This window comes from Ruditapes philippinarum, unplaced genomic scaffold (assembly GCF_026571515.1).
Source record: "Ruditapes philippinarum isolate M1 unplaced genomic scaffold, ASM2657151v2 ctg2079_1_1_1_1, whole genome shotgun sequence".
Lineage (NCBI taxonomy): Eukaryota > Metazoa > Mollusca > Bivalvia > Venerida > Veneridae > Ruditapes > Ruditapes philippinarum.
Genome location: NW_026859262.1, coordinates 24,575 through 96,663, shown reverse-complemented (window position 1 = coordinate 96,663; position 72,089 = coordinate 24,575). Strand labels below are relative to the sequence as shown.

General features: G+C 29.9%; 1 protein-coding gene across 1 annotated transcript; it reads left to right on the top strand.

Moving 5' to 3' along the window:
- Nucleotides 1-35,415: 35,415 nt before the first annotated feature.
- On the top strand, nt 35,416-48,848 carry LOC132755876 (substance-P receptor-like). Its single transcript, XM_060746810.1, has 5 exons — nt 35,416-36,410; nt 42,639-43,084; nt 43,718-43,819; nt 44,237-44,345; nt 46,359-48,848. The coding sequence occupies exons 1-5, from the start codon at nt 36,041-36,043 to the stop codon at nt 46,463-46,465; spliced, it is 1,134 nt and encodes a 377-aa protein (XP_060602793.1). The 5' UTR covers nt 35,416-36,040; the 3' UTR covers nt 46,466-48,848.
- The last annotated feature ends 23,241 nt before the right edge of the window (nt 48,849-72,089 follow it).

Here is a 72,089-nt window from a genome sequence, read left to right as displayed (position 1 = left end):
CACGCCAAGCGCAAATCATAATAACAAGCTGTTTCACTTACAAGTTATATTCTTGCGGTAGGCTTATAATACAGACACTGTACTTGATATATCATATCTTATCTTGCATCTAACAAACTGTGAAAGCTTTTATATCATATTTACTATATGAGCGTGTCATAAAATCTTGAAAGTCTTTCTCTTCCATTGTAAATAAAGTGTTATAGCCGACGAGAATGTTTTTGAAACGCAGGATTTGAAATGGTATTTTTGATGTATCATTCTTAATGTTTTGTGAACGGAATAAACCATGAAATTATATTCACGCACCATTTTCGCTATTGTATACATAAACACGTATATATCTATGCAATGTTTCTACTCGCATCATTTTCCCCAATTCTAACCTATTAGATCTACACGAAACTTAGTTGACTTCAAGCAACAAAATTAAAACATAGTTACAAACAATGCTGACTTGGCGTATTTGCCAGACGACTATAATTGCACATGTACCAAATAACATGAACACGCTCACTAGTAAAATAGTATCATAATTATTATAATAACAACAAATAAGACAAGAATCGAAATACCTAAAATTGATGGGAGAGAAATTTAATTGAAAAAATATATTTCTACCTTACAGCTATAGGTAAACCCGACCTTGGTACAGTTTCTTGTGGCAAAACGCAATTTAAAGCTTTTTGCTTTCTTCGTAGTAAAACTGGAATCCCAAAGACACCATCAAAGGTATCAACGGCCTGTTGACGTATGTAAACTTAAAGTTATTTGCTCCACAAGGGGCACATTTGCAATAAGAATTGCAAGTATTGATAAAACAATAGAAATGTAAAGTTTTGATAGTCTTATAAAATACTGCTTGAAGATAAGCTTGAAAAAAGTTATAAATGATTAAGTATAAATACTTATATGATGAAAAATAATATTTGTACTAGAAAATTTTATTATCCGCTATATAAATTTAAAAATTTCATATCGCACATTATATATTTGAATATATTTTTGCACTTATCTAATTTACTCTCGAATAAACACTATTACCATTGTATATTAAATAAACAGACGACCTTAAAAAATGCAATTACATTATATAAAATATGATATAAACTTTCTATCAATAAAATAAAGAAAGTATAAAAGTGCAATAAGTATTGTGATTTTAACTCTTAACCTGCTGGCGGCGACAGAGGCAACCTGTGCGACCAGTGCAAATCAAATAAATGTACTTATATGATAATTATACTATCACAAATTTCATATTATTTTCTTATTTCTAATAAAATAAGTAGCAGGTCATTTGTGATACTCCCTATCCACGCTGGGAGCAAGGCGAAGACACGAAATACGACCAAACTAGTTTAAGACAGTTATGACATTTAAAAGAAGATCCCAAACAATTGTATATACATTTAGTTTAATTATCCGCGAATTACAGTACAAATTCTTGATTTACCAAAATAACGATAATACATGTATACACACATTGAGGTAATGATTTCTCGATTAAATGCATGCAAATATACATTAATCAAACATGTTATCCTCTCTTCCTTATGATTGTAGTTTTTTCCCCACTGAAATAAGCTTCAAATGTATCTCTTTCTTCCATCCATTAAAATGATGACACCGACCTGTTTTTCTTCTATTCTTTTGATTGTCTATTTTAAACGATTCACTGAAACAAAGTCAATAATTCGTGTATTGTTCTATACCTTTGTAAAGAAACATTGCCTAGGGTTTCATTATCCTAATGCAACATTTAACCTTTTTGTATCATTTGTATCATTACTTGGCGTCTGTTTTGCCTGGGGAGCTTTAACTTGTAGGTGACTGTGATATTCTTGTGATATGCATTTTTTAAGTTCAATAATTGGATTTCAAAGACAAAATTGTTAATGCATAGCACACAGATTTATTAAGAAGATGTCAAAAAAAACAACAACAACAACAACTCTAGATTCTTTTTCAATAATTCTTGATAATTGCATTCATTCACAAAATGTGCAGTGAAAATGTACTGATATGAGCTGAAAATTCCTACTTAACAAAATAATGTCTAGGACTACATTTATTTATTTTTATATCGGTATTTTATCTTATTACACTAAATAGCATTTATAAGAAATTATAACTTTTATCAGTTTTCTAATTATAGTTTATAAGATTATAAATTAAAAATTTTATCTAAATATTTCTAGCACATTAGTTTTAAATGAATAAAATATATTTGCTATAATTATGTTTGAATAAGTCAATACTCCTCTATCTATAAAATAAATTATGCTTTAACAGTATGAACGACTTATTTCAAGAATAACCTGCCTATTACACGTAAGCGATCCGAGTGTTTGTTACCAACATCTGTAATTTTGTTAATGATTTTGCTGAGAGTTGCTTACACGCCTAGATGCAGACTTTTAATTGATATATAGCAAAGCGTTTATAGTTTCTAATAATGGAAAAGCAATTGCTGTTTATCGAGTAAAGTATTATTGGTTTATTAACGTAAGTGATATTCGCCAAAAAAAATTAATCGCCCGGAATACAGTTTGTCTCTGCATCAATGATGCATTCTTGAATTATAGAAAAATGAAAAGTACGTACATAGCTATTGCTGTAAATTCAGATACTTATGATAAATGACCTTGAAGTCATTGATGCTGTGTACATCAATGTACAATTCATGTTCTCGCAGTAAATTATGGTATTTTATTTAGCAGCACAACAGCCTTACAAATTACCGTTTCTCATTAATTTAAACCTGTATATCAACAAATATGTTTGCATAGGTCATATAAGAAATAAAGAAACACCAGTGCGAACATGAGTGATTATATACATGTATTTCTAGGGTATATTCGCAAGTCCATATTTTAATCATTTAAGGACTGATATTGAGTTAATATCAAAATGAATAATATTATGATCAAATGCATGTAACGGTCAGTGTATATTGAGAGATGAATTTAAGATTATGACTGTCACAAATAAGACGGTCACAAATTGTTTCTGTATTACTTCTTTGTACTCTTTCTGTCGGCTTTCGACTATTTCATTTAGTGACGAAGATATATATGATGCAATACGTTATGATCGTAACGTATGACTGTATGTTTTTAGTAAACGTTTTTTTTTAATTCTGCGCAATCTTAAATGATTAATTAATGTATGAAAACGACAAAAGTTTGCAAACTGTACGTTTTTTAGACTGTTTTCTGTAGAAGTGTTATGTTAAACATTAGGTTAAAACTTCAATAGAATATGAAATAGACATATTTATTAAATAAAATATATGAGCTAATGATCCTAAATACATAAGTTCAAAACGTATCAACATAGTAAGTAATTCAAATTTTAAATGCCTTATCATTGTAAAATATACATACCAAAGATAAAGGAAACATCTGGTAGAAATAAACATATTAAATTTATAAGAAAAATTAAAAATATAAGTCATACTAATAAATGCAAAATTTAAATCTCTATTAAGATCTATATGAGGTTAAAAAAGAAGACAGTATAAATTTACGCTGAGCAAAGTTACTCAATAAATGACATTAATACAAAACAATTTCTAAGTGAATAATGAATATGGCCATAACATTTTAGACAATATAAATAAATATAGATAAATAATTAAAAAAGAAATAAAGAATTTGTTATTAGATACAGAGAGCGGTAAAATTTACTGATGCTGTAGTTGATAACAACGCATGTTTTTACTCTTTATTCTCCCATAGTTATTAAATTAATACATCTGTTGGTACGTTTTTATTAAAATATCCGCGCAATTGTAAGTTTTACATGTAAAAGGTAAAGGGGAGCGGTGGCCTAGTGGGTAAAGTGTCTGCCTCTCAACCCAGAGATCATAGGTTCGAGCCCTACCCGGGTCACGACCATGTTTCTTCACATGACACCAGTACTGGTTGGTTCCAGGAAACGGACTCGAAAGTGATTGATATAAGTTGCAAGAACTTGTTTCTTAATCGAGCTTATATAAATATGTTTATATCTTTGTACGTTATTCTGATGAAGACAACAGTCGAAACTAGTAAAGATTTTTAAAAAAATATGTGTTGTTTTGGTGTTTTTTAACTGATTTATATCAAAGGAGGAAATCTAGGAAGAAATACAATGTTATATGTTGAAATTATGAGAAACAGTTAAACAAATAAATGCAACATTTTAATCTCCCATTTAGATCAATACGAGGATAAAACGACGTAAAAATTAAAGTTGAACAAATTAACAAATATATGTTATAAATACAGTACAATTTCATTAGTAGATTGTGAATATGACCATGGCTTTTTAGACAAATAAATAAATAAATAAATAAAGATTTGTTATAAAATTCAGAGAGCGGCAACTTTACTTCTTTAAAATATTAAAATATATAATAATTATTATAATGTATGTAATATGTTCTCCCATAGCTATTAAATGAATAAATATCTTGACTTATAAATGATGTATTGTAGAGTTGAAAGTCCTTTTAGGTGTTGTGTTACCCGAGTTAACTTCTTCCTTAAATTTTATAATTAGGTTTCCAATCAATTTAGAGATAAATTACTGATTGTAATCAACGCGAGTGCATATGTCCAACCCAATCCGAAATTAACAATAGAATGTGACCAAATTGGCCGAAAGTGCTAGATATTTTTTGTCTAGATTAAGCAAATGAAAATACATCATATTTCGTATTGCGTTCTTTATATATCAAAAGATAGGACAATTGGATCAAAAACCAACACAAATTTAAGTATCAAAACATGTTTCGCTTTATTCAGCTTCCTCAGTTGATATCAAAAGATGAAATTAGGTTAACGTACTAGGATGAAATTAGGTTAACGTTCTAAGATGAAATGGAACGTTCCTGTGTGACCTAGTCGTAAACAAGCTATTTACCTCCATAAAATTAAATAAAACAAGTTAACTTACTTTAAAAACAATATTTTCGAACTACATTAATATTCCGTTAAAAATACCGCGCCAAGCGCAAATCATAATAACAAGCTGTTTCATTTACAAGTAATATTTTTGCGGTAGGCTTATAATACAGACACTGTATTTGATAGATCATATCTTATCTTGCATCTAACAAACTGTGAAAGCTTTTAATATCATATTTACTATATGAGCGTGTCATGAAATCTTGAAAGTCTTTCCCTTCCACTGTATATTAAGTGTTATAGCCGACGAGGATGTTTTTGAAACGCAGGATTTGAAATGGTATTTTTGATGTATCATTCTTAATGTTTTGTGAACGGAATAAACCATGAAATCTTATTCACGCACCATTTTCGCTATTGTATACATAAACACGTTTATATCTATGCAATGTTTCAACTCGCATCATTTTCCCCAATGCATTCACAAACACTTATCATATTAAAACCTTCGCATACCTTTATTTTTATATTATATAATATTTCAAAGATCAAGATACTTTAACTGTGCAGCTAACATCATAAAGCCTGAAACCACGCATACATGTATCACTTTTAAACAGTTTAAGTGGCAAAAATATTTTTCTATCTCATACTCGTATATTTTCTTTTGAGGACGACGCATTTTAACTAATCCAATAAATTTAACGCTATTCTAATCTATTAGATCTATACGAAACTTAGGACCTAACTTGACTTCAAGCAACAAAATTAAAACATAGTTACAAACAATGTTGACTTGGCGTATTTGCCAGACGACTATAATTGCACATGTACCAAATAACATGAACACACTCACTAGTAAAATAGTATCATAATTATTATAATAACAACAAATAAGACAAGAATCGAAATACGTAAAAATGATGGGAGAGAAATTTAATTGAAAAAATATATTTCTCCCTTACATCTATAGGTAAACCCGACCTTGGCACAGTTTCTTGTGGCAAAACGCAATTTAAAGCTTTTTGCTTTCTTCGTTGTAAAACTGGAATCCCAAAAACACCATCAAAGGTATCAACGGCCTATTGACATATGTAAACTGAAAGTCATTTGGTCCACAGGGGGGCACATTTGCCAGCAGAATTGCAAGTATTGATAAAACTATAGAAAATGTAAAGTTTTGATAGTCTTATAAAATACTGCTTGAAGATAAGCTTATAAAATACTGCTTGAAAAAAAGTTATAAATGATTTTGTATAAATACTTATATGATGAAATATAATATTTGTACTAGAAAATTTTATTATCCACTATATAAATTTAAAAATTTCATATCGCACATTATATATTTGAATGCACTTATCTAATTTACTCTCGAATAGACGCTATTACCATTGTATATTAAATAAACAGACGACCTTAAAAAATGCAATTACATTATATAAGATATGATGTAAACTTTCTATCAATAAAATAAAGAAAGTATAAAAGTGCAATAATTATTGTGATTTTAACTCTTTAACTGCTGGCGGCTACAGAGGCAACCTGTGCGACCAGTGCAAATCATATAAATGATAATTATATGATAATTATAATATCACAAATTTCATATTATTTTCTTATTTCTAATAAAATAAGTAGCAGGTCATTTGTGATACTCCCTATCCACGCTGGGCTCAGCAAGGCGAAGACACGAAATACGACCAAACTGGTTTAAGACAGTTATGACATTTAAAAGAAGATCCCAAGCAATTGTATATACATTTAGTTTAATTATACGCGAATTACAGTACAAATTCTTGATTTACCAAAATAACGATAATACATGTATACACACATTGAGGTAATGATTTCTCGATTAAATGCATGCAAATATACATTAATCAAACATGTTATCCTCTCTTCCTTATGATTGTAGTTGTTTTCCCCACTGAAATAAGCTTCAAATGTATCTCTTTCTGCCATCCATTAAAATGATGACACCGACCTGTTTTTCTTCTATTCTTTTGATTGTCTATTTTAAACGATTTACTGAAACAAAGTCAATAATTCGTTTATTGTTCTAAGCCTTTGTAAAGAAACATTGCCTAGGGTTTCATTATCCTTATGCAACATTTAACCTTTTTGTATCATTTGTATCATTACTTGGCGTCTGTTTTGCCTGGGGAGCTTTAACTTGTAGGTGACTGTGATATTCTTGTGATATGCATTTTTTAAGTTCAATAATTGGATTTCAAAGACAAAATTGTTAATGCATAGCACACAGATTTATTAAGAAGATGTCAAAAAAAACAACAACAACAACTCTAGATTCTTTTTCAATAATTCTTGATAATGGCATTCATTCACAAAATGTGCAGTGAAAATGTACTGATATGAGCTGAAAATTCCTACTTAACAAAATAATGTCTAGGACTACATTTATTTATTTTTATATCGGTATTTTATCTTATTACACTAAATAGCATTTATAAGAAATTATAACTTTTATCAGTTTTCTAATTATAGTTTATAAGATTATAAATTAAAAATTTTATCTAAATATTTCTAGCACATTAGTTTTAAATGAATAAAATATATTTGCGATAATTATGTTTGAATAAGTCAATACTCCTCTATCTATAAAATAAATTATGCTTTAACAGTATGAACGACTTATTTCAAGAATAACCTGCCTATTACACGTAAGCGATCCGAGTGTTTGTTACCAACATCTGTAATTTTGTTAATGATTTTGCTGAGTGTTGCTTACACGCCTAGATGCAGACTTTTAATTGATATATAGCAAAGCGTTTATAGTTTCTAATAATGGAAAAGCAATTGCTGTTTATCGAGTAAAGTATTATTGGTTTATTAACGTAAGTGATATTCGCCAAAAAAAATTAATCGCCCGGAATACAGTTTGTCTCTGCATCAATGATGCATTCTTGAATTATAGAAAAATGAAAAGTACGTACATAGCTATTGCTGTAAATTCAGATACTTATGATAAATGACCTTGAAGTCATTGATGCTGTGTACATCAATGTACAATTCATGTTCTCGCAGTAAATTATGGTATTTTATTTAGCAGCACAACAGCCTTACAAATTACCGTTTCTCATTAATTTAAACCTGTATATCAACAAATATGTTTGCATAGGTCATATAAGAAATAAAGAAACACCAGTGCGAACATGAGTGATTATATACATGTATTTCTAGGGTATATTCGCAAGTCCATATTTTAATCATTTAAGGACTGATATTGAGTTAATATCAAAATGAATAATATTATGATCAAATGCATGTAACCGTCAGTGTATATTGAGAGAGAAATTTAAGATTATGACTGTCACAAATAAGACGGTCACAAATTGTTTCTGTATTACTTCTTTGAACTCTTTCTGTCGGCTTTCGACTACTGCATTTAGTGACGAAGATATATATGATGAAATACGTTATGATCGTAACGTATGACTGTTTGTTTTTAGTCTGATGTTTGCTTGAAACGTTTTCTTAAAATTCTGCGCAATCGTAAATGATTAAATAATGTATGAAAACGACAAAAGTTTGCAAATTGACGTTTTTTAGACTGTTTCCTGTAGAAGTGTTATGTTAAACATTAGGTTAAAACTTCAATAGAATATAAAATAGACATATTTATTAAATAAAATATATGAGCTAATGATCATAAATACATAATTCCAAAACCAATAATATCAACATAAGTAATTCAAATTTTAAATGCCTTATCATTGCAAAATATACTTACCAAAGATAAAGGAAACATCTGGTAGAAATAAAAATATTGAATTTATAAGAAAAATTTCAAATATAAGTCATACTAATAAATGCAAAATTTTAATCTCTATTAAGATCTATATGAGGTTAAAAAGAAGACAGTATCAATTTACGCTGAGCAAAGTTACTAAATAAATGACATTAATACAAAACAATTTCTAAGTGAATAATGAATATGGCCATAACATTTTAGACAATATAAATAAATATAGATAAATAATAAAAAAAGAAATAAAGAATTTGTTATAAGATACAAAGAGCGGTAAAATTTACTTCTTTAAAATGTGTATAATTGATGCTGTAGTTGAGAACAACACGTGTTTATACTCTTTGTTCTCCCATAGTAATTAAATGAATAAATCTGCTGCCTTTAAAATGATTTTTGTAGAGTTGAAAGTCCTTTTAGGTCTCTTTTTGCCCGAGTTTACTTCTTCCTTAAATTTTGTAATAAGGTTTCCAATCAACTTAAAGATAAATTACTGATTATAATCAACGCAAGTGCATATAACCATCCTATTCTGAAATTAACTTTGGAATGTGACTGAATTAATGAAAAGAACTAGCTTATTTTTCTAGATTACTGAAATGAAAATACATCATATTACGTAATGCGTCCTTTCTAATAAGGTTAACGTTCTAAGATAAAATGGAACGTTCCTGTCTGACTTTATCGTAAACTCCGTTAAGTTATATAATACAAGTTAACTTACTTTAAAAATATTTTCGCAACTTATCTACCTTTTTACTTCAAGGCAAAAAATATTATTCCTTTAAAAAATAACATGCAAAGTGCAAACTCTTTCACTTACAAGTAATATTCTTGCGGTAGGCTTATAATACAGACACTTTAATTGATAGATCATATCTTATCTTGCATCTAATAAACTGTGAAAGCTTTTTATATCATATTTACTTTATCAGATGACTGAGTCTGTCTTAAAAACTTGAAAGTCTTTCCCTTTCACTGTAAATTAAGTGCTACAGTCAACAAAGGCGTTTTTGAAACGGAGGATTTGAAAAGTATTAAGAATTTGATTAAATTTGATTTTAATATTTTACTTTGTTTATCTGTAAACTGAATAAATTATATCTCTAACATGTACTCGTACATTTTCATTTGAGAACGACTCATTTAAACTTATCTGATAAATTTCACGCTATTCTATTAGAACTATACAAAACTTAGGACCTGAAGCGACTATTAATTAAGTGGCTTTTGAAAATGTGTTATGTACTTTCATATGCATTCGTACTAATTAAAGTGAATATAATAAATTAATCAAAGAATGTGTACGGATGTGCTTACATGCTTTCAATGATCAGTTCTTTCTATATTCAGACGAAATGACGGGCCTTTGTTCCATCGAGAAGATATCTTGATCTATCTTTCGCGAGAAATAGTCAACTAACATAATTATTTAATATTATCTTCAGCAACACGTAATCTGTAGAAAAACAGTTATATAAATATATCCTTTATTATGTTTGCGAAGTTAGTTACTTTTATTGTAATAAAAAACTGGAGTAAAACTTTAAACCACTTTTGTGTCCGTTTTACTGAACTAATATATTATATGTGACTCACTTTAAACAATGGGTATACGTCATACTATTCACAGCAATTGTAAAATAAATCAAAATAAAAAATTGACTTTTATTGTGATAAAAGCTTGACGATAAACTTTAAACCACTTTTGTGTCCGTTATCCAGAACTAATATATATGCTACATATGACTCACTTTTAACAATGGCTATACGTCATAATATTCACAGCAATTATTGTAAAATCAATCAAAATAAGTAAGTGACTTTTATCGTGATAAAAGCTTGACGTTAAACTTTAAATCACTTTTGAGTCCATTTTCTGGAACAAATATGTCACATGTGACTCACTTTTAAAAATAGGTATTCGTCATACTATACACAGCAATTGTAAAATCAAAATATCTTTTTTACATAACCAAGAGCGATATAAGAGTAAAGTTATTTGACTTTGACATTCAAAATGTTCTCATCAGATTATGTAAAATTCCCAATTTACTTCAACACTTCTTTAGTTTGCCATGAAAGCTTGGAGCCAAATCTCACAATTGGTACTGATACACAGTACATGTTATATCGATAATAATAATATTTTTGTTTTGCTTGCTGCTATTGTGACCGCGACATTTGAACTGTTCAAATTAACATATAAACCATTTAACATTTTTTTTATTCGATGAAACAGCTGAAAATGACATATATCTTTTATTAAAAATGTTAAGTTTCTATCTTTGAAGATCAAAATTATTGTTATTATAGTAACGCATATGATCATTGCACTTAAAACTATTTGCCTAGTCTTGTCCTGTACTGTATGGAGTTCACATTTGAAAACAATTGAATACATTTCTGTAGGATATTTGCAATAGTTTGAAACCCCTAAATATGACAAACGAAATATTACAACCTCTGTATTATACAGATATTTCACCTTACAATATGGACCAATTCACTTTATTGTGACAAAATAAAACAATATTCATTTAGAAAATATTGTAAAGTGTAATATGAAAAAATAAAGACTTGAATTTTTTGTTGCCGATGCTTTGTCTCTCAAACACAAATTAAGCATTGTCATCAGGTCGCAAATTTGATGGTATCTTCAATAATTTTTTAATGCATGTGAAGTAAATAAAATTTTAATACTTGCAAGTTTAAGTCTGTGATTTAAAAGTGTACTATTAAGAAATGTACGTCAAGTAAAAGTTATAATAGCAATTAAAAAAAACAGCCGAAACCCTTCAAAATGTAGGAAATGTAATGTAAACATATGAATGACATAAAAAATTGTGATTATATTTGTTTCAAGTTATTTTGACGGTATCCATTTATGACACACCCTTAAAACTTTTATTACTGTGCAAAGAAAATGATGCTTCAGTCTTCAGTCTTTGGATGTAACTGAACGAATGAGAAAGAAAAAAAATTTAAAAAAAAACAAAAAATAAAACAAAAAAACAAAACAAAAGCATCACTAGATAATGAAACTAACGATTAATTTTGTCTATAAGTATGTTTAAATCTTATTATTAAGACATTGTAGGATGTTTGAATGTTCATAAGTGATGTTCAAATTGATAAATGAGTATATGAAATACCAGGCTTTCTTGATAAATTATGTGTATGCTAAAATCTACATACTTTTGCTTTTGTTTTAATATCGTACGCACGCTAATGAAATATACGCAAATTGACGTTTTATTACTTGTTATTTCAATAAATGTGTTGTTTTTTTTTACAAGAAATTATCATATTTTATTATTGTGAATGTGCGCATAAATGTTACATACGTCAATAACAAGACCTACTCGACTTTCTTTCGTTGGTCAGTTAACTTAATATAATTATCAACCTTGGTATACCAAAAATAAAGTAAGAAAAATGTGCTATGATTTAATTTTCATACAAAATGTGACATCATAAAACTATTTTTGCTTTGTTTCATTTTAGTGTTTGACGACAGCATTGTTTCTAATCACATATTTTATGCTCAAATATTCAATTTTAAATACACGCATATTAAATTTAAATTTTGAAAAATTACTGCAATAACATATGATCAGAAAGCAAATCTTTAATAAAGTATTTGAATTTTGTTTATGTGAAAAATACAAAAGAAATGATGATACAACGTTGTGTTTAAAGTAAATTTGCAACAAGGCAATCTCGACGTATTGGAATTTCTGTCAAAACAATGATATAAATATCAAATTCCTACGTGTATATCGTAGAATATCATGATAGTTTGATAAAATATACTGAAATACTGTGCGTTCTAATTGGATAGTCTAAACAAGGTTTTGCTATACAAGTGCAATCATAAAAATATTATCTTTAATTAAGTACCATTTGCTTTCTGTATTCCGTACACCGGTTGTTAAGATAACTTTTGTATTTACATTATTTTAGGTCAGCGCGCCCAACAACATATTTGCATATTTTAAAATAAACCAAACTATTTCAACATTGTAGGAGGAACAACAATGTGTATGTTTTTTGACCATGTGCCCCCGTCACTGTCGTCGCCAGAAATACAAAGGGGTTGCACAAACATTGGTATGGAAATATAAACTTTGAAATAATATCGCTCAAACTTTTGATATAAACAATTTGTATTGACATTGATTTAAAAAATGAGATTTAGAATTCTAATGAGTATTAACGTTTTAAATAAATCTTAGCACATTCAAACTTCGTATATATGTCACCGTCGTTTTATACGCTGGGCTAAATTTCCATTACTAGAAACACTTAAAAATACTAACAAGAGCGTTTTTAAAGTGGGCTAAATGAACCCCTGGTTCATCAAACAGATATCTTAATCTTTCTTTTTCCAGGTTTTGATTAACCTGAACGGTATCCTAAAACAATGGATGACATGTATTTTTGAAGAAAAAACAAAGACAACAAACAAAAAGAACAACATTTAAACATCTCATTGTATGTATATTACATTTACAGTTGCTTTAATAACTTATACAGGAAGTGTGACATTGTGAATTGGAATGCATATATTATTCCTTGTTTTTAGTTAGATTTTGTCATATTTGGCAAAATTGTAGTAAAAGCTCGAAGCTAAAATTTTAACCATGTTAAATCCGTTTTCGAATACTAACCAGTACTGTTTTATATGAGAAAACGGAGCTTGTCTTGAAGCCACGATCCCCTGGCTTGAGAGGCACACACCTCAACCGCATGACATTCAATTCTTGTAAGTTATGTTTGTTTTGTTTCGAGCTAATGCTTTACGAATGATTGCAAGGAATGAAAGTCTCGTTGTGAAAGATCAGACAAAATATAGATCAGTCTGACGAACTCATTTAATCATTCTGACTTTACAGACATATTGATGATAATGTAGATACTAAAGTAAGGATTAGTGCAGAATAGCTGATGCAGCGTTTCTTATTATCTTACCTCTTGAGTCCATTAGCTATTTCATCATTTCGATAAATCCGACACCATACGAATATCCATCTTGTTAAATCCTATTTTCTCATTCACTGATAGATCTGCATTATAACGTTTGACTTTACGGTTTTCTTTTTACTATTTAGGTAGGAAAAAGTTATATCGAAATAAATTCGTTCAAACCTTTGAAGAAAATAATGTCGACAAAACCTGGCCTCCATACCATATTCAGTCAAAAACACGGACACCAACTCATTTTAAATCGTTCAATAGAAACATTCAAAGTAGCAAATTGTAATTAATTTCCATCGCTTTAAAAAAACGTGTCACTTGCTAGAATCAAACTGCCTAATTATGGGTGAATACTAAATTCACATTTACAACATCGGGTAGGACGAATCATTTGTTTTCGTTCATTATGTTTGTTACAAATGTTGTTATATAATCATTCTCAGCATTCAAGATTTCAATCAAATAAGTAATAGAAAGAGCATCGAAACACGAGACCGTCTGATCTGTGTGTATGAGGGCAGCGTATCCCCCGAGAATAAATCAGATTCCCGGGTGTTTTGATGTTCTTTCTCTTTTGTATCATAATGTATCATAGGCAAAATAAAAACACGTTCCCTGTTGTCACTATATAAAACCCTAGAAAAAAGTATGAACGAACATCTGAATATAATATTTTTATTGCTATCCCTTTCGATGTCGTCACAAGAAGTAAACCCGAGAAGAAAATAGTCATTCAATGGGTATGCTTTGAAGTGCGGGTATCTTACACCTATTTTATTGAATCTATGCGTATAAATCTGACGTGTAATATTGTATACATTTATTTTTTTCAATTAATTGAATATATCTTTTTATGAGGAACAGAACCGTTACAAGTTTTACTAGCGAAATGTTTTGCAAACATTTGTTGTTGTTTTTTTCTGCTGTTTTTATTTATCAGCGGGATATATAATTATGATAACGCTCAAAAACATAACATGCAATTATTGCACTGAAAACGGTTAATATAGTCTTTACCTGTAATATGGGGTTAACATTTAATTACATTTTGAATGAAGTTACTTTAGAGCTTTGCAGTAGGTTGAGTCTACTTAGGGCGAACGAAAAAATACATCAACTGTTTCTAAGTGGATATTTAATTTCAATCATTTTACAACTAACTATGATATTTCATAGCAGACTTTAAGCAAATATTTTGGCATCTAGATGGTCTTATAAATTACGTTAGATAATTTCATCGATTTGAAATTAATATTCAATCTTATATATTAGACTAGTAATTATGCTTAAATTACTTAAGTCATCTGTTTTTCTAGACAAAATAATTCGTATATAATTTAGCAAACATAGAAAGAATACAAAGGAAAAAGAAAGAAATCGGTCAATCAATTAGTCAATAAATTATTCAATTACAGTTCATTTTTGAAACATCTTTGTAAAATTGTCAACATGTGTTTGCACAATGATTTAACTCATAAATAAATAAATAAATAAATAAATAAATAAATAAATAAATAAATAAATAAATAAATAAATAAATAAATAAATGAATGAATAAATAAATAAATAAATAAATAAATAAATAAAAAGTAATATATCATTTGTAACCTTATTTTATCTGGAGTTTGTATTGTTCACGTTGCAACTATTTGTTTTGTTTGGATGAAGGCATTTAGCAAAAACATATTAAATAAATAATAACTTCGTATTTGTGTGGCTTGTTTGTTAATCAAGAATAAATGAAGACTGAAATAACTGTTGTCCATGCAAGCATGGTCCAGATAAAATGGTTTGATAATATGATGGTATTTTAATAGAAAATATTTTAAATGTTTTTGATAAATATAACTTTACCATGTGACAGAATGTCTCCGCCATATAAGCGTTCCATTACAAATAAATATTACCAATTCCGTAACATTTTAATAACCATAGAATAACGACTTAAACTCTACAAAATGACAGAAATGTCATGTCGAGTTTTAATTATTGAACAGTTTGATTTAAACGTAAAAATATGTTTTTGTTGTTGTTTTTCTTTACAAAATAACTTAATTTTGCATACACTCCCAGCAATTTTATTACTATGCTTACCTTTTCTGACATCATTCTATGGTTGTAAACATATTCGAACAAGTAGTTTTACAAAATATGTACTAGCGTTGCTAACTTGGTAATGGACTTCTTGCGTCATTAACAAGATGAATTTGCCTTACCTCATTTTAAGATTTGAGGAGTGCTCTAACTGGTAAACAATCTATAATGTACGCACATTCTCAAGTCAAGCATTTTCTTTCATTTTTATAAAATCTAATCAGGCAGGCAAATACATTATCTTTGATCAAAGCAATAGCATGTGAACTTTAAGGTATAATATGCTCATCCTTGCGTAAATATTTTAATCACAGAAATTTATTAAAAACTATGAAATTCTTATCGAATATGTCTAATTTGAATAAAAAGAATGAATTAACTATAAATTGGAAGCTGTATTCCTTATTACAGGTCAGGTAATTTGGTACTTTCTTAAAAAAATGTCAGTTTTAAATGACACTATATATTCATATTATGACCACATGTTGTGTGCAGAATTTTCAACATAACATATCTTCTTTGTGTGAAGTCAAGACTGTGTAGCAATTATCAGTTTGTTCTTATATCAAATTTGAGCATAGAATATCTTTAATTATGAAACCAAATATATATTTGATAATTGGTATCAATAAGTAAATTACAATTAAGACAAAATGTCAATATTACATTATGATTGTCAACTTCAAGTTGGTTCAGTTTTCAACAAATTATGATAACTATCAGAAGTAGGTCATTTGCATCTGTTATGTACGGAAGCTATCCAGCAAACTTAAACTAAAGTACAAATTGTTGGTGATTCTACATAGAGGCTAGTGCATGCTTGAAACAATGCACAGAGGGGAACCTGAGCTGTTCTTTTACAAGAAAAAGCCGGACAGTCGCCATATGAGCGTGCAAATATGATGTTAAATCTACTAAAATAACTTTAAGATTCAAAAAATGTGTTAAGTTATATGATCGGTATACGTGATAGCATAGCTCTATAAAGGAATATCTAAGGCATTGATGATAGGAACGCTGTATCAACTTGGAGTGAGTGCGTTGCGTGATACAGACATCAGCAAACCTAAAATATGTGCTTCCAAAGAATTGAAACAATTATTCCTTTGACCTCGTTATTACGAACCATCTCATAATGAATTATGTCAATAACACACTTACAATACTATCTATTTTATTTACGATCAAAGGTGTAAGCTAATTGGTAATTGTTGTTCATTAACATCACATAATGTACCGATAATCAAATGAATAATAGTTGCTTAATTAATTTAATACAAACATAGCTTAACTTTCTTTTATCGACGGATGGAGTCTCTCTGCTTTGAAGATTAATATAAATATAAGTTGTATGGGAATTGCATTTCTAAGTGATTAAAACGTTGACTAAATACTATTGTAATACAATCGTAATTAGATAAGTAAACAATTAATTTTATCAGCATGTTCTTGTATATGATGATTTTGCATTACTTTCACTTTCTTGAGCATTGGACGAGTAGTCCAGGGGGCGCTAAATTGATCTATGAGCGAAACATAGTTTTCACGTGACAATAGATCCACGAAAAAAAGACATGGCAATAAACATTGAGTTAAACTCGGCTTTAATAACTCGAAAAATAAATAACTGGACTGCTTTGATGTGCTTTGCATATAGCAAAATTACCCTTGAGCAACATTTTTTCAAAAAGAATAAAGTTTTTATTTAAATCTGTAAATAAAGTGTTTATTTCTGTGTTGACTTCTAATGTGTACATATCATCAAGCCCTGGGGAGATTTCTTTATAATATGTCATAATTGGCGTAGCGAAGCAACCGAAATAAGATGTATATCATAAGACTTACTCAGTTATATTGACTTTGTGATATGCTGAAGTAGTACAAAACCACACTAAATTTACATAAAAATACACATTAACTGCGACGCCATGCGTTAGCAAAGAGCACTTTTTAATTTGTTTTACAATAACCATTTAGACGTGTTTTTTTGCACGAATTTAATAAATAAACAAGTCTTTGATTTTGATTTTTTATACTCGTTTCAATTGCTCTCTCTCTCTCTGTCGATCTCCATTTTTGCCAGATTTTTCTACCTAAAGCATTCTAATACATATAATAATTTCATGTGGATGTTTTTCAGGTAATATTACAGTCATCTCAATTAATAGTAACTGTTACATTTTCTGGTAAATAGACCAGAAAATATATTTACTGAACAAAGGATTATGCTAGTAATGTTAGACATTGGGGCTACCAGAGGTCGTTCACTTCATAAATCCAGTATTTTGATATTGTAGTTTTGTGATTTTGTATCATATTAATCATATATAAATGCTGTAATTATTGTCTCTCATTAATAATGTTTTGTTCTCCATGTTATGTTAATCATTCACAGATTATTGGCACAGAAGTGTGTTAATTCAAAGAGGTCAATGGGCGTATTGTACTAGCGAACAAGCAATAAACAAACGCTTTTGATGCCTATCAGGTATACCTTAGATTTTATTTTTAAAGCGATGCATATTTCGGTAAAAATGTTCTTTAAATCGTACGGCGGATAATTGACAGTTAGAAGTATTTTGCTCTTCTCCCTGAGAAAAAAGGAAAATGTCCCTTTGAGCCCAAGCAAAAGTCTGGTAATGTATCTGATTATCTGTCCCTAGTAAATGTCAGCAAAATTCCAGACATTTCCAACAACAACAAATGGTGTTGGGCCAACTATATGATTAATCTTATTGCTTAAATAAAAGCACTGACCTGAGCCTTAGCTTGAAGGCACTACTCATAACATATCTATCCTGAAATATTTCACAATTGCATGGTACCTTTTGATTATAGTATTTTAATTGTTAGTATAGAATGGATATAACCTTCTTTTTCAGAGGTTCTTATGCCGATTATAATGTCTCGTAACAACTGAGCCTAACCTTATACTTATTTGTTGCGAATTATTGTACTTTGATACTGATATCTTACAAGCTTTTACCAAAAAAGTCATTTCTGAATTTATACACATTAAAAAACTAGCACTTGACATGCATTTGTATCAATATGTGATTTGCTTGTCAATAAAATACTTATCTTATCACAACACATTTAACTAGCGAATGGTTTTGTGAACACTTATTATTTTTGCTGGCTTTTAAACAGTGGGTGTATAATATTGATAACTCTTATAAAATTATAAAACATTATATGTAAGTTGCACTTAATACTGTATGTTATTACGCGTAAAATGAAGTTAACATTAAATAATTCTTCACTAAAAATTTGTCTGAAGCTTTATCTTAAGACCACATACATGGGACAAAAAGTTACAACTCCATCAACCTGAGATTGAAGCATAACAGCAAAAAAGTTAAACTGAAATGGTGAAGTATACAGAAATTAAGTAGCAGTAAAATGTTTCAACCACAGATGTAAAGCATTTATTTTTATTACTCTTAAGTTGTTATTACTTACTAAAGTCTATTATTATTGTTTTTTCTTACATTTACGGTGTCCAAAAACGTTACTCATTGGCCAATCATCAGAACCATCTTTTTTCTTCTGTTGCTTTTTGGCAATACGTACAATTATAGTGATTAAGTATTTTGTATGAAAGTCAAAATACTATATTGTTTTCATTTTATAACTTTTATGACAGCTTATGTCACAATTAGCGCTACTTTCGTCAGATAACAAGCATCTTTCAATATTTAGAAGTTATTATACTTATGTTTGCCCTTTTAAAAGAAGTGAAAATTTATCCGTTTCTGAGGCATACAATGTGCCTTTGTGGTGAACAAAATGATATTTGTGAGTATTTAAAATTGCAGAAAATGATTTTTAGTCTTAAATAATGTACGTAAACAAAATAAAATGTTCCGTACAAAATATTATTTTAAGTAGGGTTTTATCTGTTTAGCAATGATTTTGCTTAATATGCGTTATTCGCTTTTAAGGCAATAAATTACTATATTTATTTCAAACAAGCATTTTGAAAAAGCATACTTTTTTAAAATTATAAAAATAATTTTTGTATCAGATATATAGCTTTATACACTTTAAAATGCTAAATACTAATAAATCATGCACAAGTGTCTGAAATTATACTTAGTACACACTTACACACTGAATGTTTTAAACAACTCTTTGTGTATAGTAAGATATTTCATACATGATAACTAGGTGCAAAAATGTCACGTACATTGTTAACGAGATCTTCGTGACTTTTCTCATTGAAAAAACTAGATCATGCAACTTATCGATAAAAAAGTAAATCTAGAAGTAAAAGAAAAGATTCTGATTAACACCAGACTGTTACTCAACGTTTCATGTGTAAATCATAAAAGTCAGATAAAAATAATGATTTATTTCATGTTCACAATGTAATTAAATTTCCAATCAAAGCTTTTTTTCAATTGACAGTCTTTTACTATTTAAAACATTTCAGCGCAATGTTGTGTGATCAAACACAGAAAACCATGAAATACTCAATCATAAGCGGGAATATGAAAACTGTAATTAAGACAAAGGAAATGATGATATTAGGTTATAAAAGGTGGCAATTATACCCTTAATTATAAAATATATTCTACAAACCTTCAAAGTAATGTGCTTCAAATTTCTATGTGTATATCGTATCATGGTTTAGAGCTAGGTGTTGTGATTTAGAAACTTTGCGTAGAAAATGTTGACAATTTTTGGAAATTCGAACTTTATATGGAAATCAAATTGACATGCGCGTTCAAATGGCACATTCCGGTGGAAATGTAAACAAAACCAAACACAAACTTTCTTTTGATGGTCTTTATTGTCATTGCATTTTAACAGTTTTTATCAGGATATACTATAATAATATTAAGAGTCTTGATGTATAAAATATGATAAACAAGATCAACAAGGAAAGGCGGCGTTCAATGAACGCAACCCCAGTAAATATTCACGTTTTCATACAGCTCGTGATTAACTGCGAATCAATGATTTGATAACAAGAAAGATTGGACGAGCAATAATCAGGTGAAGACAGACCATCATCTTTACAGTTACACTTTGTACAAATATAATTATCAGTTGCTTCTTTGACAAACGTTCAGCATTTAATAGGTGGTACATACTCTGTTTGGTTTGAATAAAAATGTCCTATGAAATGTTGATCGCACAATCAACGAACCGTTTAAGATGGTGACGTTAACAATTCAAAAGGAGGCACATACTCTGTATTCTTTTTTTTTAACATACATAACGAGATCAAGTTCAGTCTTTTATTTTCTTTCCCTTATTTTCTAAAAACATTTATCGGAATACCAGATCATATTTTTGTAGTTAATATTCTACATGATAAAAACACAAAAAACAATTTATCTAATGAAAGAAGAAAGAATAATATTCAATTTACCCTCATTTAACTTTAACAAAAGCAAAGCTACTTCTTTTACGTAGATGATCTAAGTTATCACTGTTGATGAATGTTTTCATGAATTTTTGAGTTTATTTAGTATTTTGTCATGACATTCCCGACAATTTTACTTTTGAAAAGTGCTAACAAATGTAAGTGTGAGTGTGAACATACTTATGTATTCATTTACAATTTTTAATCCTTTACCAAGCCTATATCCTGTGTTATCAAGTTCTTTTACAATTCAAAGATTCCGGTGACAGGATTGTGAAAGATTGGTAAAAATAAGTTCTTTTGTTTGATGGCATATCTATTCTTGATGTCATTGTATTACTCTACGCTATTTAAATAATAAAATGAGGAGTTTGGATGTGGGAAATAGAGTCTTGCAAATGTTGTAAACCATCTTGTTTACAATTATTGTCCACGACACAAGGCTAAAACGGTAGAAATGTACTATTGTTCAATCTTATTGTTTCCATACCTTTAAAGTCCTTGAGAGAGATAAAGCAAAAGAAAAGGATGATACAATAATTTAAACAAAGGAAGAATAAATACGGTCCTTAATTCAACTGTTATGATGAGAAATCAAACCTGAAATATATGTGAGGTGAAACAATGCTCGTTAACCTCGTCCTAACAGTTTCGTTGACATTCATAAAAATAATAAGCATAATATTGTTAATGTAGCTTAACAACATGATTTTCTTTCCAAAAAACATTTTTCATAATCTAATACTTGCTTTGAAAATCAACCATTGGCTTTATGTTAGTTAAATATAAGTCTGCTCTAATCTTATTTTTGTCCCAAAGTCAGTATATAATTGTCAATAAATATTGTTATATATATATCATTTACGATTGTTAATGTGCATATCATTCTTTTTCCTGCTTTCACTTTAAAATAGTAATGCTTTGACTATTCCAGTTTTATTATTAAATTTAAAATTATTAAAATTGTTAAATATGTAAGCACCCAGGTATATAGTGCTTTGTCAGACTGTACGAATGTCTAGGTCTAATTGTCTCTCTACTTGTTATAGGCATTTGCGCTTGCATTTTAAAGTGTTAACGGGGCGAGGAATCTCAGTGCACTCAACATTTTAGGACATTACGTGAGTACTGCTTTTTGCAATAATGGTTTGGGTTGATACACCTGTGGCATTTTAATAGCACAGTCAATATAAATATAAAAACTTCCTCTTGACTTGCATATAACTATATATTTAGCTCTTCAATAAACCAGATATTAAACACTTATCTTTTATATCTGGAAATACGTAGTAGGTTTTAGCAAACTGCAAACATTTATCATGTTTCGTGCAATTAAACAGCGGTAAACGTAATTATAAAACCACCCATAAAAATGTTGTAAATTAAGCTTAATGCTGTCTGAAAACATAAGTTTTTTTTACCTTAAAAACTATTATAGTTCTTGTTGAACAATCTATACTGTCTTTACCATTGCAAAGATTAACGTATCATTGCACCTAAGCAAATATGAGTTCATCTTCTGATGTTCCAAAATTCAGAATTTCGCAATTTTCATGTCTTAATGATGAATTTTGTTTAAACCGGTGCTAGGGGCCATGCACGGTAGCTTGCAGTTTCAACTGACGTCCATGTTCAGGCGCTGTCAAACCGTGTGAGCAACATTTAAAATCTTTAATGTAAAATGTTTAATATTGAAATTAATTAAATAACAATAATATAATGTAGTTTTATTACATATTAACATATATCATGTGATTGAAAAACATGCCCACCTTTTGCGTTGAAATAAACATGCGTTCATGACATTGCATACGAAAATTTCTTTAAGTTCATGCAACGGCATACACATGCACTGCAGATCATCGATATGTGTTTTATAACAGATAATTGAATACTAATCGGTTTTATTAATGATTTTAGTTCCTGACAATACATCAAACGGACATTTTCGATTTTACTTTTAAGGAGTGCTAAGAGATATAAGGAGTGTGAACATTATCGTGTATTTTTCATTTACAACTTTTCACCCTTTAACAATCCTATATCCTGTGTTATTATGCTCTTTTACAATTCAAAGATTCCGGTGACAAGTTGGTGAAAGATTGGTAAAAATAAATTATTTTGTCTGATGGCAGATCTATTCTTAATACAGGCTCTTTTGTTAAATTAAATCTAAGCTACTGAAATAAAAAAATGACACAAGAGTTTTGATGTGGTTTAAAATGCAGTGTTACAGGGTCTTGCAAATGTTTTAAACTATCTTGTTAACACTTATTGTCAGATGGCATATTTAAATTTAAACGGTGCAAGGCTAAAGCGGTAGAAATATACTATTGTGCAATCTGATTGTTTCTATACCTTTAAAGTCACACCTCGAGAGAGTTAAAGCAAAGGAAAAATGATAATAAAATAATTAAAACAAAGTAAAAATAGAAACGTTCCTTAATTCGACTGCTATTTTGAGAAATCAAGCTTGAAATATTTTTGAGGTAACCTCGTCCTAACAGTTTCGTCATGTAATTGCAAATAACTCGCTTACATCACTCCATCTTCCAAAGGTTTGAGCTAATTATGATTCATTCACACCACACGGGATACTAATAACCCAATAAATTACTACACGGTACATGTATTGTTGTATAATTCATGAAACTTGGCACAGCTTTTCCCTAATAACGGAATATTTGCGAATAGATTCTTTCTATCTGTTTATATATTTCTGATGAAAATAGTTGCATTTTAATTCTTCATGGTTAAAGTTATAAATATATTGACTGTATATACACTTATACATGTATATACATTTACCCTTGCATCAAATATAATAAAAGTGTTGGAAATGAGATGTTGTATTATAAAGACCTTTGTTATTTGCTTACAATGCGATCAAGACTGTTTATAACGACACAGCGGTGAAGCCATTCAAATAATTATAACACTGTTAATGTAGCTATCTTAACAACACGTTTTTCTTCCCAAAAAGTGTGTTTTTTCATAATCTTATACTTTGATAATCAATCACTGCCTTTATGCTAATTCAATATAACTCTCTTTAATTCCCCCTCCAAAGTCAGTGTATAATTGGAAATAAATATTATTATATATAACACTTACAATAGTAAATGTGCATACAAGCCTTTTCCCTGCTTTCACTATTCAAATAAAAATGTTTTGACTATTCAAACTTTATTATCAGAATTTGGAAATACGTAAGCTCCAAGCTATATAGTGCTTTGTCAGACTGTACGTATGTCTAGGTCTAATTGTCTCTCTACTTTTATAGGCATTTGCGCTTGCATTTTAAAGCGTTAAGAAAATACAACCTAAATGAATAATAAGACAAAAACATAAACAACACTTACAATTATCCATTTAAATCGGCCTTCCGCTCTATTTCGGAAATGCCGTTCGCTCGTTTTACCGTACACCACAATTTTGAAGTGGAGCGACAGCTTGCCGGGCGTGGTTAACGGGGCCAGGAAACTCAGTGCACTCAACATTTTAGGACATTACGTGAGTACTGCTTCTTTCAATAATGGTTTGGGTTTATACACCTGTGGCATTTTAATTACATAGTCAATATAGATATAAAAACTTCCTCTGGACTTGCATATAACTATATATTTAGCTCTTTAATAAACCAGATATTAAACACTTATCTTTTATATGTGGAAATACGTAGTAGGTTTTAGCGAACTGCAAACATTTATTATGTTTTGTGCAATTAAACAGCGGGTTACGTAATCATACAACCACCCATAAAAATGTTGCAAATTACACTAAACGTTGTCTGCAAGCATAAGATTTGTTTTCACCTTAGTAAACTATTACAGTTCTTGGAGAACAATCTATACTGCCATTGCAAATAATAATGTATCATTGCGCCTAAGCAAATATGAGTACATATGTTTCTAAATTCAAAATTTCGCCATTTTCATGCCTTAATGATAAATTCTGCTTAAACCGGTGCTAGGGGCCATGCTAGGTAGCTTGCAGTTTCAACTGACGTCCATGAACAGGCTCAGTCTAACCGTGTCAGCAACATTAAATTTTTTCTCTGTCTTTTAATGTTCGCAATATTAATAACTTTTTACGTGCTATACATAAGTTTACTTAATGAAACAAATGTAAAACTTGAAATTCAGGGCCTTACCTATAAAAACTCTTTGTGTTAATAACACCTTATCGTAGCTTATCGTAGGATAGTCAGTCTGCGTATAAATACATGAAATGTCATACAAATAAGATTAATGATGAATTAATATTGAAATATATTAAATTACAATGAAATAATGTGTTTTGTTAAATATTAACATATATCAGATAGTAGGTGATTGAAAAGTGTGCCCACCTTTTGCGTTGAAATAAACATGCGTTCATGAAACTGCTTAGGAAAATTCCTCGAAGTTAATGCAACGGCATACACATATACTGCGGATCATCGTTATGTGATTTTTTCACAAATAATCGAAAACTAATTGGTTTTATTAATGATTTTAGTTCCTGACAATACATCAAACGGAATCAATGTTACGTTAGTTTGATACTATCTATAAAACAGTGTCACTTTATAATGGCTCGGAACAAATGGTTATATTATACCAGGTTTAATTAAAGGAACCTGCCCTAGAGAAATAAAAACTAGTTAAGCGTGTCTGACAAAAATACAGAAGAACGCTCGTCATGCAAAATTATTTCACCTTTTCAACAGTAAGCGATATTGATAAAACTATTTCCCATGTGAATTTATTCATGCTTTGAATTTGACAAATATCGCTTTGTTAATAATATATTTTTTATTTATAGTAAGTACGGTTTTAATTATAAGTACATACGGTCTATACTATCAGGTACATTCGTCCTCAGTTTAAGTTAATCTGACCCTTTAAACAGTTATTAGAGCATTTTTTGATTTCGAAATTTTTCATATGACTTTTGTATTTGCCATGCAATGATATATCACATTCAATAATTAGCGAGAGTTTTAGTCTGATTGAACATCTGATTGGGATTTGACTTGAATAAATATGTCCTATGACAGAGTGATTGCAGAATCAATGAACCGTTCAAGATGATGACGTTCAAAATTCTAAAGGAGGCACATACTCTGTACTCTTTTTTTAACGAGATCAAGTTGCGTTCTGTCATCTATTTTTCCATTATTGTCTTTAAAATTGTATCGGAATACCAGATCATATGTTTGTGGTTAATATTATACATGATAAAAAAATATTTAATGAAAAAAAGAAAGAATATTCAATTTACCATCATTAAACTTTGACAAAAGCAAAGCTACTTCTCTTACATAGATGATCTAAATTATTACTGAATGTTTTCATGAATTTTTGGGTTTATTTTGTATTTTGTCATGGCATTACCAACAATTTTACTTTTAAGGAGTGCTAACAGATATAAGGAGTGTGAACATTATCGTGTATTCATTTACAACTTATCATCCTTTACCAAGCCTATACCTAGTGTTACTAAGTTATTTTACAATTCAAAGATTCCGGTGACAGGTTGATGAAAGATAAGTAAAAATAAGTTATTTTGTTTGATGGCAGATCTATTATTGATACAAGCTCTTGTTATTCTATTAATGAAATTATAAAATGACACAAAAGACACATTTTGAAGGAGTTTTGATTTGGTTTATAATATGGTGTTACAGTGTCTTTGAAATGTTTTAAACTATCTTGTATACAATTATAGTCAGGAGGCATATTAAAAGGCTCAAAGCTAAAACAGTAGAAATATACTGTTGTAAAATCTGATTGTTTCCATACCTTTAAAGTCACGCCATGAGGGAGTGAAAGCAGAAAAAAATATGATGATACAATAATTAAAACAAAGGAAGAATAGATACGTTCCTTAATTCGACTGTTGTGTTGAGAAATCAAACCTGAAATATTTGTGAGGTGAAACAATGCTCGTTAATCTCGTCCTACATGTAACAGTTTCGTCATGTAATTGCAAATAACTTGCTTACATTACTCCATGCACCAAAGTTTTGAGCTAATTGTGGTCCATTCACTCAACACGGGATACTAATAACCTAATTAATTACTACACGGCACATGTTTTATAGTTGTGTAATTCATGGAAACTTTGCACGGCTTTTTCTTAATAACGGAATAAATTATTTCTTTCTGTTTGGAGGATTATTATATATTTCTTAATTAAATAGTGTATCATAGTTGCATTTGGATTCTTCATTTTTAAAACATGAAGCATTTAATTATAAATATGTTGACTGCATATATTACATATATAAACATGTATTATTGCATCAATTGTTGGAAATGAGATGTTGTATTATAATGACCTCTGTTATTTGTTTGCAATTCGGTCAATAATGTTTTTAACCACAAAGCGTTGAAGACATTCGTGCAACTTATAATAATTATAACATTGATAATTTCTATCTTAACAAATAGTGTTTTTTTCTCATAATTTAATACTTGCTTTGTTAATTAAATAATTCTTTGCTCTAATTTTACTTTTTTTCCAAAAGTCAGTGAATAATTGTCAATAAATATTGTTATATATAACACTTACAATAGTAAATGTGCATACAGTCAAGCCCTTTTCCTGCTTTGACTATTCAAAAAGTAATGCTGTGACTATTTAAAGTCTATTTAAAAATTTTGAAATATGTAAGCACTCAGGCATATTGCTTTGTCAGACTGCACTTATGTGTAGGTCTAATTGTAAATATAAAACATTTCTCTTGACTTGAATATAAATATATATTTAGCTTTTCAATGAACCAGATATTAAACACTTATCTTTCATATGTGGAAATACGTGGTAGGCTTTAGCAAACTGCAAACATTTATTACGGTTTGTGCAATTAAACAGCGGGTTACGTAATTATAGAGCCACCCATTAAAATGTTGTAAATTACGCTTAATACTGTCTTCAAACATAAGCGTTTTTACCTTAGAAAACTATTATAGTTCTTGTTAAACACTCTTTACTACTTTTACCACTGCAAAGATTTATGTATCAACGCGCCTAAGCAAATATGAGTACATCTGCAGATGTTTCTATATTCAAAATTTCGCCATTGTCATGCCTTAATGATGAATTCTGCTTAAACCGGTGCTAGGGGCCATGCACGGTAGCTTGCAGTTTCAACTGACGTCCATGAACAGGCTCAGTCAAACAGTGTCAGCAACATTTAAAATCTTGTAATGTTTAATATTGAAATTTATCACACACCCGTACCGATTTTGCGACTCCGCAAATTTGGTATTGCACGGCCGTGCATATATTTTGACGTGACGTCATTAGCGTCATACAAACATAGTGTAAAGACGCGCTAAATGTTAGCGTTAAACTATAGGCGCGTCAATGAAAAATGACTCTTATTTCACTATAAACGGTCTTTATTTTGGGTATGTGATAAATAGAATATTAAATTCGTGTAAGTTCATTACTGAATTTATTGCACTCGTTGAATAAAATAATATTATGCTCGCCAGAGGCTCGCATAATATAATTTAATTCAACTCGTGCAATAAATTCAGTATTGAACTTACACTCATTCAATATCCTCTATATATTAAATTACAATAATATAATATGTTTTTATTACATATTAACATATATCAGATAGTATGTGATTGAAAAGCGTGCCCACCTTTTGCGTTAAAATAAACATGCATACGAAAATTTCTTAAAGTTCATGCAACGGCATACACATGCACTGCAGATCATCAATCATCGTGTTTTATCACATATAAATGAAAACTAATTGGTTTTATTAATGATTTAAGTTCCTAACAATACATCAAACGGAAATAATGTTTCGTTAGTTTAATACTATCTATAAAAAACAGTGTCAATTTATAATGGCTGGGAACAAATGGTTATATATTATACCGGTTTTAATTAAAGGTACGTGCCCTAAAGAAATAAAAACTAGTAAAGCATGTCTGACAAAAACACAGAAGAACGCCCGCCATGCAAAATCATTTCAGCTTTTCAACAGTAAGCGATATTGATGAAACTATTTCCCATGTGAATTTATTCACGCTTTGACATATATCACTCTGTTGTTATTTTTTATTTTATTTTTAGTAAGTAGGGTTTGAATTATAAGTACGTACATTCTAAACTATGTGTAAGATGAATTCGTCCTCATTGGTATTCCAATAGGAATATAGTAAATAATCTATAGTATTCAGTGAATTTGCCGTGGTATAAGATAGGATACTACCACACACCGCGTTTTCACAACTCGTATAGTTAACTTCTGTATAACATTCATATATCATATAAACGATACATAATAAATGAATGTTGTGATTATTACCTTTCATATTATTACCTTTCATATCGTTTTCCAAGGAATATAATTAATTCGCTCAAGATTATTGGCAATGATTTATGTAATTAAAGAGGCCAAAGGTCGCCGGGTATGGATGAAGAAGCAGTAAACGGATGCGTTTTATGTCCATCAGCAATAGTTTCCTGTAACCATAAGACTTTACGATGGTATTATCTATTACTATTTTGTGCAAACAATTGTTTTAACTTTCCGTAGAAGGTTCAATGCTTTATATCATTGTCTGAATCAGAATATTTTCTCTATTCATATTGCTTTAAATTTAATTTCATTTAATATCAATGAATTAAATATTATTGATCACTTGAATATTTTTTGTAGCAAGCACCAATCCTCTTGAAAGTATTAAATTTAACGTTCTAGCGGCAGCTAAATTTTTCAACGGTATTAGTACAGACCAAAGTCAGCCGCGTGGTGATGGTAAAAATGGTAAATGGTTTTATTAAGTTTGAAATTGAAAAGTTAATTCAATATATATAGCGTGGTATGGGTCAATAATGTATTGCGCATGTCATCCCAAATTTGATTTTATGTTTTAAACTGCCTTATTTTTTCAGCTGCTTTCTCAGATTTTTTCAAGACCTGTTTCAACAGATTTTAAGCATTTAACTGCAAAGCATATTAAAGTTTAATTTGTAAAATTTGCTTTTAACTACATGTTATTCGAACTATTCCTGAATCCGCTCCAGATGTAAACACATAAAACTGAAATGGTGTAAAATAATAATTTAAGTGACAGTAAAGGTTTAAACCAATGACATAGACCTTTTATTTTTATCCCTCTTATCTTTTTGACTAATATTGTTATAGTTTTTTACATTTATTGTTTCCAAAACAGTTACCCAATGGCCAATTATCTGAACCATATTTTTTCTTCTGTTGCCTTTTGACAATAAGGTAAGTTATAGTGATTAAGTGTTTTGTTTGGAAGTTCAAAATACTCCTTAGATTTCATTTGTTACAGTTTTGTTATTTTGCGTTTCTAATGAGTTTTTATGAAAATGTTGACCATTCTTCGAATTTCAAAAGTACAACTTTTACGGAAAGTGACATGCACGTTAAAATGGCTCATTCCGGCGGCGATGTTGACAAAACAAAACATAAACTCTGTTTTTCTTCTATTTCTTGTTTATCGTTTGAGATGTTCTTCATTATCAACGCGTTTCAACAGTTTTTAACGGAATATACTATAATAATATTAAGAGCTTTGGTAATTAAATATTCACATTTTCTCACAGCTCGTGATAAAATGTGAATCAATTATGTAATAACTAGAAACGTTGTAGGAGCAATCATTTGAAGACAGACTATCATCTTCGCAGTTACACTTTGTACGTATATACCAGTTGCTTCGTTGGCATTTAATAGGTGGTACATAATCTGTTTTGACTTAAATGAAAGAGTGATCACTAAATCAACAAACCATTTAAGATGGTAACGTTCACATTTCAAAAGAAGGCACATACTCTGTACTCTTTTTTTAACATACATAGCGAGATAAAGTCAAACCAGTCGCATTCTGTCAATTATTTTCTTTCCCTTATTTTTTTAAATTTTTTTATCGGAATACCAGATCATATTTTTGTAGTAAATATTATTCATGATAAAAAATCAAAAAACAATTTATCTAATGAAAAATTGAAAGAAGAATTTTCTATTTAGTTGCATTTACCCTCATTAAACTTGGACAAAAGCAAAACTACTTCTTTTACATAGATGATCTAAATTATTACTGTTGATGTATGTTTTCATGAATTTTTGAGTTTATTTTGTATTTTGTCATGGCATTACCAACAATTTTACTTTTAAGGAGTGCTAACAAATATAAGAAGTGTGAACATTATCGTGTATTCATTTACAACTTTTCAATCTATACCAATCCTATATCCTGTGTTATTATGTTTTTACATTCAAAGATTCCGGTGAAAGATTTGTAAAAATAAATTATTTTGTCTGATACAAGCTCTTTTGTTAATCTAAGCTACTGAAATGAAAAAAATGACACAAGAGTTTTGATGTGGTTTAAAATACAGTGTTACAGGGTCTTGTAAATGTTTGAAATTATCTTGTTAATTCTAATTGTCAGAGGGCATATTTAAATTTAAACGGCGCAAGGCTAAAGCGGTAGAAATATACTATTATGCAACCTGATTGTTATCACACCTTTAAAGTCACACCTCGAGAGAGTTAAAGCAAAAGAAAAATGACAATAAAATAATTAAAACAAAGTAAGAATAGAAACGTTCCTAAATTCGACTGCTATTTTGAGAAATCTAGCCTGAAATATTTTTGAGGTGAAACAATGCTCGTTAACCTCGTCCTTACAATTGCAAATAACTCGCTTACATTACTCCATCGTCCAAAGGTTTGAGCTAATTATGATTCATTCACACCACACGGGATACTTATAACCTTATAAATTACTACACGGTACATGTATTGTTGTGTAATTCATGGAAACTTGGCACGGCCTTTTCTTAATAACGAAATATATGCGAATGTATTCTATTTTTCTGTTTGGAGGATTATTATATGTTTCTGATGAAAATAGTGCATCATATAAGTGCATTTTGATTCTTCATGTTAATAACATGAAACATATAGAAATAAATATATTGGTTGTCTATATACATGTGTATACATCAAATATAATAAAGGCGTCGTTGGAAATGAGATGTGGTATTATTATGACCTCTGTTATTTGTTTGTAGTTTGGTAAGGAATGTTTAGAACCACAAAGCGTTGATGACATTCGTGCAAATGTATATAACATTGTTTATTTCAATCTTTACTAAAAGAGGGTTTTTTCCTCATAATAATTACTTGCTTTGTTAACTAAATATAACTTTCCTCTAATTTTACTTTTTCCAAAAGTAAGTGTATAGTTATCAATAAATATTGTTATATAAATATAACACTTAGAATAGTAAATGTGCATAGAAGCCTTTTTCCTGCTTTCACTATTAAAATAGCAATGTTTTGACTTTTTAAACTTTATTGTCAGAATTTTGAAATACGTAAGCCTCCAGCTATATAGTGCTTTGTCAGACAGTCGTATGTTTAGGTCTAATTGTCTCTCTACTTAATATAGGCATTTGCGCTTGCATTTTAAGGCGTTAACGGGTTAAATCGCATTACACTCAACATTTTAGGACATTACGTGAGTACTGCTTCTTGCAATAATGGTTTGGGTTGATACACCTGTGGCATTTTAATAGTATAGTCAATAAAAATATAAAAACTTCCTCTTGACTTGCATATAACTATATATTTAGCTCTTCAATAAACCAGATATTAAACACTTATCTTTTATATGTGAAAATACGTAGTAGGTTTTAGCAAACTGCAAACATTTATAATGTTTTGTGCAATTAAACAGCGGGTTACGTAATTATAGAACAACCCATAAAAATGTTCCAAATTACACTAAATTTTGTCTGCAAGCATAAGTTTTTTTTTTCACCTGTGTAAACTATTATAGTTCTTGTTGAACAATCTACTGCCAGCACCATTTCAAATATCAATGTATCATTGCGCCTAAGCAAATATGAGTACAGATGTTTCTAAATTCAAAATTTCGCCATTTTCATGCCTTAATGATGAATTCTGCTTAAGCCGGTGCTTGGGACCATGCACGGTAGCTTGCAGTTTCGACTGACGTCCATGGAGAGGCTCAGTCAAACCGTGTCAGCAGCATTAAATTTTTTCCCTGTCTTTTAATGTTCGAAATATTAATAACATTTTACGTGCTATACATAAATTTACTTAATAAAACTTGAAAATGTTAAATACACCTTATCGTAGCTTATCGTAGGACGGTCCGGCTGCGTAAAAATACATGAAATGGCATACAAATAAAATTAATGATGAATTAATATTGAAATATATTAAATGACAATAAAATAATGTGTTCTGTTAAATTTTAACATATATCAAATAGTAGGTTATTGAAAGTGTGCCCAACTTTTGCGTTGAAATAAACATGCGTTCATGAAACTACTAAGGAAAATTCCTCAAAGTTCATGCAACGGCATACACATATACTGCGGATCATCGTTATGTGATTTTTTCACAAATAATCGAAAACTAATTGGTTTTATTAATGATTTTAGTTCCTGACAATACATCAAACGGAATCAATGTTACGTTAGTTTGATACTATCTATAAAACAGTGTCAATTTATAATGGCTGGGAACAAATGGTTATATTATACCAGTTTTAATTAAAGGTACGTGCCCTAGAGAAATAAAAACTAGTAAAGCATGTCTGACAAAAAATACAGAAGAACGCCCGTCAACCTTTTCAACAGTAAGCGATATTGATGAAACTATTTCCCATGTGAATTTATTCATGCTTTGAATTTGACAAATATCACTTTGTTAATAATTTATTTTTTTATTTATAGTAAGTACGGTTTAAATTATAAGTATATACGGTCTATACTTTCAGGTACATTCGTCCTCATTTTAAGGTAATCATTTTTTTCTGACCCTTTAAACAGTTATTAGTTAGAGCATTTTTTTGATTTCCTGAATTGTCATATGACTTTTGTATTTGCTATGCAATGATAAATCACATTCAATGTTTCGCAAGTGTTTTAGTATGATTAAACATCTAAAAGTATCGTCCGTCCATCAATCTGCCTTTGTTTACACCGTTCCTATTAGTAGTAAACAATTTACGTAATCGTCTGTAACAGTTTCAAACCAGGGTGTTTATCGTGTATAGATGTAGTCTTGGTATTCCAATAGGAATATAGTAAATAATCAATAGTATTCCGTGAATTTGGCATCGTATAAGATAGGATACTACCAAACACCGTTTTCACAATTCGTACAGTATATTGAGGTACACCATTCATATATCATAAATTAAACGATACATAAATGTTGTTATTATTTCCTCTCATATTATTACCTTTCATATCGTTTGCCGCGGAATATTAATAATTCGCTCAAGATTATTGGCAAAGATTTCTGTAATTAAAGAGACCAAAGGTCGTCGGGTACGTGCGAAGAAGCAATTAATGCGTTTTATGTCTATCAGCAAAATTAATGCGTTTTATGTCTATCAGCAATAGTTTCCTATAACCATAAGACTTTATTATGGTATTATCTGTTATTATTTTGTGCAAACAAATGTTTTAACTTTACGTGAAAAGTTCCATGCTTTATCTCATTGTTTGAATATTTTCCCTATTCATATATTCATATTGCTTTTAATTTAATTTCACTTAATATCAATGAATAAAATGTTATTAATAACTTGGTGTTTTTTTGTATCAAGCACCAAGCCTCTTGCATGAAATTTAACACTTAACCTATTTGTGGCAACTGACTCTATCCATCTGACTAGTACAGACCAAAATCAGCCGCATTGTATTTACAATGTTACGTGTTAGTATTGTAAACTTTCTTCTAAAAATGGTAAATGGTTTTGGAAAAATTAATTTCATATATATAGCGCGGTATGGGTCAAAAATGTATTGCGCATTTCATTCAAATTTGATTTTATATTTTAACCACTTAATTCAGCTGCTATCTCAAATTCTTTTCAAGACCTGAATCAACATGGGATATTCGTTTTACAGTTTAGATTTTCTGAGGATAAGTCTGAAAAAAAAATTCAACTGAAGCATGCTAATGGATCTTTTGGTTAATTAATTTTCCCGATCCAATGAGCATCTTCATCTATCTTTCATGAATTTATTTGACTTGTTTACCCACAAAAGTCAATCAATTTTGAAGAGAAACTCTATTTTATTCTGTAGAGTAATTATATATAATAAAATTATATGATTGATAAGTTTAGGTAGCTGACCGAACAAAGTGTCATGAGGGACATTGTAGCTATTATAATCCTACTTTAATTATGCCGTAACTCGTAAGTTAGGTATGAATAAGATTATTTTATGTACTATGTAGATACATCAGCAGGTATGCATGAAGTAGAAACGCGCTGTCTTTATTTATTTTTCAGAGAATAGTCGTTTTCTTCAATAGCTGAATAACTATTCTTTAAGAGTTAAATAAGAAAGACTACAGGAAACTTGTGAAGTTGTTTTATCCAATAGGAAACGATTGTGAGGAATGTGCGACAGAATGTACTACAAGAATGGCCGTTGGATTGGTTTTCTGTTCATTCTGATACTGCATACACTGTTCTGAATATTATTTCCTTAACATATCACGCGAGAGTGGCGGAACGCTATAGAATTCCTCAAAACTAATCTTAAGTATTATTGTTATCGTGGAACTGTGATTTTTTTGTTCATATTCATAAAGTCGTGAAATGTCTGATGAATAGAAGTTGAATATGAATAACATTTTTTTTTATATAAAAAAAGTATCTTCGGATATTGTTGTGTCCCGCTGGATTGACCGGACACGGAATTAAATATTGCATACGGCAATACATTAGTTTATCATTCTTAACTATACATAGCGATAAAAGGTATTGATGAGTTGAAAAGTAATTAATAATATTAAGGATTTATATAAATCTTAAAGTCAGAAAAAGGTGATTTCTCAAATGCTTACAAATTCTGGATTTTTACTAATAATCTGAATTCAAAATGGATGACTTGGATACTTATTCCTATAGCGAATATGACTTCTACGAAATGTTTGCAAACGACACTATTGACTATAAAAACGTTCCTTTCTTTGGCCATATTAAAAAAGTCCCATTGTACGAGATCATTTTCAAATCTTATTTGTACGCGATGATAATTTTCTTCTCTTTGGTCGGCAACACTTTGATCATCGTTGTAGTGATGCGACACAAACAAATGAGGACAACGACAAACTTTTACATCGTCAATCTAGCTGTTGCCGACATTTTAGTGACCGTGTTTTGTACTTGGGTCCATCTGGTAAACAACCTCAACAACAATACTTGGGTCCTCGGCGGATTCTTCTGCAAATTCAACACATTTTCTCAAGGTATTTACCAACTTTTGTTTTCGTTTTAGTCTACTCGTATATTAAAATAATATTGTATAGATATTTACCTTTTTATAAAAATTCAGGAATGTTTTCACCCTCTTCACCTGAAAATCGAAAATGTTTTTGTTTAATATATGTGGCTTTTTACTTTTGAAAAATCTGCAGCCTCTTTCATTATATACAGCACAATCTTTTAAAAGGTTTGCGTGCGAAATCATTATATCTTCACCTGCTAAAGTGATTCTCATAACCGTACTTGTATTTAACAAATCAATTAATGTAATTTAACATAAATTTAAACGCTGCGCTATCGAGGAGTAATCTTGATATTTACTGACAACGGTAATAATATAAACATTAATTTCACGCATAATTGCTTTAATATAATAAAATTAATGCGTTTTAATTAAATGATTTCATAAATATAGCCCTATCTGACATGTCTGATATGTTTTATTGTAAGTAACATTTATGTCTGAAAAAGGTAAATACTCTGTGCCAACTGTTAAGATATCTTTGAACTTCAATATAATATAGACTTCATAATTAATGAGAATTTGGTAAAATGCAACGATAGACTATCCACAGAATCAGTATACTTAAATCAAATAACCAATAATTGTAGATAAAAATGCTTTTTTTTCATTTTGTAATATTATTATTTTACAAATCATTGGTTATACTATGTTGGTTTTGTCGTGCCGCGGCTCAAATGGCAAAATCGGACAATTGATAAAAGTCATATGCGATATATTTGTGGTCTCTTTAAATTTCATGTAATAGTACATTGTACTGATACGAGTTAGATAAGATTGTATTCGACTGACCATTATCACAGGACACTCCTAACATCGACTGACCATTCTTTTGCTATTATCACAGAATATTCCTACCATTTAGATTGATTGTGTAGTAATGCCTCAAAAAGTAAAAACACCGTTCTTCTTGTTATACAAATAAATACTGATATAAAAATGTGTTTGCAAAATATCGAAATGTCAAGAATTTCTGTCTTAGCTACATCACTTATTGTTATCACATCTTAGCTTTTAGTTTGACGGACGGAATATATAGTTATATTAAGTTTCCAGACAAATATATATGGTAATCAAATTACAGAATTACTAATAGATAGATTTGGTCTGTTGAATAAATAGATTATGGTGTCTGCGAAAAATTCATATCCTATATCTGAATAACACGATACAAGTAATCCTTTTTATCAGATGATAATGTTGTTAGGAAGAAACGCAAGATATTTTAGAGTCACATTCAGCCTACACAATTCAATATTTTTTTTATTTTATAAAGAACTTTCATTTTTGTTGCCCTTTTGGTGTTGCAAAACAAGTAACTCATTGGCCATAATAGTTGAGAAGACTTTTGCTTTTTTGAGATTAGAAAGTTTATTGCGATTCATTTATTTGGATGGCAGTAAAAATAACTGTTCTTTATATACAATTTTTCGCCTTATTAAAAAGTATATCCAACTCAGCGTCTTTTATTTTTGATGTGATAAGCATCGCGCATGTTCTAAATCCATTCTTATGATATTATAAAATGCATGTTTGCTCTTTCTACATCAACATAAAAACGAAATAATATACCTTTAATATGACACTTTTTTGAATTTAAAAAGTTCTATATTGAATTGAATAAAACGCGTACTTAAATGGCTGTGATAAAGATTCTTATAAATGATGTACTTTTCAGTATTCTTTACTATCAGACACATCTGCAATTGGCACGTATTTATTTTTCTCTTTCAATTCCTCGCGAGGGATCTCCCTATTTCAGAACTTGACTATAACGTTAATATGAAAGCTAGTTTATATGTTCTTAAATAACATATTGTATGGGACAGACATTATTTGTTCTCGAAGCAAATCATTCCTGGAGTAATTCACTATGTCCAGAACATTTATACTAATAATGAAAGGCTTTAAGTGCTTAGTTGCACCTTTAGCGAGTCTGCAATATTTTCAAACTTGCCGTGTTGGGGAATTCTTTAGGGCTTCTGTTTTTCTCTATTTTATCTGGGCAGTGTTGTTATATTTGTCTGTTCACTTTGAACCTTTGCTTCCGATACTGAAGATAGTTGTTTATTGCTTACACCGACCGGTTCTATTTATCAAACCGAGTTTGCTAGTTTCATTGTCGTTATTTTTATAAAGCTTTCTTCCTATTTCCAGATGTTTTAAACATTCTTGCTCAAAATTTATCAATGGTCACGCAGCTACATTAAGACAAATTATGCCAGGTTACTACAACCTTAGTTGTAACTTAGTTCAAATGTATGCACAAATGCATTTAAAAATTAACTATAAGACTTTGTTTTCTATTTTATGTGTTTAAAAGATGGTCAGATAATTTCCCCCTAATTTCTGTCTTCTTTCATGTAACATCGCCATAGATAACATGACAATTGTATAACAAAGAATGCTATAATGTCGGATATGAAACGTGTTCCGAACGTTATCATAGTAAAGAACCTTTAGTATAAAAGTTGGCATAAATTCAGGTCTTCAGATCTGTGAAACTATTATTTAATTAACAACCTTTTTCTTCGTAATTAAGACCATAATCTAAGACTGTTAAGCGTATGCGTTTGCTACTTTACGTTAATTACCTTTATACAAGAATCTCGAGATGTTTGTTTATGTCATATTTTTCACATAATAGTTTAATAAGATTAGGCGTGTAATTTAAAATATTTACCAGGCTTTTTTCATTTTTAAATGTATGTCAACGAGTATAAGATGTAAGGTAAACCTATTTGTTTAACCGGCTTCCTTTTATCTACAGTACTTGTAATAATGGTAGTGTACATGTATGTGATAATTATGAACGTTATATAAATTAGCGTGGCTTTTTCATCTTGAAACTTCTATCAAGTTATTGTTACTATGTAAATGGAACGAACGATAAATAGAGAGGTACTATTTAAAAATTTGAAAACGTCTACTTAAAATATTGTTTGAAATACTTATAAACTAGCACTTAAAAGCAGTGTTTAAGATCAAAGAGTAATTATATATGGTGAAACGTTGCCCTTTCTTTGTTATTTGATATGCATTTTGAAGCACGTTTTGAAGGTCTAAGATGAAGACGCGTACGGTATTAAAGCTATACCTCAAGGCATTTTCATACTTGCAGAACTATTGAAGCTGCCGATAGATCTCTATTGATTATATCAAGTTATTGATTTGATGAGCATCATTATTAAAGGTCGCCAACATGTTCAATAGTCTTAAGATCATAAACATATGCTACTTCATCGTTAATAACTCTTTACTAAGGCCGCGCAAACGACGATCATTGATTCACGTTATTTTGTTCGTTAGACCGCCTGATGCATCGCCGTGGAGTTAGGTGAAAAGTCGAGAACTCAGTTGATTAACAAACAACGACCGGATATTTATATTATTAAAGTCTTATATTGTTAGAACAATCTTAAACTACATAAAATCAGTCAAAATAATTGTATTGTTTCAATATTATCCGTACAATCTGAAAGAAAATGAAACTGTCTCAACCTAATCATATTGTTTCTGGTTTATTTTTTAATACTGTATTCATCTTTTGAAACAAACGAACACTCAAACAAACAAAAATAACACATAGTGAATAAACACAGTTAAGAAACATCAGCAAGAAAACAAAGCAACTCACAATAACAATACAAATCAACATAAAAATTAATTCCCAAAACAAACTCGGCATGCTATTTTTTTTTTAAATAAGCAACTTTAATGTCATATAAAAAAAGTTGTCTTCGCTTATAGTATGCATTTTATATAACATATGAAACAAAACCATAAACGGAATGATAGATAACAAAACATTAGAAATATGTTGGTGCTTATCTACGGTATTTAAGCAAAATGTGATCGTATGTTTTCAAATTATGTTCCCCACCATGAGTATGGTCGTATAATGAAAAGATTGAATCACTAAGCCGATCTGTTTTCAGGATCAGTTTAAGTTAAGGAGGCTTTGAAAATGAACTTACAGATAAGGAGGCAAAAGTTTGCATTTCAAATCTTTAAAAATCTTGTATTTGCTGTTGATTTTTTCAAGATATAAAGTTGCTTAATTCTAAATAAAATTATATTTAATGTATAAGTAGGCTTAGTAAGAAGTGAATCATAAACGGATATTTCAGATATGTAATTTTATATCATTTAATGTATTTTATCTGCAATAATATAAGTGCAATGCTTTTACTTGATAAAATCACTATTCTATAAATTAACGTAAACATTTCTCTACGAGTGCAATACGAACTTTCAGTTTTTATAATGTTAAAAACAACATGCAAAACTATTTATACTTAGATACTTTCAAGAGCGAATACATTTATACTTATATTGTCTGCATTGCATTTTAGTCATAAATGCTATATATACAACTAATATACAATGGAATACAAAAAGGAGCTTTTATTATACGGCCCTGAGATACATTTGTTAATTATAAATAATATATAACGTTTATAACATTTTATTTGGCAATAGCAACATACAACAACGAAATGACGACTTTTATTTTTACTGGCATCTTTCGAGTGTCTTATTTCTTTTGCAAACACCCTACTGCACGTAATAACCGTAAAAGTACTCTGTGGTATATTTGGTTAGTATTTTCCTCTTAGATATTAACAATCAAATTATGCAATAAAACGTCAAAGCTCTTGTCACTCGGCACGCTCACTTAAGTCGCCTTAATGGATATTTGACGTGACCTGGTGCTAGTCAATTGTATATATACTTATAGCTATAGCGTTCAATCTAGAGTTTCTCACTATCCAACATTTGTACACACCTTTTTTCTGTTTTGAAGGTATGAGTTCTACACAGAAATCTAATAAGAGTTTTTTCTTATTAATTTAATGTTTCTGACGAAGACATTGTAAATAAAACAACTCATAAGTCAAAGGCGTTTTTAGAACTATTAAAGTAACACTTTCTTTAAAAAAAACCGAAACGATAATAAGTACCCTCGTTTGGTTGATTAAAACGCGAATATATTATAATTAATGAATTTATGAATTCATGCATTTTTTATTTTTTTTTGCAATAACAGCAATGTAACTTTACAGAACATAAATGTTTAACATATTATTTTGTCGTAAATTTAGTGTTTAATTTTTTGAGTTATACAAGCTCATAACTATTTAATAACGAGCAATATTCCTGTTAAAATGGTATCTAATTGGACTTAGTTTCATATGTTAGTGGCATAACAATTATGATTGTAGCTGTTTTAATTGCATGTCTTTTATTTGGGAGTGCTGTACTTTTTAAACGTATTACCAACTTTTTAGCATTAAAACTATGCTGCTTATTTCAACTTGAAAAAAACCCACTATAATTTAAATGTTTTCTAGCATTTTTCTTTTGTGCTCTGTTGATGGGAATTTCATCAATATCCAACAAAATGTACACAAATTAATTCAATTATGTTTTTCCCTTTGCTTGTTTAAGTTCTGACGTCTTCCATTAAAAGCATTGCTAACTTTTCTGCTTACATCATGCTCTCCTGATAAAAATGGAAGTTATTTTTGTATTTTGATTATTAATATCACACTCACAAACATTTTTAGTAATAAAAGCATTTGGCTGTGAATGTTCAAGTATGTCAATACATTTCAACGTGATATTAACCATTCGCTGCTTGATGCCATTCATGTTGAATATCATTTGATTAGTATAATAAGTTATAGCTTAGAGATATGATTTTCAGAATCTGAGTTTCTGCATTAGGGTTTGTTCTATTGTTTATTTTGTACTCGATCTGCTTAGTGCTTTTGAAGAGTCATCCATATATCTTATTTAGTGAACCATTATCAGTTTTTTTGCTGACAAATGGGTTTCATTTCCGTTTAAGATTAGTTAACAATGCAGTAAACAGTGTAGTTTCATCCTTTTAAAATTTACGAAACGATACTACTTTAAAGATTTAAAAGTTCAATATATGTATGTATCATTTTAAATAGCAAAACCTAAACGCACATATATATGGTACTAATATACAACTATAATATATATCATTTAAACTTGAATCCCGTAAATAGATATTGATATAGTTATAAAAGTTTTGGGAATTCGTTTTTAAATATACATTTTGTATTTACAGATGTTGCTTAGTTTGGTTAAGCATTTGAATATCTTATTTGAGATTTAGTCATGCATCATAAGTGAACAATATGAAATTCATTTTCAGTTCTATGTCTGGTAGCAAGCGTCTTGTCTTTGACACTAATTGCGTACGACAGATTCTTTGGAATTGTATTTGCTTTGAAGGCTCACATGACAAGCCGGAAAGCTCGCTTCTCTATTTGCATCATATGGCTATGCTCCTTCGCTATTGCTGCCCCGTTGCTATGGTTCCGGAAATTGAATGAACGCCAATGGCAGAACTACACCGAACGCTGGTGCGATGATTCTTGGCCGCGTGAGACAAAGGCGGTTGCAGGAACAAATACTACGATGGAATACATGCCGTCAAGGACTATATACTTCACGTTTGTATCAGCTGTGTTGTATTTCTTCCCGATGATTGTAATGACAATTGCCTACTCCGTGATCATTAGAAAACTGAGATCTAGCACCATTCCCGGAGAAAGAGTAACCGCCGGCTATGAAGCGCAGCAAAAAACAAAACGAAAGGTATGAAATAAATTTTTGTAGGTATTGACAAGCCTATTTATATTGACAGTGTCTATGTTAATTAGAGCTTTTTCACTACCTTACAACCGAATCTTTTATAATGTTTTACCTTTCTTAGATCCAGCTCAAAGACATATTGTACACGCTTTCCTACTTAAATTTCATCAATACTTTCAGTAATAAGTTAAATCTGCATAAAAGAATTTTAAAATTAATAAGTCATTAAATGTCAAGCGATATTAAAGGAACAATAAGTATTGGAAATATTACAACCATTGATTATAACGCTCCGTGTATGTGGCTTGATCTTTATAAAACAACTGATCCTGAGTGCTTTTCTTTAAAATACTCGATACATTCAATTTTCATAGAAATATACTCATTTTTAACTTACATTATGTAAAAGTAACACAGACATAATTTAAAAAGAAAAGGAATCTGATCATTTGAAATGCAATATCTATAACATTTTTTTTATGTTTTTTTAATTTTTCACCTTAACCTTCCGTATGCTTAAAAATGACTTATAGATTGGGTTATTCCAAAAAGCAATGCAAACTGAGCAGACACTTTTTATGGGTCATAAATGCATTAATGATGTTGAAATAAGTTTGTGCTACTTTTTTACAACAGGTTATAGCAATGCTAGTTACAATAATGGCAGTGTTTGGCATATGCTGGCTCCCATACCAAATTGTGCTTCTGTATAGTGAGCTTCGAGAGACTCGGGATACAGTAAGTTGATTTTATTTTATTTTTTTACAAATGTACACATAGATGAGCACAGATATTACAGTAAAGAAATGTTTTAAAGAATGTTACATATATTGAAATAGGGACGACATTGTTTGAAAGTAATACAAAGGGAAATCTTTTATAAGCATACGAAAGATATCTATGATTTTCAGATGTTAAATATGTTTTTCAATTTAAAAAAATAAATAAATCAACAAACATTCATGTATCCTACACTTCAAATATGTTGCGGAAATAGTGCTGTTTGTTGCTCTTACAAGAGGATGATACAAAAACGAAACTATTATTCAGAGGTTATATGAATTATAGAAACTAAAAGATTTTATCGACTTTGATATATATGAATAAACAAATATATAAGCCCTTAAGCTCTACTTATAAGAAATCTAATTTTAGCTTGGAGATTGGTATTTCACGATGCAGTTCCTAGCAGGTTGTTTTGCGTACTCAAACAGCGCTCTGAATCCATTGATATATGCCGGATTTAACAAAAACTTCAAACAAGGTATGAAGGAGAACTATGAATGCTTATATTTTAGTTAGTGTGGCTTTTGATAGCTTTTATCTTTTTCTTTTGAACCATATTTATGATTTTTCCTTTTATTTTTCTTATTTCATTCAATCATTATTTTACTGTCGCCTTTACTGCTTTTTTAGTTTTATGCATGATCATACTCCCCACAAAACAAATACATTCAACAATTGTCGACAGAATCAGTCTTTATTTATGCTCACTTTTTTCGTTCAAAAATCATTTTAGAAATATCCTCTTAAATTTTAATTTGTTAAAACATTGAAATATTTGTTTAAGGGATGGGTCCGTTTAGATTTAATAAAAACAAAATTCATTCATAAACTTTAAGCAAGATGGTTTCTGTTCATGTTCATAATAATGAAGTATAGATGTACTGGGGGACGATTTTTGATTATATATGTTTTGTGGCGCAAATAATAGTAATAGCTTAGCAAAGATGGCGTAGCTTTTTATTTTCGCTTTGCTTCATTTACTCGTTCTGCCTGCATGACTTGTTTATTCACATTTACCATACAACTCTCCTTTAACATAAAGCTCTCCTTGTAAGCCAAAGTTTAACATGCTCTTCAATATGTTATCAAAACTTGCTTTTATAGCCTTTCTTAACTTGAGGCGAGGCATGGATGACCATCGTCGCCAGAGTACATTCAAACACACTCAGGTGAGAGAAATGTCGCCAAAGATTGGCACAAAATTGTCAAAATCAACGACAAGTAGTACAAGGACGGTGATAAGCAGCCAGTCAAAGACGCCTGAGATTACATTAACGAAGGCTTTCTCAAGTGAAACTCTTGAACCTCTTCTGCCTTTCGCTTCCCCATCACCTGAGCTGTTGTCAATGATTGACAGAAAAAGACGTGATGCGCAAAAACACATTGAAGTCATTGAATCAAAGATTCCTCCTCAATATCTACTGTCGCGGTCAATGAACTATATAAATGAAACGACTTGTTACAATGAAAAAGAGAACACATTGGATAGATACACAAATCGCACCTGCAGTCATTCGGCAGATGCAATTCCAAATTCGTATACAGGATAATTGACTTAATCGCAATATTGGTATTCAATGTCGAAAATAAAGTTTTGATCAAACAGCAATAAATCATCGCATGATTCCTTTATAGAACTGTTTAGAAAATCACCTCAGCTTACAGTTTGCATTATTGTAAAGTGTAAAAAAAATCAAGTAATTATCATGTTAATAATGACTCGAGAAATGATAATATATTTTAATAAATAAATTATGGACGTTATGATTTTCAATTCGAACGGTAGCCTATGCATTGAGATGGCTGTATATCGTAATGCAATGCTGTTCATTGCAATTTATTGATAAATATGGATGTGATAACATGGAATGAGACTAGCTCAATTCTAATTAACAATGAAGGGAATGTTGTCCCTTAAGCTTGGCATGCTTTGTTTTATGTGACGGAGTAACTTTCGTCACAAATTATTAATCTTAAATAAAAAACAAAGATATTCTTTTATTTATACAGCTTTGCATGAACTCATTTTTGTCTGCTTTTGTTTGTGCATCACATTTATATCTAGGCTGTATTTTAGATAGTTTTAGTTGGTCACGTTTTTTTTCTCCATTTTTAATTCCTTTTAAATTTAAAGAGAATATTTTGATAAATATTGGAAGTAATTTTTAGCAAAGCCTTTCCTTGTTGATCTTGTTTATTATCATATTCTACACTATCGTTGAAAATCTCTATGGAACATAATCTGTTTCTTTTATCGTTTTGATTTGATAATCATCATGTTAATATTACACTTGCCGTAAAGTTGCTGAGAATTATGGAAATATTATATTTTAGAAAAAATATGTTTTGATAAAACAATCTCCTGTTTAAACGTATAAACTTTAAAATGTTCGAACATGTAAAAAATAGTGTATTGTAAAATGCTTGTTTACTTTTATAATACTTATCTTAAAATTGTATATTAAATATATATGTATGTATCTTTAATTAGGTATACGTGGTGTGTGGCAGGCAGTTCGTTGCCATAGAAACCCAGCTGTAATGGACCCAAAAACGTACGGAACGTACAATTCTTCCACGTATGCAACCGCTTTGTAGTGTGAACATTATAAGTAACAGTGTGAAATATTGAATTCCATTTTCTAATCCAAAGGGACCATCTGTTGAATATGTTAACTGCTGATTTAGTTTTAACGCTTTTGACTATATATTTTCAATACACGTATTGGTAGACCTTGCTACACATATAGTTTTTATCTTCGTACATTTTATATAGAGTCGCAATAACTTTACCCTGTTGTTTATAGTCTTTACAATTTGGTTGTTATTTCTTTACAACATTCAGCCCATTCCAAAGCTTTGCTTTGTAAATAACGCGTAATTAAATAATGTCACGTCGTTTATTTAATATCTCTTTTGTTAAAAAAGTAAAATGTATATCTTCAAATCGTTTTATTTTTGGCAAAAAGCAAACATTCTGTTTTTAAATCTAATGAAAGAAAGTAGGTTGACAGAAAAGCAAAGTTAATAGCTTAGAAGTTGATAGCTTAGAAACTATCAATAACAATGATATATATTTAACTATAATCTTACTACCCTATTGATAATTACATATGTCAGTTTAAACAATCATTCTTCTTCTTTTTCGTTCAAATGCTTACGTTAATTCCTTCAAAACTAAAGCTGTCGACAAAACTCAAGCGAAAAATACGCTTTTCAATAGCTGTGTATCACATGTTTAATTTGATTGTATTTTCCATACTTGTATCTGTAGGTTTACCCTGGTTTGGCAACGAGGATTCTAAAATATTGTTAGCAGTGAAAATGTACAGAATGTTGAGCTCAAAGCCAGTTGAAAACCGTGCAAATGGCCTAAACGCTTTGGTTTTTAGAAGACTGATAATTTTCATTCCTTTTTTATGTAAGCATTTATTTCAGCAGTAATTCTATTAACCTGATTAAAGACGAATTATTTTATAGTGTACATAATGAATGTGAATAATGATAGCTTTGATGATATGGTTTCAAAAAAAGTAAAATGTGTTACAGGTGTTAAGGTATTTAGCAAACATACCGATTTGTGTGGGGTAGTATCCTATTAGTTTTTGTTGAAGTTTATATCTGTTTATAAATGTATGGATTCTAACAATGGTAATTATGGTAAAATATTCAATTATCTTTTACTGGAAAATACCAATTGGTGTAAGTACTTTGCAATAACATTGACCAATACATAAATGAGAATGAATACTATTTTTGGATAACTGTAGATATGACTTCTTAAATGTGTACAACAGTATGAGTTTTGGGCAAATATGTGAAACAATACATGAATGAGAACAAAATACTTTTATTTAGCGATTGTGCGCACAGTGTTTAAATGGTTATATAAGGTTGTGATAGTGTGAATATAAGCAACAATATATAGGTGCATTTATCAGGCAATGACGTGGCGAATTGTTTGCATTTGCGTAAACCATTTCTAAAGTATTAAGACGTATACATGATACAAGAAATACTTAAAGCATAACCGAATGTTGAAGCTTTAAGGGTCAGGCAACACGTCAACCTTTAAATGTTGCAGAACTGAGTTTGAGCCTGTTAATGGACGGTAGTGTTAAATGAAAGCTTTAACGTCCATACTACCATCCACCGGCTTAAGTATACACGCAACACTATAACACGGAAATGATTTTTGCTTTAATAGCATCTGCAGATCTTAAAATAAACTACGATTAGCAAAATTGGGCAATAAGTTATAAGTTTAAATGGGCACAAGACTGTTAGGTCAAGTAAACAATACATTAACTGAGACTATGATTATGTGTGTGTATATATGGGAATATATATGATTGGATGTTATACCTGTATAATTGAGTACAGTAATGTTTAACATAAAATATAAATATGTATTATGAAGTAAATATCTAGGGCAAAATATACATTGGTCTACAAATAAGTGAATAGTACTTAACATATAGTATATACTGATTAGGTCATTACATAAAATGTACGTTCATATGTGTATAAAACTAATCAATCGTGATTGTAAACATTTATATGACACAGTAAGCAACTGAGTGTATTTCTGAACAAATGTGTCGGTAGGGACCTGCGTTCCGTGAACCTTTGCTCTCCTTTGTTAATGATTGATCATAGGTGATACGAGCTACATGTATTATATGATTACCAAGTGCTAGATGAAATTATGTGATTATTACTGGGCACGATTAAAAGACAAGTGTGAATGTTAAAAAAGTACTCTGTGATAAATTTACAAACAATAGATTTGGATAGCAAAAATACAAAAACATCAATATTTGAAAAATAAGCTATCATTGTGCAAATCTTTCATGATTAAGACGTAAATTTTAACTTGTGTTATATGTGAATAATTAAAAGCATGTTTTGTCATGCTATTTATGGTGAAACTCGGCATTATTTGGTGTTTGTAATTCATTTTATTGAAATAAACGACGACAAGAAGTCAAATGTGTGTTTTATTATATTATTCATTCCTTTTTTATGTTATGCTTGTGTGCTCACAGATTACCCTTTTATCTATTTATAAAGCTTCATATGATCAGTGGTCGAGAGCGTGGTTTTTTCCCTAAGTGTATACTGAATGGCATAGCGATATATTACAATTAAAACAAAAGTGTTTTTTTCGTAATTAAAAGCTAACTTAAAGTAGTTTCCAACTTTAAAGAAATGTTATGTTCTCCCCGAGTTCACTTCAATCTTTGACTTCGATTCTACCTCACAGAATATTTGGCTGTGTGGTCTTGAGCGTTGCTTAAAAGTGACTGTAAGCCTATTTTCGTAGATGCCAACCACTTGAATCTTTAATAATTTTATTTTTTACTAAATGTTACCTTTTTTAAGTTGAATAACTCTTTAATATGTTTATTTTTTTACTCGACTTAAATCTGCCAGTTATTACTGAATAAGATATTTTTTTCGAGTTTTCGCTTATGTTAAAGTATACTTAGAACAAGGTGTTTTACAAAATGATCCGTATAAGAACATGTCCATACATTTTGATATGGAATTGTTTATAACACTATTCATATAGATTTTTCCCTCCATTTATTTAGAAAAACACGTTTTAACTTTTGCACTAACTTTAAAAAGATCTAGACTTAATTTTGTTCCTCTGACTTCTTTTATCCGTTTCTCTTCATATGCTCCATAAAACATCAGGTAATACTTCCTTACGCCTATTTATTTATTTATTATATGTATTTATATATGGTTGGAAGAGGTAACTGGATGAATTAACAAAAAAATATCAAAATAAATTTAAAAGTTTCAATTAGCGCAAACGGTTTCCTAGACATTCAACTTTACTGAACATCACACCTATTTTTAGGAAAACCTTTTTTTTCTGAGATCAATCGAGGGAATGACAAACTGGCTCCCGTACTGAAGGCAACTTTTGTGTTTTTTCCGAACTTTTCCTTTTTCGTGAGTTATTAGAATTATAACGTCGAATTATAAAACAAACAGTGTTTACCAATAGACATATGTTAGGAAATAGTTACAATATGATTCTGACACTTTCTAATAGGGGACCAGTCATGCATCGGCGTAACCTCACAAAAATGCCGCAGTCACATTTTATCATTATATGATCCGGTTTGATTGGCACACGTGTAAGGAGGTGTACTTAAAAATATGTGTTAATGCTTTTATAGATAACACCGAAACGGTTCACGAGGAGATATTGATTATATAATGTAGACAACAGCGAACGGCCACCGTCGAACGACTGACGACGGATATCTAGCCGTCTCGAAAAGCTTTGCAATAAAATGTCATCAAAAGATAAATCTTGTCCGAAGAAAAAAAACCGATAAAAGCAAAGTTTTTTCTATGATGCTGTAATTTTAAACTATTGCAACGTTGTTTTTTTTGTTTTGTTTTTTTTATAGATATTGCCTTAATTTATACACACACCTGTTGACTGGTTGCAACTAGATTGGTTATTGGTGGAACAGTTATGCGCTTGGTTATTTTCTAATCCTTCTATCGTTAGCTGCACATAGCTAGAAAATGAATTGGTAATCCGTTTAAAACTGATATAATATATAAAGTTCTACCCTGCATCAAGCTGTCCTGCTCGCAACACACGGGTGTGGTAATAGGGGTGTTTATATCTGTGCCAAATGAAACATTACAACCGTTAGGTCAGTTATCTCGTGTATGACGACAATACAGTTTTTTTCTAGAAAATGCATTGGAAAAAATAAAATATGACATCTTGTTTTATTTCGTTAACGAGCCAGCAAAATAATTCATAACTTAAACATTATTTTAATAAATGTCAATTATAATAAGAGATTCATGTTTTCCTCATATCACTGAAGGCTATGCCTAAAATCAAGAAAAACAAAATAGGTTTTTCAGAGAAAAACAATTTTCTATGGGTTTTTTTGTAACTTGTTTATTTTTCACTTGCATATAATTATTTTCGTTTTCAGGATAAATGTTTTATAAGTAGACTATTTTGCCGGGGTGATGATGAATGTCTTCGTTTTACGTAATCTATTCCTTAGCCTCTTATAAGTAATGTGTAACTTAGACAATAAATAATTGGTAATGGTTCTACGTGATATTTGTTAAATATTTGCAGGATGTTTCTAGGTTCTACAGCTGTAAATAATTAGGTAACCCTATACAATGAACTTTGCGCACGTCTTTGGTTGAACAATTGATGCCAATCGATAGTATCCATGGATTCTTATCTGTATCCGTTATACGCCCTATAATCCCATTGATGTCTTCAATAAACGTTTTTGAATACAGTTGACATTCCCTATATATGAAATTATATATCTTAAATATCTGTTCTCGTTTGTCATACAATTGAATTTTAAAACAATTAAAAATATATGTTTTCTTACGTCGAAAGCCCGAATATGACGTTTCCCCGAGCGAAGAACCTGGCATGCAAGAAATAATTTTTAATAAAAATCATGAAACAGAAGAAAAACAATCTTAAGTTTGCTCTTCTGATGACTGTTGTCACTTAGAAAGCTTAAATATTTGCATCCGGTTTCAAAATTTAAGAACCCTGCTTAACCAATTTATGGTGCACCGATTTCATGGAACAAAGTTCCTTATAAACCCTTGAAAGAGAAGTTCAAAGACCATTGTCATCAATTTGTGTTTTAAAAAACACAAATACTGTCATAACGCAAAGATATTCTCGTTTTCCCGCTCCATTTTATGAGTACCATTTGAAATCGTAATACTTTTTAAGTTAGCATAATGTGTTCGCTGTATAATTCAAATGACCTACTAAATATGAAAATTAATCATGTTTTTAATAAAAATATTGTCTAGACCCTTAATGAAAAATATGTTGTATTCAATTTTAAGATTAAATAAAGTATATTATTGCATGGCGCCTTCACAGGGAGAAAACATTAGAGAAAAGTAATAATAAAGATGTTTCACTATCAAAATGATAATAACATTTGTATTTCTACCTTAATAATTACATTACTCGACATGTTTTGCAAAGCGTGTTAATTTTTATATTTTGTAAGATACCAGTAATCTGTCTGTTCTTTATATGATGTTGTTTTTGATATTATTCATTTTAAAATAATAATTAAGAAGTACTGTTTGAAATATAATATTAACGTGTGTAACATTTACTCTGCAAATTCTGTAATATAAAAATTCAATGTGTGCTCAAATATGTTAGAAATATAATGTACCCTGGTAACAAACTTCATCTGTCTCTGAGACAAATCAGTATAACCCCGACCTACTGGTGATTTTTTTAAATAAGAGCCCCCAAAACGTCAATTGTAGAGCCGGAGACAAATATAAATAAAAGTGAACGATGTGTTATTGAGAAACAAGTCAGATGACCAGAAAGTGTAAGCTCTGTAGGGTTTTGGACCGGGCGTTTTACTTTTGTTTACACAGTTCGTGTACCTGAAAGACCTTCTTAGAAACAAAATGAAAGTATATGAAAACCATACAAAAAATAGAATTAACAGTTTTTATCAAATTATACACAGTGTACATCAAATATCTATAAGAATGATTTGTTTACACCAAAAATAGTAAAAAATGTCATTTAACTATCAAATGGTACAACAATATAACACATATATTTTATTTTTTTGTATTTGTGCTTTGTATAGTGCTTATATAACATATACGTAGATTTCTATTACTTTTTTATTTAAAAAGTAGTATAGATCCATTTCTTAAAATATTTCTTTTAATTTATTATTACGTAATGTAAGTGTGAGAACATAAATAGAAATTCGATTCTTTTGCATTTAATTTTAAAATTAATCTTACTTCATAGCAGTTTCTCTTTATTTGTAGAACAGCAGGTCTTATGCAAGAACTCAGACACAATAGATATTCAAATGTTTCCTATCACTGAATATCTGACACTCATTTACTGCATAGAAAATAGATGTAGTGACATTTGACAAATTAATTCTTTATTGATGGTCCTGCATAATTATTTCAGAAGTGATATCACACAGTACACACAAAAACACAAACATTCCTTTGCAGTTTAAACATTTAATGTCTAAAAGAATGTAATTATGTCAATATATATTATTTTACATGGACAACAAACAAATTTGATACATCTATTTTATGAAATTGTAAACGATTTATAACATATTATACCAATGTTTTCTTTTAGTTTTTCTTTTCAGTTTGTTTCGTTTGCTTTTAATTTCAATAGAATAAAGAATTTTCACAGATTAGCGATTAAACTCGATATTGATTTCGTAATATGTATTACCAGTGCTAACTCCTATAACATCTAACATGTATCTTGTAGCAACAAAAGAAACTCCTTCAATTAGTTCCTGTCATTGAATGACAGTTAGTGTTGTTTCAAATGACATTACTTTTTTCCGGTGACAGTTTTCTGTGGGAGGGCTTCTAATGGTCGAAAACGACTCGAATGTATTTACAGTTGCTCTCGGTGATGTTTTTCAAAGAGGAACGACCTATTGCTTTGTATTGTTTTAGGAGTGGCTGTTGTTAGACAACTAGCTCCGTTCTTGCATTTTCTTTAAGGATGCTAAAACATTTTGTAAAAATGTTTCAAAACTGAGCCAGTATCAATACATATTATCATCAGATATTACACGGAACTGCAGAAGACTGCAACCTTCATCGATGTGACCGGCCTGAAATTGTAGCGGTGAACGAGAATAAGAAGAAGATCATCAGATATTTAGTATCTTTAAGCAATTCTTCATTAACAAAAAAATATCAATTTATTTTCTATTTTAAAATAATGTGTAGAATCGAATACTTTAGAAATTGAAACAAATTTTTGAAAAGGTACAATCTAAAAAGCTATCATTTAACTTGCATTTTTTATAAAGTGGTCATAAAATCCAAACATTAAAATGTTATGTCAGATATTTATTCACGAAGCTGAAATCTTTTAAAACAGTTTTTGAAAATGTGAGAACATACTGTAATATGAAATATTATTTCCTACCTATGTGAATTAATAGAGATAGATACCTTTTATTCCTCCAATATTTATAAGTGAACCACAAAAATTATTTAAAGGCGTTTGTTTGTTAGAGTAACATTGTTTTGTTTCGACAAATTTGTTGGCATTTCCTAAAAGTTTTTACAAAACAGCTAAAACATTCTGAAAAAATAAATGTCTTCAAGACACAAAAACAAAAATGTTAAAATCGGAATTGGAAACTCGATCGGTTTGATAAAAAAAAATTTCTGAGAGATAAAGTAAAATACAACATTTATCACTCCCTTACACTGGCTTAACATTAATAGAACTGGAATCAATTAAGCATCATCAGAATAAAACAACATTGAAGAGGTTCATATTTGGAGCTTTGGTTAGTTAAAAATATGATTTTATTTAACGCTCAACACTTCTAACGTTATTTCAAGATGATTGCATGAATTGAAATATATCTCTAATGATCCGTTACAGCAAATAAGCTCCTGGAGTTATTAAATTGGAGCCCATGTGTGATATTAAGTCAATTATATTCAATAATGTTTGTTAAATATATATTTTGAAATCCAATGATAAGTGTTTTGCATTTCTTTCTGTTTCTAAGACGTCTGATTTCGCCTGTAGCCCCTTTCTTGCGTTCAGTACCTTTGATGCCTTCTGTGATAAGTAATATCATAAATGTTGTCAAAAGGACTCAGTAAACGCCTCGAAAAAAATTGAATTATATATATTGAACATTAAATCCAAAAAACGCAGAATAATTAATTATAGACATCTCATTCCAATAGTATACGAACGACAAAATCGAGACAAACGGTCGCTTAAATAAATCAGAATTCAATTACGATTATTACTCACTACTACTATTAATACTTGCATGATAAATACTTAAAATTAAACAAGGCTGTAAGGAAATATTGTTTATCAATACAGTTCATGCTACTTTAATACTAATTTAGTTATGATAACATATTTACATGCATAATTGTATTTTGATTGCCTTTAAAAAAAAAGAAAACAAGATACGAACTCCCAAGCAAACAAAATGAGCCAAAAACTGTCCATTTGGAAAACATGAACTGCCTGGATAACTTCAATGTCTGAATATGTAAATATTAGTTAAAATTTTAATTACACTTAATTATTGATCAGAAAATGCAATGGCACACGATGTATGATGTTGCAACTGCAATAAAATAAAACATTTACATTACAGACATATGTTTTTTTTTTTACTTTTAGATAGAAAAGATTCAGTTGTTCTGATCAAACGCAGCAATCTTCGAAGAGTATCAAACTTGGGTTACAGACACACACGCACAAATGCACGCACGCACGCACGCACACACACACAAACACACTTTTAATTTATTGTATGATATGATACATTTTCAACTGCAAGGTGGAACTTTGAATATATAAATGAATAAGTATATTTTTTTCTTTAACGAGATTACTTACACCCCGTAACGAATGCATTAAAGACAGCTTTTCGAATATTTTTAAGGACATGGGCAATGTCTAAAAAAGTAAGGTACTTGGGCTAGTTTAAATTATTGTACACACTTGACAACATTTACACTCAGATTAACAGTGCAGTGTTTAAGGGTGATTTGCTTTGCTCGACAAGTGTTAAATGAAACAAACGACGACAGAACATAAAAACAAGAACAAATACATGAAAAACCTTTTGTTCAAATCCTTCATGATATATTTTCAAAAGTAATAACAAACATCATTTAGACACTTTTTTGACATCTTCATCTGCGTTTTTGTAAAACAGTTTATTTGTACTCTCCGTAAATCGAAAAAAGGTGATAACTAAACTAACCCTTGACGCTTAACTGGCATGATATCAATTGCGTTGAATGTTAAAGTATTTTGTAAGTACACTATGTAGCAAGGTAACTAAAATTATCATCGTTTCCTGTTCTTCATTTCTTAGGTAATGTATTGCCATGACAATAAGTAATTGGTTTGATGTGAACGTGATTTTTGTTAAATATTTGTGTGGAGTTTTTATGATCTTCAGATGTAAATAATTAGGTGAGTCTTAAAAAAGAACGCTTTGCACGTCTTTTATTGAAAATTGATGCCTATTAAAAGTATTTTCACAAAATGTTATACGCCCTATGATAACATTAGTTTTTTTTATTGAAAATGTTTGAGTATATGACAGATATAATCCTTACGAATTACACACGTAACACCGACTCTGGTTTGGTAAATACAATTAGTCATGTAATTGATTTTTGCAATCACTTTAATGTAAACATCTCCCGAGAATTTGTTATTTTTCCCTGTTGCTTATGTTAGGCTATCGACAGATTCTATCAGAGTTTTATAGATTTTATATTCATCTACTTTGCATTTAATTTTTTGGTCAACTGTTTACCTGAATATCCAAATATGTTCGAGAACTACTATGTACTAGATATCTAACAAGTGCGTCAAATTTGTTCTTTTAACAAAATGCTTTGATTAATCATGAAAAAGGTATGAACCATTCAGCAAAAATATATACATGCATGCCTTCCGGTTTATCATTTAAAATCGTGAAAAAAGTGTATGTTATTATAATTATAATGTGTCAATTACACGTTAAAGCTTTGTTCTGTAGTCGGTAAAGATTTAAGCAAACATATACATAAGAAAACAACAATATCAACATCGACAAAAAATAAATAAATACAAATTTAAAATATAAATATAAAGGTCGGTAAACTGTCAAAGATTTACAAATTACCTTTGCGAGACACATTTATTTCGAAACATTTTCTGATATAATTATACCAATTATGAGCTATAGTTAACTGCCAAAGAGTTGCAAATTACTTTTGCTTCACATATATTTTGAAACTTCTAATTGTTTCTTATGTAGTTATACCAGTATTGAACTACAGTTATCTACCAAAAAAAAAAATACAAATTACCCTTGCTAAACTTTATCTCATATAATTATACCAATTTAAGTATTCTTTTCTTTAAATATATATAACTTTTAAAAGAACAAACTATAGACACAAACACTTTGAATAGCTAAAGTCTAGTTACAGACTACTTATGTCACATATATATGAAATTGTTTCATATATAAGTATATACACTTTAATACGGAAGCTTATCAGGGCCTCCACTTATCTAAAAGTGTCATGTCATGTCAACTTGTTTCTTCTCGTTTTGACCAAAAACATTCCATGAAGACGTTATGATTAATACGTAATACATAAAACATTCCATGAAGACGTTATGATTAATACGTAATACGTAGAAGTTTTTAATCATTGCAAAAAACTATGTTGAATTACGTGAGCTATTTGTCAATGCAAGTAACGTCTTTACGTCTTACTAAATATTTTAGCAAAGTCTTGAAAACAAGAAGATTTGACAGGATTTTTGTCGAAAAGACAAAAGCTGCAAGCATATCGAGAAAAATTCAGTTGCAATGCCTAAAATCTTTGTCAGTAAATTTTATTGAGAAATGCAAAAACATCTTATCAATGCGAATAAAAATAAGTCGACTTAGCGCAAAACATCTCACCAACTGTAGGCCCTGATACGCTTCCGTACTTTATACTATTAGAGTACTTAATGAATAATTTAACTCTTATTATTAAATGTCTATCATTATTTAATTTTACCCATGAAATATGGTGCTATATCAGTCAAATATATTTCATATTATTTAAAAATAAATATGAAATATAAATATGAAAGTGGGCGGAGTCAAAACTCATATTTATTTTAAGGGACTTCTTTCGCCGTTTTGTTTGAAAAATCTGATAAATACAAAACAACTTTTTCTTGAATATTGTTTTGAAAACTATCTAGCATTATAGAAAATGGTCTAACTAAGAAAATTAATCCGAACACCAATATCTTTAATTCAGTAATTAACGCTGTACAGACGTTTAAAGAGTTGTTTACATGACGTCACAATGTAGCGCCAAGCGCGTGCTTACGCATAAATTACTGCGTGCTGTACAATTGCAGTTGGTAGCAAGCAAGGGGATTCATTACCATTTTCTTTGATAATGAAATTAAATAAAAAGGTTATTTTTTCGTTTTTTGTGAAATATGGTATATATTTTCACTCAACATGATAAAATACCACATATTTTCACTCGCCGTACCGGCTCGTGAAAATATGTGGCATTTAATCATGTTTCGTGAAAATATATTCCATATTTTACGCAAACGAAAAAATATCCTCTTATTATTTTCGAGAAATGAGAACACCATGAATTAGCCATTTAATATCTAAAATACATCTGCAAAAGTTAATAAATATATCCAAATAAGATAAGAAATCAAATTTCTCTCTTAAAATTAAGTATAATAAACACTGTTAACTTTAATTTGTTTTAATATGATTTGATTAAGGCTGGAATTGTTTTTTGGTAAATAATGCTATTAGTTTCATTTTCAATTGTAGATCGATCAGCAGGTCTTCAGTTTTAAATGAAATACGATCGTAAATATTCAAAATTATTATCCTGTCACTGTATAGGTTTCATTCAATCATTGCTTAGAGATTGGATTCGGTGATCATTAAGCAATAATGATGATAATGATATGAAACTGCAACTTGAGTATTTAAGGCATGCTTCTTCACTGGCATGCTCACGGAAACAATTCGTATAAAAATAAAAAAAAAATATAAAAAAATATTATTGACCGTCATCTAAAATTTGGGATAGGTGATAATATTAAAACAAAACAACAACAACAAAAAATACACTCACAAATAAATACCGAATAGTATCATTGAATTTAGTTGACACGTGGACATATTATTGTTTATAATACAGTAATACAGTCATGTATCTGATTTGATATTTGCGTTACTTTAGGTTTCGCATAAGTCTTCTCTATGTGACGTTGATTTGACCGGTACTTAAACCTCATTCATAATAAATAACAACAAGTGAGCTTCCTTAATGTGTCGCTGTCAATTACTGTCAAATAATGTTGTTTAAAGTGGAAAACAACTTCAGATAGAAAGGCAATCAAATTTTTTTTAATTAACTTTGCCATACGGTTTGCCATTTACATTATTCCTCATTTTATCTAGTGTTTAAATCAAGTTATTAATAATTATTACAGAGAGAGTTTATCACTTATTGTATTGATTGTTAACTTTGAAAGCACCATGTGTCATGAATTTATAAATAGTAGTAATCTATCATATCTGCCATGGAATCTTAATGTGTACACATTTATGACAAACAAAGCAAATAAGTGGAACGGTGGCCTTGTGGTTAAAGTGTCTGTCTTTAAAGACGACAGATATAATTCTTTCAAGCTTTTCTGGAGCCAAGACGTTTTCTTTTTATGCAAAAGTACGGTAGCTTCCAGGAAATCGAGAATTGTTTAAACAGGCTGAAAGTTTGCTTCTAAGTCAAACCTAAGTTAGGTTTAAATAGAGAAAAACAGAATCCCTAAAAAAAGCTCAACACGGCTTTAAAAATTGTAAAATGTTGCATGCTCTGTTTGATTGAGCCTGTTCATGGACGGTACTGGAAAGTGCAAGTTACCGTCCACGTCCCCTAGCACCAGGCTTAAGCAGAATACAAAATTGGTCGAATTTTGAATTTTTAAATCAAATAATGAAGCTGGCGGAGTTTTAACTTTGGCGTTTATACTTTAATTGGGATAGAAATATCAACTTTTAAGTTAAAAGAAATAAAAAGAAAGATTTACGGTTCTTTAAAATCAAAAAATATTTCAAATCAAAGTTTCATTAAATACAATTTACTTTTTTGGTGATGGTGAAAATGGTAAACGTATTGGGGATCGGCCAAAAGTTAAAAAAAATCTATTAGGAACTCCATGAGATACTTAATAACTAAGTGATACTAAATTTGTTCAAATGATTCCATATGACATATATTATATCTTTTATTGGCCAATTTGGCTTAAATTAGCAAAATAAAATCATTTGAACCTTTTAGATACAGAATTATATTAACAGGAAGTTATAGCAAGGGTAATGAATGGGTTCCTAACTTTGAAAATGAGCATGCTTAAAGCCAACATTAGGATGGTTTATCAAATAAAGTAATTACAATTAGTAGATAAACATTAAAAACAAGGTACTAGTCAATTGTTGATGCAGTGATGCATCTTCAACGTTGAACGGGCAACGTTTGTCTCTCGTACGGCAAACTGTGAAGGATAAATGTTAATGCATTCGATTTTATTTTATTATGTACCTCGAGTTCTACTTTGTTATTTCAAACACAAATCTCTCGTGATGGAATATAAAAATAATAGGTACATTAATATTAATTAACATTTGCCATCTTCATCAGAGGGTGTAGTTAAAAGCAAATGATTAATTTATTGAGAATAGAAAACGAATGTTTATTGAGATGATTCTTCATTTTTGTGTCTGAATTATTAATAACCACATATTACCGTATAATCACATCTTGTATTCATATATAATTATTAAAGAATGTTATTGCGATAGGAATCTAAACAGAATTGCGATAATTTAAAAGCAAAAAGCATTTGAATACAATTTGGTAAAAATTCTTTTTATTTTGTTATTTGCAGCATTCAGTTTTAAGTTGTTCCTGAAAAAAAGGAACTCGTATTTAAGATCGATATAAAATACTAGTAAAATTTGCGAGAAAAATGTAAATGGGATTAAAAAAAACTAATACATTTTTATACTTAAAAATAAAGTAAACATTTTTGGAGTTTTGTTTTAGAAATTATCATTTCGAAATGGAAATCGTTCTATAAATAAAGGATGGGTCCAGGAAATAAATGTCTGCTTACTCTCATATAATTCATGTATTTATATGTAAATGATCACATTCACATTAACCAGAAGGGTTTTTGTCACAAAAACATATGTCTCCCAAAACTATGTATGGTCACTCATGTGAAGTTTCGAAATATAACCAGTAGCTTGACCTTTGAAAACCGGGCAAATATTTTATATTTATAGCTTTGACGGCCATTTTGTGCAGCAAAGCGGAGCATGCGGTGATATGCACGACTAGGGATGGTACTGAAGTCCTGTGAATTTTGGTGAAAATACTGCCAGCAATTTGACTTGTGTTAGCCGGACAGAATTTTACCAATTTTTAGCCTTGGCAGCCATTTAATGCAGCCAAGCAGAACATGCCGGCGTTATGCACAACTAGGAAAGGTTATAATTACTCATGTGATGTTTTATTAAAATCCTACCAGTAGCTTAACCTGTGAAAGCTGGAAAGATTTTTTATTTAAAGCTCTGGCAGCCATTTAGTTCAGTGAAGCAATATATGCACAACTAGGGATGGTACTGTTCACTCCTGTGAAGTTTCATAGAAATCTAACCAGCAGTTCTATCTGTGAAAGACGGACAAGATTTTTCTATTTATAGCTCTGGTGGCCATTTTCTGAAGCGAAGTGGAACATGGTGGCGACGTATACAGCTAGGAATGGTACTGATTACTCCTGTGAAGTTTGGTTGCAATCCCACTATCAGTTTGACCTGTGAAAGCCGGACAAGATTTTTCTATTTATAGCTCTGGCGGTCATTTTCTGCAGCAAAGCGGAACACTGTTGCGACGTGCACAAGAGGGATGGTATTGATCACTCAAGTACAGTTTGGTTGAAATCCCACTATCAGTTTGACCTGTGAAAGCTGGACCAGATTTTTCTATTTATAGTTCTGGCGGCGACGTGCACAACTATGGATGATACTGAGCACTCCTGTACAGTTTGGTTGAAATCCAACTATCAGTTTGACCTGTGAAAGCCTGACTAGATTTTTCTATTTAAAACTCTGGCAGCCATTCTGTGCCGTAAAGCGGAACATAGCGGCGACGTGCACAACAACGGACGGTACTAATCACTTATGTAAAGTTTGGTAGAAATCCCAAAATCATTTTGACCTGTGAAAGCGAGGCAAGATTTTTCTATTTAAAGCTCATGTGGCCATTTTGCGCAGTGAAGCGTAACGTGGCGGCGACGTGCACACCTAGGGATGGTTCTGATTACTCCTGTAAAGTGTGGTTGAAATCTCACTACAGTTTCACCTGTGAAAGCCGGAAAAGCATAATGCGACGGACGGACAGATAGACGGCAAAGGCAAAAACAATATGTCTCCCAATTAGTACTGCACAAAAGTTGCAATTTCAAACCTCGCAAATCTTTTCAAGATAATTATGTGACACCTCTAAAGTCAATTCAAAATAATAAGCTATGTAGATATATGCATTCTTGTTGGCTGTATTATGCTCTTATATTATACTAAATGTGAATGATAAAATTATGTAAATTTATTATGTTGCCATAGTGGTCGGAAATCCTTATGGAATAACGGAAATAAACTCAACCAAAAGAATGGTTAAAGTACGTATGAAATGGTAAACAAACATACATATTAGCGAAAAAATAGACATTAAGATACCTTTTCTAATATCGAAAATACTGTTATGTGCAGAAAATGATTTAGAAATTATATATTACAATATTGTTTACATTTATGATCAAGCCTGCAAAGAAAAATGTTCTAAAACTTGTGATTTATCTTGTTTTTTAAATTATCACAATAATTCAAAAACATTCGTTTTCCACAGATCTTTAAAGGCGATGTCTACAATATAGAAAACAACAACAACAAAAACTTGGTTTTGTTTAACTTGTTTATTTTCAAATGAGATTGAAACACTTTTAAATCAGAACTTTTCGCAGTAAAGTATCTTTTAAGTAGACTATTTAGCTAAAGTGATTATAATATCTTCGTTAGACGTAATCCATTACCATAGCCACCTAATAGAAATGTGTTACATAGACAAGAAGTAATAGCTTTTTGTTCTACGTGAAATTTGTTAAATATTTGTAGGATGTTCTAAGATCTACAGCTGTAAATAATTAGGTAACACTATATAATGAACTTTGCGCACGTCTTTAGTTGAGAGAAAAAAAATGATGGCAATGAATCTTTTCAACATGTTCCTATCTGTTTTTGCTATATGCCCTATACTTCCAATGATGTTTTCGTTTAACCTTTTGAATACACTTGAAATTTCATATATATGGATATAACTTTGAAATTTATTCTCGTTTATCATAATTATAATTGATTATTCAAACATTTATATGTATCTGTAAGTGGGGAGGCCCGTGCATGATCAAGTCCCAGCGCAAAGGCCTTGACGTGCATAAAATATATCTTAATAGAAAACAAGAAAATCAGCAAAAAATCTTATTTAGCTCTCGTGATGATTGTCCCCATCTAGAAAGATTAAATATTTTGTTATGAATATACTTTACCTTGCTAGTGCGCCAATTTCATGGAAAAGGGGCTCCATGCTTATTTGTACAACAATGTAAGGCACTTTATCATATTTATTTCGCCTGGAGGTCAGGAGAGGGTTGTTTGTGTTTGCTTTGACACTCACAGATATTTATTAGGCAGCTCTCTATTTTGTACCCAATAGACATGACAGTCTCTGCATTACTAAAAAAATTTCATGGCCATGGCTGCAACAAAATCAATCGAGTAAAAAGTGAGGCTTTACGCTTTGTAACGATTCCTTTCTAAACATAACGGAGGCGTGGGTATTTTTCTGCAGAGAGTAGGGGTAAAGACAGGTACGAAAGATCGAAAGTGTGAACAGAATGAGAAGAAAAATCAATGCTTGGTAAGGCAAAATCCGCCGGACCACCCCTGACTTTGTCACTGCTACTGTCAAGTGCCTTATATATTGCTGTGAAACAGAAGCTTAAAGTCAGTTGTCATCTATCTGTGCTTAACGAAAAGGAAATTTATGCTTTCGTGACTCAAAAATACTTTTGTTTTTGCCGTTTTCATTTTATATTATCATTTAAAATTGTTATAAGCATAGTGTTATGTTTTTGCGGTATAATTCAAATGACTTTATGTATATGAAAATGAATTTTGTTTTTATTCAAATATGTCTGGACCCTTAATGAAAATATGTTGTATTCAATTGTAAGATTGCATAAATTATGTTATTCATGGCGCCTTCACAGGGAGGTAAATCAGCGGAAAATTATATTTAAAATGTTTCATTATCATTATGCTAATAACTAGTTGTCTTTTAACATAATAATTACATCACTCAACATATTTTGCAAAGCGTGTTAGCCTTTATAATTTAAAAGTACCAGTCATCTTACTGTTTTTAGAGAAGTTTTTATTCTGATAATAATTCATTTTAAAGGATGCTTTTAAAGAATTGTAATATTAACTTGCAAATTTATACGTGTACTTATATACGTGACAAATTCATTTTGTGCCATGGTATGTTAACAAGATATTGTTCCCTTATAACAAATTTCAACTGTCTCAAATAATTTCGATTTTACACGTTACCTGTACGTTATAGTGCATTGTTCATATTTTAGTGGTTTGTTAAAAAGAAAAACATTGACACTTCTGTTGTAGAGCCCCGAGACAAAATTAAAAAAAAAATCAAAAAAAATCGATGAGTTGTTGAAAAACAAGTCTGTTGCCAAATAAGTGTAAGCTTTGTAGAGTTTATGACCGAGCGTTTCCCATTTGTTTACACATTGGAAGCGCGTAAATGTCCTTTGAAAACAGAATGATACGATACATAATAATAGACCCAAAATTACTTATGGTTTTAAAAAAATATATACAGTCTACATAAGAAATCTGTAAAAATGATTTGTTAACAACCTTAACTGTAAATGAAAGGGAGTATGAAAATAACACCTAATGTTATATTTTCTGTACTTTTTATAGTGCTTATATAACATATTAAATTTAGTAGGTTACAATTATTCTATGAAATTAATTATCCATACAAAACCCATTTCTATAAATATTCTAATTAATTTCTAGATTATATAAGTAAGTGTGAGAACAGAATTAGATATTATATTATTTTGCATTTAATTTGATCTAGTGCCAGCACTGTTTTATTGATCCTATCACCCATAAATAACCGGTAAAATAATTTAAATTTGGAAACGATACTCATAAATGACTTTACCAAACAGTTCCTCTTACATTTGTAGAACAGCAGGTCTTACGCAAGAAATCAGACAGAATAGATAGTCAGTTGTTTCCTATCACTGAATATCTGACACTCAATTACTGCTTAGAAAATAGATGTAGTGACATTTGACAAATGAAGTCATTATTGATGGTCCTGCACATTTATTTGAGAAGTGATGTTCAGCTCACCGCATAACACAAACTTTAAACAATCATATGCATTATAAGAAATGTAACAATTTCTTTAAAAATGTTTTAGATTAATAGGTATTGTTGTACTTCGGCTACAAGAAATTTTAATCTTTGTCTATATTACCAAATGAAAGTAAACAATTTATAACATAATCATTCGAAATTTTTTTCGTTTTCAATAGAATGTAGATTTTTTACAGATTTCTGTCAGTTGCGCAGAAACTCCTTGTTCACTTCATTATTTTATAACAACTACTAACACCTTACCCGCATCTTACAGCAACAAACGATTCTCTTCATTTAGTTGTTGTCAATAAACCGCCGTTAGTGTTGTTTGAAATGGCATTATCTTATTTCCTGGTGACAGTTTTTTCAGTGGAAGAGCTTCTTATAATGGAAAATAAGTCGTTTATATTTCTGTCGCGCTGGAAGATGTTTTTCTAACAGAAACACTTTTAAGTATTATGAAGAGTGGTTGTTACAATTAATTTACCTTTAAAGAACATTTAGCAATTGAGATTTTACGTGCTAATTTAATTTGAAGACGAATAATAACTTTCAAACATAGTTTGTTTATGAACTTACATTGAAAATTGAATTTTTTCCCTGAAAATTATTCAAATGATTATTGTGCTCTGTGTGATGAATAATCCACTGTCTGGTAATGTTAAAATTCATGTACATGTTATCAAACGATAACTTCTGATTTATTTTCCTTGATTTATAGATACTTAAGTTACAATTTTATACAAATGCTAATCAGATATATTCAATTTTAGTTTTCATATATTTGCAACTGCCATCTATGTCACACATATACATAAAAAAGGATATATGTGTGGTTTTATATATCACACGGAAACTTCTTTTACAATGTTTTTGTTTGGTTATATATGAACATAGGAACTGAAATGAAATACCCATATTATAAATTCAAATGTCGACATTTCACTTCATCTCACTTAGGATGAAAGTTAAAGATCCTGTAACACAATTTTTTCATGGTTTTATTTCATAAATATGATGCTCAAATTAAGATTTGTCAATATTGTTAGTTCAAATAAGCATTATTTATAAAGATATTACCCAATTTAACATTTCATGTAAATAAAGGGAGGTAATTAGAAATTTATTTGCTATAAATTCTAAGTCAAATTTTCCAATAAGAAATGAATGGATATAATTTATTGATTAAATATAATGTGCACAAATATTTGCAGTACACATTTTACATATTTGAAAATTGTTTTATTTACATAATTATATACATATATATTTTTTTTGCATGTGTGGTATACACACAGTAACAAAATCAATCATCTTTAATAAACGTGTGTAATGAGTTATGCAGAAACCAGATGGCCAATATTCCTACAAGAGATTCCAAATTTTATTTACTTCCAGGTATAAAGTGAAATGTTATGTCAGAGATTATGCTTCATAATTGAATTTTTTAAGCTCTATGTGCAACGAAATTTATGAAAACAAATAATGTTAAAATGTATACAAACAAGCTAAACATTCTGGAATAGAGTTATTCCTATAAAGCACAAAAACAAATTTGCGAAAAATGGAATCCGGTTATATTAAATATTTTCCTTTGAGGTTATGATAAGTGCACCTCTTGATTACCTAGTGGAGCAATAAGCCAGAGTCTGAATTGCACATTTTTGTCTATTACTAGGATGTTTGAATTCGCCTGTATGCCACTTAAAGCATAACGTGCCTCTGAAATTTTTCAGATGAGTAATTGTGCGTATCAGACTGAAATACTTAACGATTGTCTTAACCCAGTAGAGGGCACAGCTTCCTTCAAATCTATAACTAAAAGTTCTGACAACTGAGTCAAGGAATCGTTTCCTTGACTCAGTGGTATAGGTCCATTTTACTTTGTCTTAAAAGTTGATCGCAAGTTCTAATAACAGCCAATGTGGCCTTTGCATCTTCTTGTGATGAACTAAAATGTGTGTAAAGGAAATTTAAATGATTTAATATTATGTTTAATTTAAAATTAATATATCAAAGATAGAGAAAGCGGTATCCAACCCTAAACACGTTGCAAAAAATTAGCATTACATATTTAAGTTCAAAAACAATAAGTGAATTACAAGTACACACTATAATTTTTCAGAGTAAAATTTTCACACAAACATGAAACGAAATAAAACCCTTCAGTTCAAATTCATGAAAGAACTCAAATGAAGAATAATCAATACACATTTTATCCCAACGGTATGAGAATAAAAGAATAAAAATTTGAGACAAACGTTGAAATATTAATTCCTGTTAACGTTATTACTAAATATATTGTCAGGGTTTTCAATGGTTTTATTGTTTGAACGAATTTTAAATTTTCACAATTAACGTTTAGCTTAAATTTATTTTTAATCACCCTAAATGCTTGTGTGAATAAGGGTAATGGTAAACGCAACATGGAATAACACACCGATGGACGCAAAACTGTTGACTTTCATTTTTTTCTTGTTTATATGAAGATAATTTTTTCATGCACATTTTGTTCAACAAAAATATTTTACGGATATATGGTATAAACTTTAACTCACTACTTACTTAAAAAATGACTTTACATTGTACAATATTAAAACTAAAGTTAAAACTTTGAATGTTAAATGCAATATTCAAAAAAAAAAGAAAAACATTTAAAAATTCTCGAACAAGATTTTTCCCCATTACTAATACATTAAGGGATATTTCTTGCATATTTTGACTGGGCTAGGTGATGATAGACAAATATTTAAGTTTTCTTTAAAATTAGCAAAGATATTGAGACTCTGCTTTTGAAAGCACTGCTTACGAAGATTTTCTCGACACTAACAAGCTTTTGTTTTGAAGTGACTCTTACTTAACAATAATTTCTTCTCTTAAAAAACCCAAAGAACCATTACGAGACTTATAATCACATTGAGACACAATAGGTAGACAGATATTTTTTAAACCGTTGGTTCAAAACGAGTATTGATGATACGAATTTCAGTTATCATAACAAACATCCTTTGGATATTCGTTTGCTTTTTTACATCTTCATCTGCATTATTGTAGCTCTATTTATTTTATCTGTAAATTTAAAAAGGCTTATGACTAAACTTACTTTTGACGCTAAACTGGCATGGTATCAATTGTGCCAAATATTTAAGTATTTTGAAAGTAGACTATTTAGCAAAGTAATTAAAATTATCTTCGTTTGCCGTTATCCGTTTGGTTAAACAGCTTAATTCTTAGGTAATTTACCACTAAGACAAAAATGTAACTGGTTTGGGGTGAACGTGTTTTTTGTAAAATATTTGTACAGTGTTGGAAGTTTTTATGATCTACAGCTGTTAATAATTAGGTTACAGTAAAGAAAGAACTTTGTGCGCGTCTCTTGTTGAAAAATGATGCTTATAAATCATGTCTTGCATGCGTTAGGATACCATTAGTTTCTTTATTTAATATATTTGAATTCAACACTTTTGTACTCCGTGCTGATTGTAATATGTAGCACAGTCCTCTGTTTGGCATATATTATACATATCATGAAATTGATTATTCAAATATTTTTTAAAAAATCAATTAAATCTGATAATACGTAAAAGCCCCCAGCATGATCAAAGTCTTTGCGACGTGCATGATTGTTTAAAGTTTCGAAGGTTTGGAAATCAATCTTCCAAAATATAATTCTTTCTTATAATGTGTGCCACCATTTTGGAAGATACGAAACCACACGCTATTAAAATATACTAGCAAAATTTACATTTCATCTGTCCGTTTTGAGTATCTTCTATAGCATGGCAATGCCTTGAAAAATCCAGCTCATACCTCCATTCGAGGAATTATCTTATCACTTCATAGGTTACATTCAGTTTTTGCATGGATATTTGGATTTGGTGATATTTACAATAATGTTAATATTAATGGAAGTCCAACCAAGTTATTTTAGGCATCTCTGTCACCGGCACGCACACAGAGTCAGAACGTTTTAAAATCGAATAACATTTACACCATCATCAATAATTTGGAAAAGGTGACAATTTTTAAAAACCTATAACCGAATGGTATCCTAGAAAATTAGATCTTAATTTAATTTACTCATGAAATGTTTATGGTCAATGATATATTAATTGTCTTTGATATTTGCGTTACATTAGGTTTCACATAAGTCTTCTCTGTGACGTTTTATTGGTTGACCAGTATTTAAACCTCATTGCATCCAAGAGCTTCAAGTGAACTTCTTCAATGAGTTAATGTCTATAAATGTCAATTATTGTTGCTTCAAGTTGCATTATTTTGTTTTCATGTGACAGTTTTACTCTTAAAAAGATTCTTATAATGGACTAAAACGTACCACATTGTATTCATATGTATACCATATTTTGCTATATAATCAAATGTATATTGTTTTTCCTTTGAATTTGTTAGTCTTTGTGAAACTGGAACCGACATAGTATATGCTATAATAAACAGTAGTAATATGTTGTTTATTCTTTGGAATCTTAATCTGTACACATTTATGTCAAACAAAGAAATTTCAAATCATAGCTTATTTAGTAAGTTAACGATATATTATTTGCTTTTTGCTGCTTTTCGCTTGGTAATTAGCCAATAAATTCGATCAGAACCTTTCTCATTAAGAACTTTCTTATAGCAGTTTTTTAACACGAATTATTTGCTTTATGAATAAGTTGTTTTAAGTTTATATAATTTTCAAAATAGAAAAAACTTAAAGCAAAACGATAATGATAAATAAAAAGTCAAGTTATTGTAATCAGTAGTTAGATGTTTTTAAAAAAAGTACTCGAGAATTGTTGATGCAGTTAAGCGAACTTATAATACAAGACATTATTTACTGCCAGGTATAAAGCGAAATGTTATGTCAGTAATAATGTTTTATAATTGTATTACGTTTGTGTAAAAATATCATCAAAGTTGTACCAGAATTTATGACGCAAAGCATTTCGTGAGAAAGGCAAATGTTACTAAATTTTCAATTTTCAATCATTTACAGACTCAATTATACTGCATTATTTAATGAGAAATGCAATGGCTCTAGACAAGGTAGCATTCTCCAAAGTATTGCTCGGTTCATGACAACAATAACTAGAATTTAACACTGCTGATATGAAATAAATTATCGGGAAAAATTAAAACACTAAATTGTGTTAAAAAGGTAAAGCTTATTCGTGTAAATATTTAGAAACTTGTTTGATTTTTTTAATTGATTGAATGGTAATGTAAATGAGACATCAGAATCTGTGTCAGATAATTTCACATTGTTTAAATATTTGGTTTAATCTGCATGTGTAAAGCAGTTTTGTTTGAGATTTACATAATTCAGATACATATTATAAGGCAAAAACTATACCATGTACATTAAAACGAAAAAAAAAAACACCGTATTTTTTTGTTTTGCTACAACAAGTGCAGAAAGGACACACAAATGAAATACAGTTAAACAATATTTTCAAAGTTAAATTTCTCATAAACATAAAAGCATAATTATGTCTTTTTGCTTAAAGTCATGAAAGACAAATCGAATATTGAATAGGCAAACGACTTCTGGTCCCGACGGTATATGAATGACAAATTGAGACAAACTGCCGCTTAAATCATTCAAAACTCAATTACGATTATTACTCACTATGAGTACTTCATATAGATGAAGAGACGTCGTGGATAAAAGTTGTATGCATGTAATAATATTAAATAAATGCGTTTTACAATAACATACAACTGTTACCTAGTTCTTTAACCTACTGATTTGTTTTACTTACATGAAAAAACACAATATGAAACACATAAAACAACAACATGAATTATAATCGACTTATTTGGGAAACATGATATTTCATAATGCAAATGTTATCATTTTGAAATTTTGTTTTCTATTTAAACATTTATTTTTAAAGAAAGTTATAATAATACAGAGATCTATATACCTTTGGCATTTTTAATGAAAAAAAAATATTTTAAAAAATCAATCAATCATTCGACTGACGGTCTCTATACAGTGAAATAGTATAATTTTGTTGACGGATGATGATTAAATGAATAAACACGTTTATGGACTTGCCTCATCTTCCTAGATAATATTTATGTCCATTTGGTAATATATGTAAGTTTACTGATAATATGTTTTCTATAGTTTTCGACACATGTACATATTTCTACAGAGTGCAAATTCGAAACATTGAACATAAAGTACTCTGTCAAAATTCATATTTTTCACAAGATATTCATTTTGCCAGATGCCATTTTTGCTGCATGTTCGGGACTGAAAAAATTTGGATCGCTCGGTTAGTACTCTAAATCCTGTTAAGCTTTAACGATTGGTTTCTAATGTTTCTACTTTAAGGGGATCAAATGAAGCGTCAAGCTTTATAATGCGTATATATTATTTTTTTTTACTTGAATACCACCTAATACGCATTCCATCGTCTGTCATATGACCGTGTCACGACCAATTGCAACAGGGAAAAATTTCCTTGGGGTAATGAATTGAAATAAAAAAGATGACTTTGGAACACCGTTTGAATTAATGTTTTCATTACTATAAGAAAGTTCTTGTAGTCTTTCACGAAGAACATGAAGTACTTTTCTGGTATATTTTCCTTTATTTATTTTTTATTAGCTTGCATTACTTCCTTTGGTATTCATGACAAACAAAGTCAATCTTATCCCAAAACCATACTTTTCTTGTACAAATAATATATATCTACAAATAATATACAGTCATGTATATGATATATTAAACGTTTCTGTGCTTGAACTAGCGCCATCTATATACCTTGCATTAATCATAATTCAGTATATTTTTCTATCATCGAAGTTGATCTTTTTTAGACGTTATACAAGAAAAAAGGTACTGAACGGTTAAGCGAATACGTGCTTCAGTCATTAGATCTTCAGTTTGTTTAATAAACAATGTATATTACAAAAACTGATAATATGCATTTGTCAATAATAACATCTATACAATGTATCCAAATGCTGCATGATGTTGATATTTTACATTTTAATATCAGGTCAGTTGAGACGACTTGAGA

Excerpts from the sequence above, each read along its gene's own strand:
- LOC132755876 (XM_060746810.1), top strand. The coding sequence starts at position 36,041 with ATGGATGACTTGGATACTTATTCCTATAGCGAATATGACTTCTACGAA. Across the intron at positions 43,085-43,717 it reads AGCAAAAAACAAAACGAAAG|GTTATAGCAATGCTAGTTAC; the intron begins GTATGAAATAAA and ends TTTTTACAACAG. Across the intron at positions 44,346-46,358 it reads TAACAAAAACTTCAAACAAG|GTATACGTGGTGTGTGGCAG; the intron begins GTATGAAGGAGA and ends ATCTTTAATTAG.